Source organism: Entelurus aequoreus, linkage group LG17, assembly GCF_033978785.1.
Source record: "Entelurus aequoreus isolate RoL-2023_Sb linkage group LG17, RoL_Eaeq_v1.1, whole genome shotgun sequence".
Lineage (NCBI taxonomy): Eukaryota > Metazoa > Chordata > Actinopteri > Syngnathiformes > Syngnathidae > Entelurus > Entelurus aequoreus.
The window spans coordinates 9,485,529-9,546,476 of record NC_084747.1 but is presented as its reverse complement, the minus strand read 5'-3'; the positions used below and the strand labels follow the sequence as shown (position 1 = coordinate 9,546,476).

At 41.6% G+C, this 60,948-nt stretch overlaps 3 protein-coding genes across 4 annotated transcripts; 2 read left to right on the top strand and 1 right to left on the bottom strand.

Annotated features, from left to right (window-relative positions):
- Positions 1–258: 258 nt before the first annotated feature.
- LOC133631869 (gastrula zinc finger protein XlCGF57.1-like) lies at positions 259–17,669 on the bottom strand. Of its 2 annotated transcripts, XM_062024039.1 has the most exons (4): positions 17,621–17,669; positions 17,319–17,509; positions 7,704–7,949; positions 259–2,167 (listed from the first exon to the last, which is right to left on the bottom strand). In XM_062024039.1, the coding sequence occupies exons 2-4, from the start codon at positions 17,401–17,403 to the stop codon at positions 1,002–1,004; spliced, it is 1,497 nt and encodes a 498-aa protein (XP_061880023.1). In that variant the 5' UTR covers positions 17,404–17,509; positions 17,621–17,669; the 3' UTR covers positions 259–1,001. The 2 variants fall into 2 exon arrangements, with proteins under 2 accessions (XP_061880023.1, XP_061880022.1); XM_062024038.1 differs by having other exon boundaries at positions 17,319–17,655.
- A 957-nt stretch (positions 17,670–18,626) lies between these two features.
- LOC133632062 (transcriptional activator protein Pur-alpha-like) lies at positions 18,627–19,137 on the top strand (the record flags this gene model as incomplete). The annotated part of the gene is given in 2 exon segments (XM_062024302.1): positions 18,627–18,958; positions 18,960–19,137. Coding segments are annotated over 2 exon segments (510 nt in total), but the record flags the coding sequence as incomplete, so codon positions are not given.
- Positions 19,138–38,568: 19,431 nt separating this feature from the next.
- Positions 38,569–57,325, top strand: LOC133632300 (zinc finger protein 260-like). The gene is made up of 2 exons (XM_062024659.1): positions 38,569–39,156; positions 53,368–57,325. The coding sequence occupies exons 1-2, from the start codon at positions 38,748–38,750 to the stop codon at positions 55,050–55,052; spliced, it is 2,094 nt and encodes a 697-aa protein (XP_061880643.1). The 5' UTR covers positions 38,569–38,747; the 3' UTR covers positions 55,053–57,325.
- The last annotated feature ends 3,623 nt before the right edge of the window (positions 57,326–60,948 follow it).

Genomic DNA, 60,948 nt, shown 5'->3' with positions numbered 1-60,948 from the left:
TAAACAAGTTTAACACTGTTACAAATATGCGCTCACACTGTGAACCCACACCAAACAAGAATGACAAACACATTTCGGGAGAACATCCGCACCGTAACACAACATAAACACAACACAACAAATACCCAGAACCCCTTGCAGCACTAACTCTTCCGGGAAGCTACAATACACACCCCCTGGTACCCCAATCCCCCCCCCGCCCACCTCAACCTCCTCATGCTCTCTCAGGGAGAGCATGTCCCAAATTCCAAGCTGCTGTTTTGAGGCATGTTAAGAATAATAATGCACTTTGTGACTTCAATAATAAATATGGCAGTGCCATGTTGGCACTTTTTTCCATAACTTGAGTTGATTTATTTTGGAAAACCTTGTTACATTGTTTAATGCATCCAGTGGGGCATCACAACAAAATTAGGCATAATAATGTGTTAATTCCACCACTGTATATATCGGTATCAGTTTATATCGGAATCGGTCATTAAGAGTTGGACAATATCCGAATATCGGCAAAAAAGCCATTATCGGACATCTCTAATGGCAACATTGTGTTCATGTGATGACAAGATAAGGTGATGAAATGGTGACACGGCACAGTACTTACTAGACCGTTATATTGCACATCATATACTGCCACGTGGTAATAGTGAAGAAATACATATTGCTGTTTACATAAACATAAGTGCAAAGTCTCATTGGAGCATATATATAGTTTTTCTTTAGTCAATTTGCTGAGCTTACCCAACAGGCACAAGACATTGGAACAACGTTAATTCAACAACAACTTGTTGAATTAGGTCCTGACGTTGAGCAAGTCAAAAGTAACATTGGAACGACACACTTTTTGACGACGTGTCGGGTTCTGACGTTGATTTGGCCATTGAATTTTGCCAGAAAGTGGCCTGGCCGGGTCCGCACTGACGCGCTTCGCTGGACAGACCCAGACTTTAGAGAAGCTCTGCAGTAGACCGGCAGGGACTCTGCCGCACTCCCAAAAGGAAAAGTTATTCTCCGGTGTGCGTTCCCAAGTGTGTTTGCAAATGACGTTTGTCGGTGTATCTTTTAGCACACACTGAACAACTGAAAGGTTTTTCTCCTGTGTGCGCTCTCATGTGTCGAACCAAGAAAGATTTTTTAACATAGCTTTTAGCACAGAGCGAACAACTATAGAGGTGCTCGCCTGTGTGTTTCCTCATGTGGGATTTCATGTCGCTTCTTAATAAGAATCTCTTTTCGCACACTGAACAACTAAAAGGTCTTTCTCCGGTGTGTCTTCTCATGTGTATCTGCATGGTATTTTTGACGGAGAATCCTTTACCGCAAACTGAGCAACAGAAAGGTTTCTCTTCAGTGTGCGTCTGCATGTGGCGCGTCAAACTATATTTCCTAATAAAGCTTTTTGCACAAACAGAACACATAAAGGGAGCTTCTCCTGTGTGTCTCCTCGTGTGTATCTGCATGTTATATTTGTCATAAAATCTTTCATCGCACACTGAACAACTGAAAGGTTTTTCTCCCGTGTGCGTTTTCATGCGGTGTATGTCCATATTACATTTGTTGGAGAATCTTTTGTTGCAAACTGAACAACTGAAAGGTTTTTCTCCTGTGTGCGTTCTCATGTGGTTTTGCCTGTTACTTTTGTTAGAGAATCTTTTATGACAAACGGAACAGCTGAATGGCCTTTCTCCTGTGTGCGTGTGCATGTGTTGCTTCAGATGAGAGCTTTTCAAAAAGCCTTTTGCGCAAACTGAACAACAGAAAGGTTTTTCTCCTGCCTGTGTTTTTATGTGTGGTTCCATATTTGCATTAACGTCTGACGCGTCGTCACTATCTGACATTGGAGCTAAGAGGCTTTCACAGTGGTCTCCCTCAGCCTCTGTTGTCATGTGTTGTGGTGAGCTGCTGCTTGGACGTTCCACGGCTCTGTTCTCCTCACTTGGACTGCCATGAAGCTGTGAGGACTCAGGTAGTTTGTCTTCAGGGTCTTCAGTCTTCACACAGACAACAGTCAGTGGAAAATGGGTGAGGTCCGCCTCCTCCTGTCCTAAAAGACACTCTTCTTCCTGAGTGATCCAGAGTGTGTCCTCTTCCTCTTTAATGTGGGGGGGCTGTGGATGCTCCAGTAACTGAGGTGAAGGTTCTTCTTGATAACCAATCAGCTGCTGCATGTCTGCAGGACAAATAACAACAACATATAGGTGAAGTTGTCACGTTGTGTAAATGGTAAATAAAAAGAAAATACAATGATTTGCAAATCCTTTTTTATGCATTCAAATCGTAAATAAACAGCTAACAATTAAGTCAACAGATCGCGGGTCCTCTGTTGCGCTCATTATATTATTTCTAAAAATATCCAGAAACCGCCCAACGATATTCCATTTACATGATTTGACCTAAAAATAAATCCGATATAAATGATAACAGCTTCAATATAGAGGCAACGTGCTTTTCCACTCTACTGGTACTTTAAAAAAGTTTTCAGCATTATCCATCATCCATTTTACATTGTATCAATTTATGTTGCCCAATGCAAACAACCTTTCATGCTGGTGGTGAAAATAATCTATCATCAACACAGAAAGTTAGCACACATAACACACAAGCTGCTCACTGAACCTACTCAGTGGCCTAGTGGTTAGAGTGTCCGCCCTGAGATGGGTAGGTTGTGAGTTCAAACCCCGGCCGAGTCATACCAAAGACTATAAAAGTGGAACCCATTACCTCCCTGCTTGGCACTCAGCATCAAGGGTTGGAATTGGGGCTTAAATCACCAAAAATGATTCCCGGGCGCGGCACCGCTGCTGCCCACTGCTCCCCTCACCTCCCAGGGGGTGAACAAGGGGATGGGTCAAATGCAGAGGACAAATTTCGCCACACCTAGTGTGTGTGTGACAATCATTGGTACTTTAACTTGAACTTTTGTGGACATTATAAAAAATGTCTAATCCCCATACACAATTTAAAATGACACCCATGTAAATCCTCCACAAAGCATGATGGGTAATATGCAAAACACTCTCTCCACACTTTGCCATGTTTGGTGCATTTTGAAGGAGGTTGTCACGGAAGTAAACAAAACAATGTAGGAGTCGAACTTTCACATACGCTAATTTTCAATGATTTTTCATTTGTACTTCATATTGTAGCGTCGTCGGGGTCTGATGCTACTTAAATTACTGTATTTGTTGCTGTTTAGTCTGCTAGCTATAGCTGCTTTATTCAAAACTGCATAAACATGTTGTATATACTAGGGGTGTAACGGTACGTGTATTTGTATTGAACCGTTTCGGTACGGGGGTTCCGGTTCGGTTCGGGGGTGTACCGAACGAGTTTCCACACGAACATATTAAGTAGCCGCCTAAGCTAAAGTCCTAACAAGCTGCTCCGCTTCGTTCTGCCTGTTTCTGACAGTCCTCTACACAGCACCCAGCATTGTCCCACCCACACAACCATCTGATTGGTACACACAGAGCGGTAACAGCCAATCAGCAGTGCGTATTCAGAGCGCATGTAGTCAGTGCTTAGCGTTTAGCAGGTAAGCATCAGGCAGCGGACTCTCCCCAAATGATAATAAACACCTCCCAGTCAACTATTAGTAACATCACTATGAGCCCGTTGACCTTCTAGAAATATAAACTGCAGCTCAGCTTGCTCGCAGTCCTGGCTTGAGGTGAAGGCTAATTTGCTTTTAGCGTAACGTTAGCTCATTTTGCGCTGTGTGTGTGTGTTACGGACAACAAAGCCCTGTCTGTCTGTTATTTCACTTTACCTTTTTCTGTGTTGATTGAGCTGTGTTGAAGCAGCAAAAAAGGACATGATGTTAAATGAAGAGTTTCTGTCTCTGATAGTTGATATAATAATGTAAGTGCATCATTAAGCCTACATGAACTCCAAGGGGTTTAGAGATGAATAGTCTCTCCTATTGCTATTGTACTATTTTTTCAGCTATAGTTACATTAATCATTAGTAATGGAGCAGCCTAGTTTTGAATGGCAGGGTCCCTGCTATCACATGTTGATACAAATATAACATTTACATAATAAAAATCAACTCCAGGCTTCCCAAATGCTGTAATAAATTAAGCATGATGAGTTGACTTGAAACTGTTTAATGTTGCACTTTTTATATGTAGAAGAAAAGTTGTGTCATTTTATTTAATCTGAGCAACAACTTGAGGCAGTTTAATGTTGATTAACGTGGGAAGAATTATTATAGTGTTCCCAATGTTAAAAGGATAAAGCCATTGTTTACAAATTTGGTAAATAAATAACCAAAAAATGTATATTTTGTTGTTTTCTTACTGTACCGAAAATGAACCGAACCGTGACCTCTAAACCGAGGTACGTACCGATTAGAAATTTTTGTGTACCGTTACACACCTAGTATATACACATTGTGTGTGTACATATATACTTGTATATAATTATAGTGCATGTATATATATATATGTATTTATATATATTAATTATATATGGATTTATTATTATATTACTTTGATATGTTTATATTTACTTTATGTACATGTACATACTTTCTCACTGGCACTGATCGAGGGCGGACGCTCCCCTTTCCTCTCCCTTATCTCTCCTGCTTGCTTCTTTGTCTTGTCTTAACTTTTTTGTTGCCTCTTTTTGCACTGCTCTCATCGGCTGTACAACATCAAGGCCGCGGAACAGAGACACACTGCAGGCTTACACACACACACATGCATCCACAAAAAACTATACACCACACACACATACCCCACCCCCAATCCAACGGCCTTGACGCAAATCCCATACGGGTGATGGACGGATGGGCAGCGCCTGAGAGCTGCGGCCTGCCACCATGGCCCCCCACTCCCTCCCCTCTGTTGCTAGATATCTTTGCTATGGAGCTTTTTTTCCCCACTCCAGACTGGACCCCCTTAGGAGCCCAGTCTAGATTGTATTTTTTTACTCATCCTTCCCCAGCGTTTACCTTTTTCCCAACTTTTACGGGGCGCCTTGTGGCGACCCATCAGCGTTCCTGTTCTGTAACCCTGCACACTGTTTGTTTGTCTCATCTTGAACGGGTTTGTGCTGAGAACAAAGTTTCGTTGTACTTGCGCAATGACAATAAAGACCTATCCTATCCTATCCTATAGAGCACATATGTCAGAGTCAAGGCCCGCGGGCCATATCCGGCCCGCGAGAAGGTTTTTTACGGCCCTTGGGATGATCTTGATTTATTATTAGAACCGGCCCGCAGACCGCAGATCTTTTACACGCACCAAGCGGATGCCGGTCCAAGGTTCCGAAAGGGGGCGAGCGGCCCGCCGGGACGCGCCTGCCGGCCGAAGGGCTGCAGCCCGGCCGTCAGTCGCGGAGCCCGCCGTGCCACGCGCGCCAAGGGGGCGGGCCGAAACCCGGCCCCGAGGCCCTGAGACTTCTGCTTTGTTTCCCCAAACCGCGCGTCACCGCCGGGCCCGCACCACCGTCGGGCTGCAGCCCGAGCGTCGGTGGCGGAACCCGTCATGTGCCGCGCGCGCCAAGCGGAGCGGGGGGGTCAAGCGGGCCGAAACCCGCAGGCCACCCCCTCACCACGAGGCCCTGAGACTTCTGCGTTTGACCCCTACGCGCGGCCCGTCGGGACGCGCCCGCCGTCAAGCCACGAGGGCCAGCCGTCGGGTCGCGGAGCCCGCCGTGCCACGCGCGCCAAGGGGCGGGCCGAAACCAGCGGGGGGTTTCGGGCACCCAACTCGCCTCCCTCCCACGGAGGGAGGAGGGGGGTTTAATGTGAACATTACTGTGCAATCACATATTTAGAGTTTTTACTCAATTCAAGTTTAAAAGTTAAAGTTTAATATTTGTTTTCACTGCATGTTACTTCTCCTTAAACAAAGTGTTGTTTTTGATTTATAGATTTTTGCACTTTATTTTATTGTATTTCAATTTAATTATATTTTAAAAATATTTCAGTTGAGTGGATGATAGAAAATTGCTATTATTGTTTTTTTCTTTGAAGTAAATTTAGCCCACTTTTGCTAAAATAGAAAATATAGGCTACTGATGGTGCCTTGAATACCGGTTTCTTTCATTTAATGTTCATGTTATGGGGATTTTTATATAAAGGAAATTTGTCTTTTGTGTCTGTTGAAAATTAAAGATTACTGACAGAGCCATAAGAAAATATTGCTTTATTTATCTGATCATATTGGAATATATTTGTTAGGTTTTCAGTAGGTTCAATTAGGTTCACTAGACTATATGCGTCATTTAAAAATTTTTCAATGAACATTCGAACAGTCCGGCCCTCGGCTTGTAGCTAAATTTTTTATTTGGCCCTCCGTCCATTTGACTTTGACACCCCTGCTATAGAGGCTTTGCAGTCACGTGATTTTATCACGTGACTTTGTGTTATGCCGCCATCTTGCCGGTCAACCGGTCAGCTCGTTCCTACGTGTTCGTACAGATTCAGTTGGATTTCTGCGCTACATTTTCACCGATTCCATCCGAATTATGGCTGATTTGCTATCCAATGAAGTTGTGCATTTGGATGAAGAGTCCAAGAAATGTTACAGAGAGAAGTTGAACCTTGTTGGCACAACGCATCCGTAACTTTTACAGAGAAGCATGCTAAAATCACCTGAGCATTTTGCAACAGCCGACCTGCCTGATCTCTCACATCCAGACATTTATAATGACCTCGTCGATTCACCATCTCCGTACACTGGAAAGGACCTTAAGGCATACAAGAGTCTGGATGCCTACAAGTATTTTACAGCAGGTTTTGTGCATGATGGGCTGATATGGCAGATTCCAAACAAGAATCGATTTCTTCTCATGACCAAGGTAAGGAAAAAGCACGCACAGAAGAGCCTACTGTTATAGTTTGTTTACATACCTGATATGAAGTGTTCATTGCATATCCTTGTGTAAATCGTAGGTTTCCATCGTTCACGACAAATCGCCGCGATCCATTTATCGCGTTTTTTTGATGTTTGCCGGGAATCTATAGAAGCTAAGATTTGGTTTATCGCCTCGTCTATTGCTACAGCCAACAGCACAGCAGGTTTCCGGCATTTCCAAGCTCAAATAGCAGCAGATCTAACAAGAAAGCGTGTGTGAGTCGTTGACCGGCACTGAACTGGTGACCGGCAAGATGGCCGCCATGCTAATGGGCGTGGCTGATGACGTCAGCTGCAAAGCCTCTATATGTACACATAGAGGGGGGGGGTTACCCACATATGCGGTCCTCTCCAAGGTTTCTCATAGTCATTCACCGACGTCCCACTGGGGTGAGTTTTTCCTTGCCCGTATGTGGGCTCTGTACCGAGGATGTCGTTGTGGCTTGTACAGCCCTTTGAGACACTTGTGATTTAGGGCTATATAAATAAACATTGATTGATTGATTGAAATATGTATAGGCTATAAATGTGTGTATATATTGTTACATTACATGCAACTCGAAAAGTTTGGACATCCCTGATTTAGGACTTGTGACAGCACTGTGTTTATACGTGTGTGTGCAAGTGTGTTAATACAATTGTGGTATTTATGACATTTCATATTGCCCCTGAATTATTTCCATGCTCCAAAAAAATGTTCTGTGCTATTTTTTTTCCATTTAGGCGCAGAAAAAGCTAAGCGTACAGCCCTGATCTTCACCTTTAGTCATAACTTCGGGCCCTGGATGAACATCAGTTACAAACATTGTATTAGATGATATGTGGATGTTGTGCTTACTTGGACTGTGATGAAGCTGTGAGGACTCAGGTGGTTTCTCTTCATACTCTTCCATCTTCACAGAGACAACAGTCAGTGGAAACTTGGTGAGATCATCCTCCTCCTGTCCTAGAAGACACTCTCCCTCCTGAGTGATCCAGAGCTCCTCCTCTTCCTCTTTAAAGTGGGGGCTCTGTGAATCCTCCTCTTCCCCTTCTGCATGAGGGGGATGTGGATCTTCTTCAACATGGGGGGTCTGCTGGACGTCTGTTGGGTAAATCAGTAAATATTAAGTGAGAATAGAAGTCGTTTTTGACAGACGGTGTCAGGTTCAAACACCGAACTATCTATTAAACAAGACAAGAAGCAAGGAATCAAACAGAGACAGGATTCAATTTAGCTCAAGAGGAGAGCGCGTGTGGACCTGCACCCTCGTACAGTGTCACCCCATTGCTCTGAGGAACAAGCTCCACACACCTTCTCATTTATTTGGGCATTTCTTGATTAGAATAGAATGGACTTTATCGTCATTATATTTGCATATAACGAGATTAAGGACTGCAATTTAAGGTCCGGTAGTGGGAACAAATATGGGGTAAAAATAAATAAATAATAAAATAAAATAAATTACACAACAGGCAATAAAGAAAAAAAACTAACAATTGAAATAAACAGACTACTATCCAATAAGAATAATAAGCAATCCTGTACAATATACAAAACACTATAGAAATACTGTACAATATACAGAACAAGACAAGAGTACCGGAGTAATAATACATTACATAGCTGCAGCTGCTTCTAAGGGAAGGGGTCATAAACAGCTGCTGCACTGGGTCATAAACAGTTCAAACAAAAAGGTGCTTGGAGCGGTGTCAGGTTTGCCTCCTCTCTGCTCGTAGATTTCGGGTCCTTCCTGTGGCAGTCCAATAGATCTAAGAAACCGACACCTCCACGGCGCATTCCATCGCACACAGTGGAGGTTTACAAGCCGTCCGCCTTTTGCTTGATGTTAGAATAATCATGTCCGTTGCTGTAGTTATTAGCTATTGTGCTCAAGCTGTGCTTTTTCTATCTGTGCAAGGACAAAACTTCTTGCCTGAGGGGTGGCCTCAGCCGCAGATGTTATCTTTGTTTTAGCCCGCTAACAGCCAAGGACTTCAAGGACCTCAACGAAGATAAGACGACAGCATGCAGACGAAGCAGAGACAAGGCGAAATCACAAGACCTCAGCACATTCCGTGACGTATTGTGCATACTGGAGCTGCTTTGCATGATATGTGTGACCACTCCTTTTAGAGGCGGCCTCAGTGATGTTGACTGGGGAACTCCTGAATAAATAGAGGGACGCGGGAGCTGTTCACTCCGTGAACAGGGCAATTGGGAGCAGGTGGGTGCCATGATTGGGTATAAAAGCAGCTTCCATGAAATGCTCAGTCATTCACAAACACTTTGTAGGGCGAGACTGTGACTAAGTGTGCAGCTCCATGCGTTCTCCTCATGAGCTAAATTGAACTCCGTCTCTGCATGGTTCCTTGCTTCTTGTCTGTTTAATAGATGTCATCAGTGTTTGAACCTGACAAAAAATCAAAGACAGTTTTTGTCTTCACGCAGGGCAACCTGAACTCATAGCAAACAAGTTGTGTGATAACTTATATACAATTATTCTGACAGACGGTGTTGATGCAACGAGGTTATTTGTGTTCTTGTGTGTTGCGTTAAACGTGTGTCGCCCAACAATGAACCAATACATGGGAAAGCGTTTTTTTTTTGTCCCAGTCCAGTGAGTAAAAAATAGGGCATGGAAGTTTAGGGGGAAATTAGCAAATCCTCTGAAAAGACGAACCAGCATTGATCAAAACATTCCTAAAGGACAAATCAGATCTTGATAAGCCTCCCGTGTGAAGTGAGAAACCATTTTTGTTGTATACATGTTGGCCTATTGCACCTGAGCTTGATCTCTTACTTTAACATTGTAATGGTACAGTCCTAAACATAGTTTAAATATCACAGACCAATTCAGTATTCAATTGAACAGACTGCAAAAACAAGATACTTAATCTTCAAACTGGTAAACATTATTTTTTGCAAATATTAGCTCATTTGGAATTTGATGCCTGCAACGTGTTTCAAAAAAGCTGGCACAAGTGGCAAAAAAGACTGAGAAAGTTGAGAAATGCTCATCAAACACTTATTTGGAACATCCCACAGGTGAACAGGACAATTGGGAACAGGTGGGTGCCATGATTGGGTATAAAAGCAGCTTCCATGAAATGCTCAGTCATTCACAAACAAGGATGAGGCGAAGGTCACCACTTTGTCAACAAATGCCTGAGCAAATTGTCCAACAGTTTAAGAACAACATTTCTCAATGAGCTATTGCAAGGAATTTGGGGATTTTACCATCTACGGTCCGTAATATCATCAAAAGGTTCAGAGAATCTGGAGAAATCACTGCACGTAAGCGGCAATGCCCTTGACCTTCGATCCCTCAGGCGGTACTGCATCAAAAAACCGACATCCGTGTGTAAAGGATATCACCACATGGGCTCAGGAACACTTCAGAAACCCACTGTCAGTAACTACAGTTGGTCGCTACATCTGCAAGTGCAAGTTAAAACTCTACTATGCAAAGCCAAAGCCATTTATCAACAACACCCAGAAATGTAGCCGGCTTCGCTGGGCCTTGATCATCTAAGATGGACTGATGCAAAGTGTTCTGTGTAGAGATGTCCGATAAATGCTTTAAAATGTAATATCGGAATTTATCGGTATAGTTTTTTTTTTATTATCGGTATCGTTTTTTTTTTTTTAATTTTTTTAATTAAATGAAAATAAAAAACACAAGATACACTTACAATTAGTGCACCAACCCAAAAAAACTCACACAAAAGGGTTGTTTCTTTCTGTTATTAATATTCTGGTTCCTACATTATATATCAATATATATCAATACAGTCTGCAAGGGATACAGTCCGTAAGCACACATGATTGTGTGAGCTGCTGGTCCACTAATAGTACTAACCTTTAACAGTTAATTTTACTCATTTTCATTAATTACTAGTTTCTATGTAACTGTTTTTATATTGTTTTACTTTCTTTTTTATTCAAGAAAATGTTTTTAATTTATTTATCTTATTTTATTATTTTTTTTAAAAAGGACCTTATCCAAATTAGGCATAACAATGTGTTAATTCCACGACTGTATATATCGGTATCGGTTGATATCGGTATCGGTAATTAAGAGTTGGACAATTTCGGATATCGGCAAAAAAGCCATTATTGGACATCCCTAGTTCTGTGGTCTGACGAGTCCACATTTCAAATTGTTTTTGGAAACTGTGGACTTTGTGTCCTCTGGACCAAAGAGGAAAAGAACCATCCGGATTGTTCTAGGCGCAAAGTTGAAAAGCCAGCATGTGTGATGGTATGGGGATGTATTTGTGGTCAAGCCATGGGTAACTTACACATCTGTGAAGGCACCATTAATGCTGAAAGGTACATACAGCTTTTGGAGCAACATATGTTGCCATCCTAGCAACATCTTTTTCATGGACGCCCCTGCTTATTTCAGCAAGACAATGCCAAACCACATTGTGCACGTGTTACAACATAGTGGCTTCATAGTAAAAGAGTGCGGGTACTAGACTGGCCTGCCTGTAGTCCAGACCTGTCTCCCATTGAAAATGTGTGACGCATTATGAAGCCTAAAATACCACAAGGCAGACCCCCGGACTGTTGAACAACTTAAGCTGTACATCAAGCAAGAATGGGAAAGAATTCCACCTGAAAAGCTTGAAAAATGTGTCTCCTCAGTTCCCAAACGTTTACTGAGTGTTGTTAAAAGGAAAGGCCATGTAACACAGTGGTAAAAATGCCCCTGTGACAACTTTTTTGCAATGTGTTGCTGCCATTAAATTCTAAGTTAATGATTATATGCTAAATTAAATTAAGTTTCTCAATTTGAACATGAAATATCTTGTCTTTGCAGTCTATTCAATTGAATATAAGTTGAAAAGGATTTGCAAATCATTGTATTCTCTTTTTATTTACCATTTACACAACGTGACAACTTCACTGCTTTTGGATTTTGTGTTTTACTATCTGTGTTTTATTAAGTATCTTCATCAACAATTTCTATTTCGAGCACAGCTTCCACATTAACTTGGAGACAATCTAAAACAGTGTTTTTCAACCACTGTGCCGCGGCACGCTAGTGTGCCGTGAGATACAGTCTGGTGTGCCGTGGGAGATGATCTAATTTCACCTATTTGGGTTAAAAATATTTTTTGCAAAGCAGTAATTATAGTCTGCAAATGATGTGTTGTTGTTGAGTGTCGGTGCTGTCTAGAGCTCGGCAGAGTAACCGTGTAAAACTCTTCCATATCAGTAGGTGGCAGCAGGTAGCTAATTGCTTTGTAGATGTCGGAAACAGCGGGAGGCAGTGTGAAGGTAAAAAGGTGTCTAATGCTTAAACCAAAAATAAACAAAATGTCAGTGCCCCTAAGAAAAGGCATTGAAGCTTAGGGAAGGCTATGCAGAACGAAACTAAAACTGAACTGGCTACAAAGTAAACAAAAACAGAATGCTGGACGACAGCAAAGACTTACTGTGGAGCAAAGACGGCGTCCACAATGTACATCCGAACATGACATGACAATCAACAATGTCCCCACAAAGAAGGATAAAAACTGAAATATTCTTGATTGCTAAAACAAAGTAGATTTAATTTTTTAGTGTCTTACTGTATATGGAAAAAAAAACAGTACCAAAGTTGATTTTTTACGGTAAAAACTCAGTCGGCGGAATTTAACTGTAAAATCTATTGTCAATTTTACAGTCTACAATTTGATTGATAAGCAAGCAGATATTTAAGTACAGTATTTATCTTTATTCTAACAAAAAATATTTTTGGAATACATGATAATATAATCTTTTGATAATATTGAATTTTAAAACATATGCAATTGCATGCAGTATGTGATTTTTAATGTCAAATGGGAAAGAACAAATATATTAGTAAGAAAAGATTAAGCATGTCTTTGGAGGCGGGAGGAAGCCGGAGTACCGGGAGGGAACCCACGCAGTCTTAAATGGGCCCTAGTGTGTGAATGTTGTCTGTCTGATGAGGTGGCGACTTGTCCAGGGTGTACCCCGCCTTCCGCCCGAATGCAGCTGAGGTAGGCTCCAGCACCCCCCGCAACCCCGAAAAGGGACAAGCAGTAGAAAATGGATGGATGGAAGATTAAGCATTTTATTAACGCAAATTATTTCCAGGCTTTCGCGGGCCACAAAATAACATGGCGGGCCAGATTTGGCCCCCGGGCCTTGAGTTTGACACCTGTGAGATAGACCATTTAAAAATAGTGGTATTTATTTCAATCCAACAAATAAGAGGGCAATTTCACATATACTTCATGATTAGAATGCACTTCCATGCTAAGAATTAATGGGAACAAGACCTCCAAACATCAATAGATGACGGAACCTGGGCAGAAATTGTGAAAAGGGTTCACTCGTATTCAATGTGCGCACGACACTCACTGGTCCAATTTAAAGTGATATACCAGGTGCACTTCTCAAAAGCAAAATTAGCTCAAATATTTCCCCAAATTAACCCATTATGTGATAGATGTAAACTAGATAACGCAACATTAATACACATGTTTTGGCTTTGTCCGAAGCTAAAGGGGTACTGGAAGTCCATCTTCCAAGCACTCTCCACGGTCTTAACAGTCCAAATTGATCCAAACCCTTCAGTGTCTATATTTGGAATCATTCCTGAAGGGATGGAGCTACCCGTAGGGGGCAGAGCAGAGCAGAGCAGCTTTATTTGTCCATTCTTAACATGTACAAGACACATAAGAACTGAAATTACATTTTCGGCACAATCCCGCTAAGAGCAGACATACGTTACAGGGAGACAAGACGGGACCGCCAACGGATCAGCCACTTAAGGCGCTCCTTAAAAAGGTGGGAAAAAGGTGACATTGGGAAAGGGGGAAGAGTAAAAAAAATATCAGTCTGAGGCTGGACCCTCATCAGTCTGAGGCTGGACCCTCAGGGGTCACAAAATAGTTGCCTTTACCACCCTCCTCGCACGCCGCCTGATACGGTTTAGTTTAGTTGAGTTTATTAAGGATCCCCATTAGTCTACACCGCAGTGGAGACTATTCTTCCTGGGGTCCAGGCAAAAAACATCACACAATCACAAAACAAAAGATTAAAATGCAGTACAACATGATCAAATAATAAAATGTTGTAATACAAAAATAGCAACAACAAAGAACCAAAAAAAGAATAATAACTTTGAGTTTACATAATATTGTTCATACCAAAGATAAAAAGAGCAATATAAAAATATATTTTTGCAAAAATAAAACAAAGAACTAATGGCCTAAAATATACACATTAGTGTACCAAAGACAAACAATAAGTGACGAAAAAAGTACCATCCACCATTTTCTACTGCTTGTCCCATAATCAATAAAATAGTCAATAGTCAGTAAAAACAGTCATGACATTAGGTACAATCTAGAATAATCTCTTTCCGCAATACTTCTCCTCTTAGTCTATTCTTAAAACCCACTCTGCTGGTGATTGATACCAGATATTGTGGAAGTCGATTCCAGTAAGTTATTGCCCTATACATTACAGCAGTACTGTTGAAGTGGAAGGACGCTGTCCCACCCTCAGTCTCCCACTGGATAAGGGATGTGCTATCAAACCTGAAGCTGGAGAAAATAAGGTATACATTACGGGGCTCTGAAAACATGTTTTTAAAGTGTGGAGACCTTTTTTTTTATTTTATTTTTTTACCAATCCTCTACACCAGTGTTTTTCAACCTTTTTTGAGCCAAGGCGCATTTTCTTCATTGAAAAAATCCGGAGGCACAAAACCAGCAGAAATCATTAAAAAATGAAACTCAGTAGACAATAAAAAGTCGTTGTCGCAATTGTTGGATATGACTTTAAAGCATAACCAAGCATGCATCACTATAGCTCTTGTCTCAAAGTAGGTGTACTGTCACCACCTGTCACATCACACCCTGACTTATTTAAGTTTTTTGGAGTTTTCCCGTGTAGTGTTTTACTTCTTGTCTTGCGCTCCTATTTTGGTGCAGTTTCATGTCTTCCTTTGAGCGCTATTCCCCGCACCTGCTTTGTTTTAGCGATCATGAATATTTAAGTTGTTGCTATCTTTCTTTGTGTGGACATTGTTGATTGTCATGTCATGTACGGATGTACAATTGTGGACGCCGTCTCTGCTCCACACGCTGTAAGTTTTTGCTGTCGTCCAGCATTCTGTTTATGTTTACTTTTGTAGTAGAATTTCTGACCTTTGACCTATATTGCATGTCTAATGGGAATGTACGCTCATTTGATTTCTCTCCTATTCTGTGCCAGTGGGACAAAAGTGAATGTTAAGTCGTGCCAACCTGTCTACAGAATGTGTTGACTGTCTAAAGGATTCGAGTTGTTATGGAACAGATAGGGATAACAGCAAGACATTGACGCACTCGATAAGGAACAATGACGCACAAAAGACATATAAAAAATGGCAGAAGACCGGAACTCGAGAGTGATTTTGGCTTGTGTGTGTCTTGTTTACTCCGGAGTAACATGTGGTCTGTCTGCACGGCCAACTTAATTCAACCTGCACTTCTGATAATGGGTAAATAAATTTGTTGTACTAAACTACTTTTGTTGCCTGTTTAAGCTTCGGACAATCCACTACACTTTGTAGCCAGTTCTGTTTTAGTTTGGTTCTACATAGCCATCCCTAAGCTTTAATGCCTTTTCTTAGGGGCACTCACCTTTTGTTTATTTTTGGTTTAAGCATTAGACACCTTTTTACCTGCACGCTGCCTCCCTCTGTCGTCTGCATATTGTGATCACAACAAACTATCGTCGTCGTTCCCGACATCATTATTTGCAGATTATAATTACTGGTTTGCAAAAAATATTTTTAACCCAAATAGGTGAAACTGCATAATCTCCCACGACACACCAGACTGTATCTCACATCACTACCGCAGCACAGTGGTTGAAAAACACTGCTCTACACAAGTGCAGGAACAGCCCTAGACACGACGCTTCACGTTTCAGGCCTTGTCATGCTGCTTCTACAGTGTGCTTCAGCTTTCAATTACTTTGTCTCAAGTGCCTTGTATTGAACTTTTTAATTTTTTTTTACTCTGGGTACTTTTGTACTCTTACTTTTGTTTCTTTGTTTTGAGTGACAGCAGGGGTAGGGGTTGAAGAGGGTTTGGAATGTGTTGTTAATGTGAATGTGAAAATCAATAAAAAGAACTATGAAAGAAAGAAAGAAAAATAGTGGTATTGATCAAATATGAGGTTGGTAAACATCCATCCATCTTCTTCCGCTTATCCGAGATCAGGGCAGCAGCCTAAGTAGGGAAGCCCAAACTTCCCTCTCCCCAGCCACTTCGTCCAGCTCCTGCCGGGGGATCCCGAAGCGTTCCCAGGCCAGCCGGGAGACATAGTCTTCCCAACGTTGGGAAGACTATGACTAGAAGACACTGATCATACAGGGAGCGGACCAAGGTCTGACACTGATCATACAGGGAGCGGACCAAGATCTGACACTGATCATACAGGGAGCGGACCAAGGTCTGACACTGATCATACAGGGAGCGGACCAAGGTCTGACACTGATCATACAGGGAGCGGACCAAGATCTGACACTGATCATACAGGGAGCGGACCAAGATCTGACACTGATCATACAGGGAGCGGACCAAGGTCTGACACTGATCATACAGGGAGCGGACCAAGGTCTGACACTGATCATACAGGGAGCGGACCAAGATCGGACACTGATCATACAGGGAGCGGACCAAGATCTGACACTGATCATACAGGGAGCGGACCAAATCATACAGGGAGCGGACCAAGGTCTGACACTGATCATACAGGGAGCGGACCAAGATCTGACACTGATCATACAGGGAGCGGACCAAATCATACAGGGAGCGGACCAAGATCTGACACTGATCATACAGGGAGCGGACCAAGATCTGACACTGATCATACAGGGAGCGGACCAAGGTCTGACACTGATCATACAGGGAGCGGACCAAGGTCTGACACTGATCATACAGGGAGCGGACCAAGGTCTGACACTGATCATACAGGGAGCGGACCAAGATCGGACACTGATCATACAGGGAGCGGACCAAGATCTGACACTGATCATACAGGGAGCGGACCAAATCATACAGGGAGCGGACCAAGGTCTGACACTGATCATACAGGGAGCGGACCAAGATCTGACACTGATCATACAGGGAGCGGACCAAATCATACAGGGAGCGGACCAAGGTCTGACACTGATCATACACGGAGCGGACCAAGATCTGACACTGATCATACAGGGAGCAGACCAAGATCTGACACTGATCATACAGGGAGCAGACCAAGATCTGACACTGATCATACAGGGAGCGGACCAAGGTCTGACACTTATCATACAGGGAGCGGACCAAGGTCTGACACTGATCATACAGGGAGCGGACCAAGATCTGACACTGATCATACAGGGAGCGGACCGCCACAATCAGACAGTCCGACAGACATGTACAGTAAACATGTGAGAGCATAAATGACACCAACCTGTTCCGTGTAACGCAATGTGACGTTTCTTGTAAACGGCGTCCAGTGGTTCCTCGTCGCACTCTGCTATCGATCTCTCACACATTTCCACGCTCACACTCGATCTCTGCTCGGCGACGTGTTGATCACCTTTGAGTCTCTTTGTTAGCTGCTAGCAAGCTAAGCTAACTAGCAAGAGAAGTGCGCTCAGACTAATGTATCCGGGCACCGGAAAAAAAGGAAGGATATTTACTTTATTAAACAACATGCGCGTGTACATGAACGCACTGGCTGAGAACACTTAACAATTATAAACACGGTACCGTCTTCTCCATCGAACGCCATCTTGCTTTTTCCTCGTCCTTTCCCGCCCCCTCCCTACTCCTCGCTTTTTCCGCGCATGCGCTAACGGATCGAGCTCATCCTGGCTTGTTCCGCGCATGCGCTAACGGATCGAGGATCGCAGAGCAGCTCAATGGCTTTGCAGGCGTAACAGAACGGCTCGGCTTCCTAAATAAGTTTCCAATTTAGTCTTATAGATTCGCAAAGATTCGTCTTTTCCTAAGCCGGTGAGACGGAAGTGAAGTTTGGAGCGACAGAGTGTTATCCTATGTGAAGATTGACGGCTTTTGGAGAGCACATGGACGACTACTGCTATGCTAAGATGGCGACGTCCGCTAAAAGAGAACATGAAAGAGAATCAGCGCCACCAACTTCTAGCAAATCACCAACGGAGATAAAGACGAAAGATGAAGGTGAGTGACTTGAAGTTTTGTCATTTGAAAGCAATTTTAAGCCCTTAAAGTCGAAATTAGCCGAACTTGTTGAAGAATGTAAAGAAAGAGCCGCCATGATTGTTAGCTTGAAGAAGGCAGTGGAGTTCACATCAGAGGAGATGAAAGAATGCAAAAGTCAAATGAAGAAAGTGGAAGAGCAAAACAAGCGCTTGTGTAAAGAAAATAATGATGTGAAAGAAGAGATGTTGGGGAAGAGTAAGAGATGTGAAGACAAGACTGGACCACATGTCTACATCAACGTGCAGAGGATTGGAGGTAATGGGTGAGGGCCGACATCCGGGCAACTGAGCTACATACGGGTTCTTCGAGCCATAGCAACCAGACTGGCGTTGAAAACAAACCGTTGCCATTACTCTTTAACCTGTCGACCTACGCTGGTTAAACCCGTCATTCTGCCTCCAAAATGCCGAAAAACGGTGTTGTTTTTGGTTGTGCTAACCACAACTGGAAACAGGGAAAACAAAGGTTGTATTTTGTTCTGCCAAAGCGTGATAAAAGCCCACAGAAACGAGACAAATGGCTCGCAGCTTTACACCGGGAAAACGAACGCTTCTACTTGGACGTCAAGCAGAACGCCAAAGGCCGCTTCTTGAAGATAGCCGAAGTCGGGGCCGGTGGCAACAAGAGCCGCCTCACGCTGTCTATGTCGGTGGCGGTCGAGTTCCACGACTACTTGGTGGACTTCATCGAACACTACGCCCAGTTGGGTCCCAGCAACCCGGGCACGGTGCAGGATGAGCCGCGGCGGGCCCTGAAAAGCGAGTTCTTAGTGCGGGAGAATCGGAAGTACTACATGGACCTGAAAGAGAACCAGCGGGGACGGTTCTTGAGGATCCGGCAGACCGTGAACAGGGGGCCCGGCTTGGGGTCAGACCATCGCGCTCCCGGCGCAGGGACTTATAGAGTTCCGCGACGCTTTGGCCAAACTTATTGACGATTACGGCGTGGACGAGGAGCCCGCGGAGCTGCCGGAGGGCTCGTCGATGACTGTGGACAACAAGCGCTTCTTCTTCGACGTGGGCTCCGACAAGTACGGCGTGTTCACACAAAGTTGTTGATAACTTCCGCGTCTCTTTCTTGGTAGCGCGCAGGCTAAACTAACCAGCAAGCTAAGCTAAGCCTGAGAAGCTTTAAAGTTCACTGAGACGAGTCTGACACAAATAATACATTTTCGTTTTTTCACCGTGTGGTTACAAGTCCAGTGTTTGGTTCGGTGTCTCCTGATAGTAGTATTGTTGATCTTCTGTCTATCCTTCCAGTCAGGGGTTTATGTATTTTGTTTCTATCTGCATTTGAGCATGATGCTATGACGTTATCTCCGAAGCTAAAGTGCTTCACCGATGTATTGTCGTGGAGATAAAAGTCACTGTGAATGTCCATTTCGCGTTCTCGACTCTCATTTTCAAGAGGATATAGTATCCGAGGTGGTTTAAAATACAAATCCGTGATCCACAATAGAAAAAGGAGAAAGTGTGGAATCCAATTAACCCTTGTACCTAAGTTACGGTCAGAGCGAAAAAAGATACATCCTGCACTGCATTCTAGTCCGTCACTCTAACGTTCCTCATCCACAAATCTTTCATCCTTGCTCAAATTAAAGGGGTAATCGTCGCTTTCTCGGTCCGAATTTCTCTCGCTGCTGGTGTAAACAATGGGGAAATGTGAGAAGCCTTTCAACCTGTGACGTCACGCTACTTCCGGTACAGGCAAGGCTTTTTTTATCAGCGAGCAAAAGTTGCAAACTTTATCGTCGATGTTCTCTACTAAATCCTTTCAGCAAAAATATGGCAATATTGCGAAATGATCAAGTATGACACATAGAATGGATCTGCTATCCCCGTTTAAATTAAAACATTTCATTTCAGTAGGCCTTTAAAATAGCTCTGTGTGTGTAATGGATGTGAGCCACCACTAGGCTGATCAGATGTATATACATATTAGGGATGTCCGATAATGGCTTTTTGCGGATATTCCGATATTGTCCAACTCTTTAATTACCGATACCGATATCAACCGATATATGCAGTCGTGGAATTAACACATTATTATGCCTAATTTGGACAACCAGGTATGGTGAAGATAAGGTACTTTTTTTAAAAAATAATAAAATAAGATAACTAAATTAAAAACATTTTCTTGAATAAAAAAGAAAGTAAAACAATATAAAAACAGTTACATAGAAACTAGTAATTAATGAAAATGAGTAAAATTAACTGTTAAAGATTAGTACTATTAGTGGACCAGCAGCACGCACAATCATGTGTGCTTACGGACTGTATCCCTTGCAGACTGTATTGATATATATTGATATATAATGTAGGAACCAGAATATTGATAACAGAAAGAAATGGGGGGAGGGAGGTTTTTTGGGTTGGTGCACTAATTGTAAGTGTATCTTGTGTTTTTTATGTTGATTTAATAAAAAATAAAAAAAAATAAAAAAACGATATAGATAAAAAAAAAACGATACCGATAATTTCCGATATTACATTTGAACGCATTTATCGGCCGATAATATCGGCCTGCCTAATACATATATATATATATATATATATATATATATATATATATATATATATATATATATATATATATATATATATATATATATATATATATATATATATATATACATCACATCTTTATAATCTATATGATTGTGAGACCAAACTCTTTGCAGGCTTCAGCAAAACAGCTCATGAGCTCCTGTAAGCCAGCCTCAGTGTGTGTTGTCAGGGCGACATTGTCAGCAAACAGCATCTCATGAATGAGGACTTTTCTCAATTTAGTGTTTGCGCGGAGGCGTGCATGATTACACAGGCTGCCATTGCTTCGGGTGTCAATGTACACGTCTTCTTCAGTCTGAAAGTATACCGCAGCAGCAGCAGAGAAAACAGGATGCCGAAGAGTGTCGGCACAAGGACGCAGCCCTGCTTACATATACATACATCTATTATATATACATGTATACATACATATATATATATATATATATATATATATATTAATTAATAAGTACAGACCTAACTGCTTGGCATCTCTGCCTGTCGCACCTCCTCCAGTGCACTTCGAGGTCAGCTGCAGGGTCGTCAGCTGGTGCCACCGTTCACTGATGTTTTGCCCCCAAGCCAGGACACCTCGCGGTGGGGGGACAGTGGCTAAGCGGGGACGTCTCCCCGCGCCACTCCCTGCAACTGACCTCAATGGGGTGTTGAGCCCCAAGTGTTGTCCCTCCTTCTTAGCCACATCCAGAAACTTGCCTTCTCTGCCTCCTCTGCCAACTCCTTAATGGCCCTCCTCAGGCTGTAACCGGTCATTCCCGCCGCGCGCAGGAGCCGGGTCGCAGAACCTCCTACGAAGCCCCTGCATCCGATCTCCACGGGGTGAATGGACGCAGACCAGCCTCCCCCCTTGCAGTCCTCTGCCAGGTCGCTGTACTTTGACCGTTTGAACTCGTGTGCTACTGGTATTCCCTCCTCCCATGGCACGGTTAGTTCAATGATGAGGACTTTTTTAGCAGCTGAGGACCACATCACAACGTCTGGTCTTAGCGTTGTCTGTATTACCTCAGTTGGGAAGACTAGCAGCTTGTCCAGGTCAACGCGCATCTCCCAGCCCTTACCAGGGGTAAGCAGAAGTGATGATCTTCCCGTCTCTGTCTTCTGTCCTACCTCTCCTGGTTTGATGAAATTGATGTTTGGCCGATGGCGATCTGTGGCGTTGTTTGCCCCGACTCTGCATCTCTCCAACAGCTCTGCTAACTTCCTCAGCACCTGATTGTGTCGCCACCGGAAGCGTCCCTGCGTCAGCGCGACGTTGCAACCTGAAAGGATATGTTTGAGTCCTGCATTGTCTTTGCTGCACAGGGAGCACTTGCCCTCGCTTCCGAACCATTGGGCGAGGTTTCGAGGGCATGGCAGGGTGTCATACGCTGCCCTCACGAGGAAGCTAAGCCGAGATTGAGGAGTTCGCCAGATGTCGGCCCAGGTTATGACTCTTTTGATGGTATCCTCCCAGCGAGTCCATGCCCCCTGTTTTCCCTGGGATACGGCCTTGATCCAATACTGGTCTTGCGCCACTTGTGTGACCTCTTCCACCACCATGGCCTTCCTCTGCTGTCTCGTGGCTTTGGACCAGAACTGGACTGGTTGCCCCCATCCCAGTCCTGCCCGGCTGTCTTGGACTCTTCCCAGAATCTCCTTGTACTTCAGCCTTGAGACAGCTTGGTCCACTTCCACCTGAGCCTTCCACTTTCGTCCAGTGCGGACAGTCACCGCTGCACTCTTCACAGCTTCGTCTCTTGATTCCCTCAACTCCAGTACAAGGCAAGTCTTCTCCTGCCTGTAACCCAGATTGATTGACTTCAGAGGAAGTTGCAGAATGTTCTTGCCGAAAAGACCTGTGTCCGAGAAACAGCGGGGGAGGCCCAGCCACTTCCTGATATAACCGTTGGCGATGCTGTCCATCTTGCTGGCCTGAGAAGATGGAATTTCGGCTACTTTCAGCGGCCACATTACGCGGTGGAAAAGTGTGAAGTGGTAACACCAAACCTTCAGCTTCCCAGGAAGTTGGCTGCCGTCGATCCTTACGAGCCCCTCTTTTAGTTGTTTCTGGACCACCCTCCCCATCTGCCTGTCCGAAAGCTCTGCTGTGTACTCCCTCCCGAGGCTTCGGATGGGCTGCTCTGCCAGGAGTGGAATCTTCTCACCTCCTGCTGTGAAGACTGTCCTGTCATCTCTCACACCCTTCCTGATGGACAGGCTCCTGGACTTAGCAGGCTTTATCTTCATCCTCGCCCAGACGGTCAGTTCGTCGAAACGCTTGAGGAGTCGTGCTGTGCATGGGGCGGTCTGTAGGATGCTTGTCACATCATCCATGAAACCTCTCAGAGCGGGGAGTCTTCCTCCTGACGGTGTTTTCAGGCCTCTGACCATTTGCCTTGCTCCAATGAGTAACACTTCAAATGCAGCCACAAAGAGGATTGGTGATATGGAGCAGCCCATGGCAATTCCCACTTCCAACCGCTGCCATCCTGTCATGTAGTCATCTACTGAGAAGCACATGTGTAGGTTGTTGAAATACTTGGCTATGATGTTACTGACACACACAGGAACGTGGAAGAAATTCAGGGCAAACTCAACCAGCTTGTGTGGTACTGAGCCATAGGCATTTGCCAGGTCGAGCCATACCACGTGGAGGTTGCTCCTCTCTCTTTTGGCACGCTGTATCTGATCCCAAATCACGGATGCATGCTCTATGCACCCCGGAAAGCCTGGCAGTCCGGCTTTTTGACAGCTTGTATCGATGTAGCAGTTGTTGCTGAGGAAGCTGGATATCCTTTTTGCCAGGACAGAGAAAAATACTTTTCCCTCCACGTTCAGTAAAGCGATTGACCTGAACTGGTTGATGTTGGTTGAATTTTGCTCCTTGGGGATGAATATTCCAACTGCCTCTTGCCACTCCGCTGGAATGGATTGCTTCTTCCACACAACACTCATGAGCTTCCACAAGATTGTGGTCACTTGCGGACAGTTTTTATACACCTTGTAAGGAAGCCCGTTTGGTCCTGGTGCAGGGGCTGATCTGGCTTTCTTAAGGACTTCTTTAATCTCGCTCAGCCTAGGTGGGGAAGTGTCGAATGGGGTCTCTGGGGGCTCTGGACGTGGCACATGGCCTGGTGAACCAAGTGGTGTATCTTTGGCTGCATCCGTATACTGGTCCTTGATGTGTTGTTCCAGATCCTCTTTCGCGATGGACAGCTTGCCACTTCGCTTTTCGTCCAGGAGCTGACGGGCAAACCGGAAAGGATCCTTGAAGAAGTCTTTTCTTTCCTTCTCCTTTCGTTTCCGGCGCCTTCTGAGTCTCTCTGCCCGACGCAGCTTGGCAAGACGCTGCTTGAGATCATCCCATAGCACTTTGAGCCCTTCTTTTTCCTCCGCGGCTGCTTTCCTCCACCTCTTACGCAACTGGCGCCTGTTGGTTATAAGCCCCTTGATGTCCCTCTCCCTCCGTCCTTTGTGCCTCTGGGCTGTGGCTCGCTTGGTCGCGCTCTCTCCGAACTTCTCTCTGCACTCCTCATAAATGATGTTACTCAGCGAGGTTAGTTTACGCTCAACCGTCCCTCGCAGGGAATGCTCCAGTACCCCTCTCAGGTGATCGTCAAGCTTGCGCCATTCTGCTTGGTTGCTTGCCTTCGGCCCGGAAAGCCTGGCAGTCCGGCTTTTTGACAGCTTGTATCGATGTAGCAGTTGTTGCTGAGGAAGCTGGATATCCTTTTTGCCAGGACAGAGAAAAATACTTTTCCCTCCACGTTCAGTAAAGCGATTGACCTGAACTGGTTGATGTTGGTTGAATTTTGCTCCTTGGGGATGAATATTCCAACTGCCTCTTGCCACTCCGCTGGAATGGATTGCTTCTTCCACACAACACTCATGAGCTTCCACAAGATTGTGGTCACTTGCGGACAGTTTTTATACACTTTGTAAGGAAGCCCGTTTGGTCCTGGTGCAGGGGCTGATCTGGCTTTCTTAAGGACTTCTTTAATCTCGCTCAGCCTAGGTGGGGAAGTGTCGAATGGGGTCTCTGGGGGCTCTGGACGTGGCACATGGCCTGGTGAACCAAGTGGTGTATCTTTGGCTGCATCCGTATACTGGTCCTTGATGTGTTGTTCCAGATCCTCTTTCGCGATGGACAGCTTGCCACTTCGCTTTTCGTCCAGGAGCTGACGGGCAAACCGGAAAGGATCCTTGAAGAAGTCTTTTCTTTCCTTCTCCTTTCGTTTCCGGCGCCTTCTGAGTCTCTCTGCCCGACGCAGCTTGGCAAGACGCTGCTTGAGATCATCCCATAGCACTTTGAGCCCTTCTTTTTCCTCCGCGGCTGCTTTCCTCCACCTCTTACGCAACTGGCGCCTGTTGGTTATAAGCCCCTTGATGTCCCTCTCCCTCCGTCCTTTGTGCCTCTGGGCTGTGGCTCGCTTGGTCGCGCTCTCTCCGAACTTCTCTCTGCACTCCTCATAAATGATGTTACTCAGCGAGGTTAGTTTACGCTCAACCGTCCCTCGCAGGGAATGCTCCAGTACCCCTCTCAGGTGATCGTCAAGCTTGCGCCATTCTGCTTGGTTGCTTGCCTTCGGCCACTTGATCTTCTTGCGCCTTTCTGGATGTTTGCGTTGGCTCTCTGACTGTGCAACTCTCTGGGGGACTGCATGAGCTTCGCTCTCGGGTGCTGCTTTCATCTCCCCTCCTGCTTCCACTGCCGTTTCCCCCTCAGCATTGCTGGGACCCTCTGCACTGTGGTTTGTCACCTGGCATTGGGTCTCTTCCGTCTGACCTGCCGAAGCAGCGCGGTTATGCTGGTCGGGAGTACTCCCACACTTCATTCTCCCTTGATGAATCCGCAGTCCTTTAAAAGAAGTCACCTTCTGCCACCCGCATTTACACTTCCGGAGAACCTTCTCATTGTCGTTTTCCGTTCCGTTTGTCACCGTTTTATCCGTCAGAATAGGCCCATCTTCCATCCCGCCTCTCGGAGGGCCTTCGGGTTGTTTTTTCTTATGCCTTTTCGTAGTCAGTTTGTAGGTGCTTCCTCATGAGGAAGCAAGTGGGTAAGGTGACTAACCGCCCACTCCTGGTACGGTCTCTCCCGTCGTCCACCGGTCTTTCCCGGTTGCCCACCAGACTTTCCTGGCTGCCAACTGCTCTTTCACAGTAGTCGCTGGTTCCCCAGAAGTGTCAATTAATAAGTACAGACCTAACTGCTTGGCATCTCTGCCTGTCGCACCTCCTCCAGTGCACTTCGAGGTCAGCTGCAGGGTCGTCAGCTGGTGCCACCGTTCACTGATGTTTCGCCCCCAAGCCAGGACACCTCGCGGTGGGGGGACAGTGGCTAAGCGGGGACGTCTCCCCGCGCCACTCCCTGCAACTGACCTCAATGGGGTGTTGAGCCCCAAGTGTTGTCCCTCCTTCTTAGCCACATCCAGAAACTTGCCTTCTCTGCCTCCTCTGCCAACTCCTTAATGGCCCTCCTCAGGCTGTAACCGGTCATTCCCGCCGCGCGCAGGAGCCGGGTCGCAGAACCTCCTACGAAGCCCCTGCATCCGATCTCCACGGGGTGAATGGACGCAGACCAGCCTCCCCCCTTGCAGTCCTCTGCCAGGTCGCTGTACTTTGACCGTTTGAACTCGTGTGCTACTGGTATTCCCTCCTCCCATGGCACGGTTAGTTCAATGATGAGGACTTTTTTAGCAGCTGAGGACCACATCACAACGTCTGGTCTTAGCGTTGTCTGTATTGCCTCAGTTGGGAAGACTAGCAGCTTGTCCAGGTCAACGCGCATCTCCCAGCCCTTACCAGGGGTAAGCAGAAGTGATGATCTTCCCGCCTCTGTCTTCTGTCCTACCTCTCCTGGTTTGATGAAATTGATGTTTGGCCGATGGCGATCTGTGGCGTTGTTTGCCCCGACTCTGCATCTCTCCAACAGCTCTGCTAACTTCCTCAGCACCTGATTGTGTCGCCACCGGAAGCGTCCCTGCGTCAGCGCGACGTTGCAACCTGAAAGGATATGTTTGAGTCCTGCATTGTCTTTGCTGCACAGGGAGCACTTGCCCTCGCTTCCGAACCATTGGGCGAGGTTTCGAGGGCATGGCAGGGTGTCATACGCTGCCCTCACGAGGAAGCTAAGCCGAGATTGAGGAGTTCGCCAGATGTCGGCCCAGGTTATGACTCTTTTGATGGTATCCTCCCAGCGAGTCCATGCCCCCTGTTTTCCCTGGGATACGGCCTTGATCCAATACTGGTCTTGCGCCACTTGTATATATATATATATATATATATATATATATATATATATATATATATATATATATATATATATATATATATATATATATATATATATGTATATATATAAATATATGTATAGTGTATATATGTATATATATTCATACACATATATATATGTATATATATATATATATATATATATATATATATATATATATATATATATATATATATATATACATACATACAAACATATATATATATATATATATATATATATATATATATATATTATACATACATACAAACATATATATATATATATATATATATATATATATATATATATATATATATATATATATATATATATATACATACATACAAACATATATATATATATATGTATATAAATACATACACACACATATATATGTATATATATATTATATATATATATATATACAGACAGACATAATATATATATATATGTATATATATTCATATATATATATATATATATACAGTATATATATATACAGTATAAATATATATATATACAGTATATATATATATATATATATATATATATATATATATATATATATATATACATACATACATACAAACATATATTTATATGTATATATATACATACACACACATATATATGTATATATATTCATACACATACATACATATGTATATTTATATATATATACATATATATACATACATACTATATATGTATATATAGTATATGTATATATATATATTTATATATATATACATACATACATACAAACATATATATGTGTATATGTATATATACATACACACACATATATATGTATATATATACATACATATATATATATATATATATACACATAAATATATGTATATATATACATACATATACATATATATACATACATATATGTATATATTAGGGCTGCAACAACTAATTGATTAAATCGATTATAAAAATAGTTGGCGATTAATTTAGTCATCGATTCCTTGGATCTATGCTATGCGCAGAGGCTACTATTTTTTCATTTTTTATTTTTAAATAAACCTTTATTTATAAACTGCAACATTTACAAACAGCTGAGAAACAATAATCAAAATAAGTATGGTGCCAGTATGCTGTTTTTTTTTTCTCAATAAAATACTGGAAAGGATAGAAATGTAGTTTGTCTTTTTTATCCGATTATTAATCGATTAATCAAAGTAATAATCGACAGATTAATCGATTACCAAATTAGTTGTTAGTTGCAGCCCTAAAAATAAGCAGATATTAACAGTAAATGAACAAGGAGATTAATAATTAATTTTCTACCACTTGTCCTTAATAATGTTGACAAAATAATAGAATGATAAATGACACAATATGTTACTGTATACAGTACGTCAGCAGCTAAATTAAGAGCCTTTGTTTGTTTACTTACTACTAAAAGACTAGTTGTCTAGTATGTTCACTATTTTATTTAAGGACAATAAGAAACATATGTTTATTGTACCCTCATATTTTTCGTTAAAATAAAGCCAGTAATGCAATTTTTTGTGGTCCCCTTTATTTACAAATATTTTATGGTACCAAAATATTGGTATCGGGACAACACTAGAGCCTTATGAATGAATTTTGAGACACGGACCAAGATCATTTCTTGATGCTGTCTGCTATTTTACATCTGCATAGCCATTAGAGACGCAATATTTGTCGTCTGTGCCAATATTACAGCAGACATTACTCAAAACAAGTTCAGAGGGCTAGGGTGACGTCTCGGGGCAACCGAAAAAGGAATTAATTTAACCACGCAAAATAAAATAAGCCCCCCCAGTGTACGGGAGGCACATGGCGTATGACCAATTGTCGCATTAGAGGGAGTACATGGACACTTGGACTTCACACGTAGGTGTGAAAACACAAAAAACATTTGAGAAATCAGACTAAATTAGTTCAAGGCACTAAAAGAATGTCCATGAGACACTACACACACATGCAGTACATAGCAGAAAGTGTGGAGCGAGTTCAAGGAGAAACATCTCATGGATCATGTCTGAACTCAAGTGTTTGTGTCCCGCAGACGTCCAGCAGCTGACTGGTCATCCAGAAGAACTTCCTCCTCAGCCGCAGGGGGAGACTCCACTTTGAAGCAAGAGCGTCCATGGCCCCCCCACATTAAAGAGGAAGAGAAGGAACTCTGCATAACGCAGGAAGCTGATCCCACCAAGTTGCCACCGACTGTTGTCTCTGTGAAGACTGAAGATGATGAAGACAAACCACTACCGGACCACCTCTTAGCTCCACTGTCAGGTACTGAGGTTGAAGACGACGTTGAAGAACCTTTGAGCAGCGATAAAGACTGTGAAGATGATATGAGGACTTGCACTGACAACAAACACTCTGGATGCTCAAAAAAGAAAAAGAGGGATATACATTGTTTGATTTTCTCAGCTTGTGGCTCCACTCATGAGAGCAACTTGACTGGACAGATGAGAACACACACACAGAGGAGAAATCATATAATTGTTCAGTTTGCGGTCAAATATTGTCATGTGAGAATTTGGCAAGACACATGAGAACACACAAAGGAGAGAAATCATATAATTGTTCAGTTTGCGGTAAAATATTGTCATGTAAGAATTTGACAAGACACATGAGAACACACACAAGAGAGAAATCATATAATTGTTCAGTTTGCGGTAAAAGATGGTCATGTAAGACAAGTTTGACAAGACACATGAGAACACACACAGGAGAGAAACCTTTTAATTGCTCAGTTTGCAATAAAAGATTTGCATGTCAGAATAATTTGCCAAGACACATGATAACACACACAGGAGGGAAACCACTTAATTGTTCAGAATGTGGTCAAATGTTTTATTGTAAGTACACTTTGACAAATCACATGGTAACACACACATCAGAAAAACTGTTTAATTGCTCAGTTTGCTGCAAAACATTTACTTGTAATTCCTATTTGGTAGCACACATGAGAAGACACACAGGAGTTAAACAATGTGTTTGTTCAGTTTGCGAAAAAAGACTTTATCGGAATGGCGATTTGGCAGTACACATGAAAACACACACAGGAGAGAAGTCATTTAAATGTTCAGTTTGTGGCAGAGGCTTTGCCCGTAAGTACACTTTGCAAACACACATGAGATCACACACGGGAGAGAAACCTTTTAGTTGTTCAGTCTGTTATAGAAGCTTTTCTTCTATGAACACTTTAAAACAACACACAATGAAACACACTGGAGATTAAAACATGTGTTCAATATGTGGTATAAGATGCCCAAGAACTACACTTATGTTAAAGGCCTACTGAAATGATATTTTTTTATTCAAACGGGAATAGCAGATCCATTCTATGTGTCATACTTGATCATTTCGCGATATTGTCATATTTTTGCTGAAAGGATTTAGTAGAGAAAATCGATGATAAAGTTCACAACTTTTGCTCGCTGATAAAAAAAAGCCTTGCCTGTAGCGGAAGTAGCGTGACGTCACAGGAGCTAGTATTCCTCACAATTCCCCGTTGTTTACAATGGAGCGAGAGAGATTCGGACCAAGAAAGTGATGATTACCCCATTAATTTGAGCGAGGATGAAAGATTCGTAGATGAGGAACGTTACAGTGAATGACTTGAGAGGCAGCGATGGACGTATCTTTTTTCGCTCTGACCGTAACTTAGGTACAAGCTGGCTCATTGGATTCCACACTCTCCTTTTTCTATTGTAGATCACAGATTTGTATTTTAAACCACCTGGGATACTATATCCTCTTGAAAATGAGAGTCGAGAACGCGAAATGGACATTCAGTGCCTTTTATCTCCACGACAATACATCGGCGAAATGCTTTAGCTACGAGCTAACGTGATAGCATCTTGCTTTAACTGCATATAGAAACAAAATAAATAAACCCCTGACTGGAAGTATAGATAGAAAATCAGCAATACTATTAAACCGTGGACATGTAAGTACACGGTTAATGCTTTCCAGGCTGGCGAAGGTTAACAATGCTGTGCTAACGACGCCATTGAAGCTAACTTAGCAACCGGACTGCACAGAGCTATGCTAAAAAACATTAGCTCTTCACCTACGCCAGCCAGCCCTCATTTGCTCATCAACACCCGTGCTCACCTGTGTTCCAGCGATCGGCAGAAGGACGAAGGACTTCACCCGATGCGTTTGGCGGCCCGGAGACGTAGGAAGTCAAGGTGAAGTCGCCGGCTAGCGCTCCAACAAAGTCCTCCTGGTTGTGTTGCTGTAGTCCGCTGCTAATACACTGATCCCACCTACAACTGTCTTCTTTGCAGCCTTCATTGTTCATTAAAAAAATTGCAAAAGATGTCCAGAATACTGTGGAATTATGAAATGAAAACAGAGCTTTTTGTATAGGATTCTACGGGGTACCATAACTTCCGTTACTCGGACTTCGTCACGCGCATACGTCATCATACCGCGATGTTTCAGCCGGATATTTCCCGGGAATTTTAAAATGTCACTTTATAAGTTAACCCGGCCGTATTGGCATGTGTTGCAATGTTAAGATTTCATCATTGATATATAAACTATCAGACTGCGTGGTCGGTAGTAGTGGCTTTCAGTAGGCCTTTAAAGTACCAGTGGAATGGATAATCAAGTGTCCTCTATGTTGGAGCTGTTGTCTTTTAGCTCCGATTTACAACTTTTTAAGACATACAAAGTTTGTGAGTAAATAGTTATGAACAAAATAGTATCAATCTCACTGAGATTCCCGAGCCATTTTGAGAGATGATGTGCTAGCCAGTCACGTGATCCATGATGTAGCGGTGGGAACCATAGATCCTCTCCCCATCAACAACAATGCAGACTTTGTGAGAGCCAACAATTACTTTGGGACAAATGGTGATCCAGAACCTTATATTTTCGAATATGAGACTTCGGAAGCTTTGTGCTTAACAGATCCAGCTTTCGTGAAACGCTAAGCATGGTGTAGCAATATTGCTAAGTGCTAAAGAAGAAATACAAACTAACATAAGAAAATGATAGCATACTGTACATTGTTTGCTCTCACTGTGATGACGACTGATAGGATGTCCACATCTGCAGCCTTGACGCTGTGAACAACAGGAACAGGCTGTTCTGAAAACACCCCCGAGGACGCCTCAATGATGGACGCTTTTGACCCCCCCCCCCCCCCCTCCTCAACGACACCTGGAGTCGAACTTTTGCTTGCATGCAGATCGGCCTCAGTCTATGAACATTACATCATCACGCCCAAGACAATTGGGCACATACACACACACACCTCCCCTCCCCCACCCCACGCCTTCACGACTGCTTGTTTCCCCTCGGGGTGATGGACGGCTGGCCAAACAAGAATATTTCAGTTGTTTTTATCCTTCTTTGTGGGGACATTGTTGATTGTCATGTCATGTTCGGATGTACTTTGTGGACGCCGTCTTTGCTCCACAGTAAGTCTTTGCTGTCGTCCAGCATTCTGTAGCCTTCCCTGAGCTTCAATGCCTTTTTTTACGGGCACTCACTTTTTGTTTCTTTTTCAGTTTAAACATTAAACACCTTTTTACCTGCACACTGCCTCCCGCTGTCGTCTGCATATTGTGATCATGACAAAGCAATTAGCTACCTGCTGCCACCTACTGATATGGAAGAGTATTACACGGTTACTCTGCCTAGTTCTAGACAGCACAGACACTCAACGACAACACATCATTTGCCGATTATAATTGCTGGTTTGCAAAAAATGTTTTTAACCCAAATAGGTGAAACAACAACATCTTCCACGGCACACCAGACTGTATCTCACGGCACACTAGTCGCGGCACAGTGGTTGAAAAACACTGTGTGGAAGTGGCTTCCTACTCGTTCCACGTTTACACACGTCGCAGGAGCCAGGCGTGCCGTTTCAACAAAGTTTTAATGTCCATATATTCAATCAACAATCTTTTCAGATGTTTTCTCTCCAGTCTCTCCCGCCTCCTCTCCTCCACTGGCCGCTCACTGTTAAAGACAACAGATGATTAGATTGCCACGTACCACCTGTGAAATCTAATCACCTGCCAGCTGTGTCTCGCCTCCAGCACATGCCCCGCCCCTATCCGATGGTGCTCCGCCCTCAACACCATCGACAGAGGCGGTGACTTTTGCTCCTGCAGGCGCGCTGATCACACTCTCCCTCCAAACACTGGTTTAATTGATACAATGAAAACACAATTAAGCATATACAGACAACTTGTGTTTCCACTCTACTGGTACTTTAAGACACACATTCAATGTAGCTACATTTAAAGGCCTACTGAAATGATTTTTTTTTTTTTAAACGGCGATAGCAGATCCATTCTATGTGTCATACTTGATCATTTCACAATATTGCCATATTTTTGCTGAAAGGATTTAGTAGAGAACATCAACGATAAAGTTCGCAACTTTTGCTCGCTGATAAAAAAAGCCTTGCCTGTACCGGAAGTAGCGTGACGTCACCTGTTGAAAGGCTCCTCACATTTCCCCATTGTTTACACCAGCAGCGAGACCGATTCGGACCGAGAAAGCGACGATTACCCCATTAATTTGAGCGAGGATGAAAGATTCGTGGATGAGGAAAGTGAGAGTGAAGGACTACAGTGCAGTGCAGGACGTATCTTTTTTTCGCTCTGACCGTAACTTAGGTACAAGGGTTAATTGGATTCCACACTTTCTCCTTTTTCTATTGTGGATCACGGATTTGTATTTTAAACCACCTCGGATACTATATCTTCTTGAAAATGAGAGTCGAGAACGCGAAATGGACATTCACAGTGACTTTTATCTCCACGACAATACATCGGCAAAGCTCTTTAGCTACTGAGCTAACGTGATAGCATCGGGCTCAAATGCAGATAGAAACAAAATAAATAAATCCCTGACTGGAAGGATAGACAGAAGATCAACAATACTATTACCCATGGACATGTAACTACACTGTTAATAATTCCCAGCTTGGCAAAGCTTAACAATGCTGTTGCTAACAACGCCATTGAAGCTAACTTAGCAACGGGACCTCACAGCGCTATGATAAAAACATTAGCGCTCCACCTACGCCAGCCAGCCCTCATCTGCTCATCAACACCCGTGCTCACCTGCGTTCCAGCGATCGACGGAAGGACGAAGGACTTCACCCGATCATCCGTGCGGTCGTCGGCTAGCGAGTCTGCTATCCAAGTCAAAGTCCTCCTGGACACCGATCCCACCTACAACTTTCTTCTTTGCAGTCTCCATTGTTCATTAAACAAATTGCAAAAGATTCACCAACACAGATGTCCAGAATACTGTGGAATTTTGAGATGAAAACAGAGCTTTTTTGTATTGTATTCAATGGGGTACCAATACTTCCGTTTAACTGGTGACGTCACGCGCATACGTCATCATACATAGACGTTTTCAACCGGAAGTTTAGCGGGGAATTTAAAATTGCACTTTATAAGTTAACCCGGCCGTATTGGCATGTGTTGCAATGTTAACATTTCATTATTGATATATAAACTATCAGACTAGTGGGTTTCAGTAGGCCTTTAAAGGAGCATCTTGTGTGAGCACATGAGGGATCTGGTGTCATAACCACAACAGATCATCACATTTAAGTAGTCTTCTCACAAGTGGCATTACATTTTACGATTTGACAAAGTTTTACTGCGAACTGGACAATTTAAGGATTTTTTCCCTGTGTTTCAGCATTTGTTCATGCTGGAATATTTTTACCCCACGCAAAGACTTCTAAAGTGTATTTTCTTCAGTGTGTTTTCATGTGCTACCATAGTTGCCTTCCGAGTTAGTTAGTTACTTTTTCCTTTTACCTGTAAGTTGGTGATGCTAAAAAAAACAACCTTTGATTGGTTGAGAACAACATGGATGGGGTTTTCCTCACCTTCCTTGTGGATTACAAAATGATCATGAGATTGTGTTTATATTGTGACAATGTTGTATAACACTGTTGTACGTGTTATTATTTCTTTGTAAATATTTGTGCTACAACTCCTGCTGTAACCTTTTTTATAAAATATACTTTACACACTTGTGACTCCAGCTGATACAACAATTGGGTAACAATCTAATGCAACGAGGAGCTAAATGACATATATATATGTGTGATATAATGATGATTGAGTCAATACTAGTGTTAGTGCAGCAGAGGGCTCCTCTCAGAATAGCCCTCCATTAACCAGCTCTCTGTGGTAACTTGTCGATATAAACATGTGATCATTAATCATGAATAATGATTTATCACGTGTCAAAATGGACTCCTGCAGTATTGCACACACACTGATGGGGAACCGACTCTCTGCTTCAGCAGAAATTGTGTCACTGTGCAAAGTCTAGAGTCCCATTAGTGCAGAGGGGTCAAAGTCGATTTCACTGAGGGGCCACATCGCAGTTATGTTTTGCCCCAGAGGGCCGTTTCTAACATCGAATACTATTATTGCACAATTGTTTTTAATGCATTTTATTAGTAGATTTTTTTTTTTAAACTAAGATTTAAAAAAAAAAATGGTAAGTTGCATTCATTTCACCTCAAAATGTAGTGTAATATTACTGTAAATGGAAAAACAGTACTGCTGTTTTTATGGTTAAAAAAAAAAAAAGGCAGCTCAGTTGCCAGAATTTTACTGTAAAATTTACATTTGTTTTTAAATAAATAAATAAAATTTAAAAAAAACTGCAATTTTACAGTAAAATTGTGGCACCTGAGCTGCCAATTTTTTTAAGTGTAGATTTTTCGGTGTGTTACTGTAAATGTCAAAACGGCACCACAGTTTATGTTAGAATAATTATGTATATATTATCGCACAACTCTTATTCTTAAGGGCCGCTGCTATAGTTATTATCTATTGTGCTGAAGTGGTACTTTTCTTTGTCTGTGCAAAGCTGGCAATCCAAAAGATTGCAAGCCAGTCTGGTATCAGTGTCTGTGTCCAGGAACGGCCTGCTGACTGCCAAGGCCGAACACCGCCATGACGCAGACAGAGCAGGGACAAGGCGATATCACCAGTGTCAACACATTTGCATTTCTTGTATAATCATATATTGTGTGTAACTGGAGCTGTCGAGATTACCCCCTTCCCTCAGCGACAGCTTCAGTGATGTAACCAGGGACCTCCCAAATAAATAGAGGAAGCACGTGGGCTGGACTTTTAGAACGTAGTTTGGATCTGTAACTAGAGTACAGAACAAAAACCGTGTCTCCTCAATTGAGACAAATTTATGGACTACAACCAAGATGGTGGATTTAGTAAAAACTACAAAATTAGGCTGGATATGATGTATACTTCCGGTTTAGGCTACGCCCTATGAGTGTGATGTCATCCCCCCAAATAGGTGGTAGGTATAAGCCAAGCCTAATGAGTTGAAATGGTTGGTGTTGGAATTTTTCAAATCGGTCGAGAAATGTTGAAGTAGTAACTTGTTGAATTGAGAAATGGTATTACCGAGTTCCTGAAATTTCGGGAATTTTTTTAGTTCAAAAAACAACTTTTTTTGAAAATGATTAGGAGCATGAATGTCCTGAATGAGCTGAATTGGTTGGTGTTGGAATTGTTTAAATCGGGTAAGAAATGTTGAAGTAATAAATAGTATGAGGGAATTTCGGGAAAATATGGAATTTTTTTGAAAATGGTAAAAAGCTTGAATGGTTCTAATGAGTTGAAATGGTTGGTGTTGGAATTTTTCAAATCAGTCGAGAAATGTTGAAGTAGTAACATGTTGAATTGAGATGGTATTAAGGAATTCCTGGAATTTCGGGAATTTTTCGAGTTCAAAAAACAACTTCGTTTTTGTCCTAATTAAGAGGATTTTTTTGACGGTCCAACGGTTGAAGTGAGTTGAAAAATGTGAGCGGAGTAGTCGCCAGAAAAAAAGGGTGGAAATGGGGCTTTGGAAAACCAGGAATTCTGGAAAATCCTGGATTTTTTTTTTACTTGGTAAAATTTCCAGGATGGTGGAATGTGTCGAAGGTAGAAAGGCTTGAATCGGTTGAAAAATGTGGAAATGGTGGAAGTTTGAAAAATGGCCAATTAATTTTGAATGGGAAAAATGTCGCGGAAATCCTGGAATTCCGGGAATTTTTGGAATTTGTTGAAATCCCGCGATTCCCGAATAAGCTGAACAGTTTGAAGTTCGAACGGTTTGAATCGGGCGAAAAATGTGGAAGGTAGAGACAATCTAGGGAAGAAGAAGAAGTTGAAAAACCATAAGTGTGAATGCTTTGGAGCATTCACACAATTAAGTCAACTTCTTGCCGTCTAAAAAAGTAAATTAAAGATGTAGAGGGACAAGCGGTTTTTTCAAAACCTTGAAAAATAGCTCCGGGCACCAAGCTGTCTGCAATGGCCGGATATAATGCTCTTTTTAATGAATAAACAAAGCTATACTTATATTTTTAAATGAATAAACAAAGCTATACTTATATTTTTAAATGAATAAACAAAGCTATACTTATATTTTTAAATGAATAAACAAAGCTATACTTATATTTTTAAATGAATAAACAAAGCTATACTTATATTTTTAAATGAATAAACAAAGCTATACTTATATTTTTAAATGAATAAACAAAGCTATACTTATATTTTTAAATGAATAAACAAAGCTATACTTATATTTTTAAATGAATAAACAAAGATATACTTATATTTTTAAATGAATAAACAAAGCTATACTTATATTTTTAAATGAATAAACAAAGCTATACTTATATTTTTAAATGAATAAACAAAGCTATACTTATATTTTTAAATGAATAAACAAAGCTATACTTATATTTTTAAATGAATAAACAAAGCTATACTTATATTTTTAAATGAATAAACAAAGATATACTTATATTTTTAAATGAATAAACAAAGCTATACTTATATTTTTAAATGAATAAACAAAGCTATACTTATATTTTTAAATGAATAAACAAAGCTATACTTATATTTTTAAATGAATAAACAAAGCTATACTTATATTTTTAAATGAATAAACAAAGCTATACTTATATTTTTAAATGAATAAACAAAGCTATACTTATATTTTTAAATGAATAAACAAAGCTATACTTATATTTTTAAATGAATAAACAAAGCTATACTTATATTTTTAAATGAATAAACAAAGTTATACTTATATTTTTAAATGAATAAACAAAGATATACTTATATTTTTAAATGAATAAACAAAGATATACTTATATTTTTAAATGAATAAACAAAGCTATACTTATATTTTAAAGTGGCTCTTTCCGTTCCGCATTGTGTCGCTGTCAAGCCAAATTTCTTCCCTCTACAAAAACCTTCCCTCCCCCATTTACTTCCGGGGCTGCGTCCAATAAAATCACAAAGTTGCTGGGGGTCCTTAACATGCACGCGACTGTCCTGTTTTGCGCCTGTACAAAAAGAAAACAATAATCGATTTCTTCAGATTCCAGCGACAGGCAGTCAAAGCCGAAGTGCTATCGATCGCTGTCAATGACGTAAGAGGAAACATGACCACGGAAGTAAATGGGGGAGGGAAGGTTTTTGTTAGAGGAAAGAAATTTGGCGTGACATCGTCATACTGGACACCATTTTCAGTGTTGAGCGCGCAAAGGATCTTGGGAAGTGAAGTGCACTCAGACCTGATGACGTCAGCAACTTCCCACACATGCGCACTGCGAAGGATGCGGCGGCTGAATTGAGACGCAGATTGTGAGTCCAAGATGGCGGACTGAAGACGTTTTCAAATTTACGACCTAATACTTTTATATATTCACGAAGATTCGTCGTTTCTTTAAGCCCATGAAACAGAAGATGAGTTTGGAGCGACAGAGTGTTAGCTGACGTGAAGACTGAAGACGTGATAGAAGATGGACGACTACTGCTATGATAAGATGGCGACGTCCGGTAAAAGAGAAAGTGAAAGAGAATCGGCGGAGAACAAGACGATAGCTGAAGACAAAAATGAGCGAGTTGAAGTTTCCAATAACGTCATTTTGGAGGCAATCGTAAGCCCTGAACAGAGCGTCGATGAGAAATTAGCCGACGTTGTTGAAGAATGTAAAGAAAGAGCCGCCATGATTGTTAGCTTGAAGAAGGCAGTGGAGTTCACATCAGAGGAGATGAAAGAATGCAAAAGTCAAATGAAGAAAGTGGAAGAGCAAAACAAGCGCTTGTGTAAAGAAAATAATGATGTGAAAGAAGAGATGTTGGGGAAGAGTAAGAGATGTGAAGAGAAGACTGGACCACATGTCTACATCAACGCGCAGAGGATTGGAGGTAATAAAGAACAAGAATAATTTCATTACTGTCAATTTTGGATTATTGGGAAGTTCTCCACAAGTGTCGAAGCTCATAAAGTCAAAAAACGAATTTAGTTGAATTACCGTTTTTTGGTTTTATCTATAGAAGGGTCCGGATTGGGGCGTGCTGTGACTATATTGTTGGTTCAACCTTTTAATTTAACCCTTGTGTGGTGTTCGGTTCTGTGGGACACGTTTTCGATTTTTATTAAAAGAAAAATGATACAATCAATTAATTTTCCAAACTCAGACTCAGTGACTTTGGCTCATTTTCCGTGAAGAACATATATCAGAATACATATTTAATAACCCCCCCTACACATTTATATTACATATAAGATGTCCGGGTCCACTGGACCCAGGGCTAATAGAAGTGTGGAAATTGATGTTATGTGTACCACACACACACACACACACAGCAGGCATAGACAGGAGGAGGACAGAGTGTAGGTACACAGAACATCAGAGGGTCAAATGTGCGAGAAAATGAGAGCAGACAGTGTTGACAAACAATGTTGCAACCTTGTGTGGGAACCGGTTAGGGCGATAAGCAAACTGGTATGGGTCGAATGTGGGGGGGAAGTCTGGAGACAATGTATTCCTTTACCAGCCTCTCGAAGCACTTCATTACAGATGTTTATTGGGATAAGGTAAACATCTGTTCAGTATTTTAACATAAAACTGTTTGATTGTGAGGCATTTAAAGCCACAAATAGCAACGGGTCCATCAGACCCACAAACACTGGCTGAGTAACAACAATATGAACATTACACAAGGGTTAAAGGCCTACTGAAAGCCACTACTAGCGACCACGCAGTCTGAGAGTTTATATATCAATGATGAAATCTTAACATTGCAACACATGCCAATACTTACTTATATAATAATAATAATAATACTTATAAAGTGACATTTTAAATTTCCCGCTAAACTTCCGGTTGAAAATGTCTTTGTGTGATGACGTATGCGCGTGACGTCACTAGTTAAACGGAAGTATTGGTACACCTTTGAATCCAATACAAAAAAGCTCTGTTTTCATCTCAAAATTCCACAGCATTCTGGACATCTGTGTTGGTGAATCTTTTGCAATTTGTTTAATGAACAATGAAGACTGCAAAGAAGAAAGTTGTAGGTGGGATCGGTGTATTAGCGGCTGGCTGTAGCAACACAACCAGGGGGACTTTGACCTGGATAGCAGACGCGCTAGCCGACGCTAGCCGCCGACCGCACGTATGATCGGGTGAAGTCCTTTGTCCTTCCGTCGATCGCTGAAACGCAGGTGAGCACGGGTGTTGATGAGCAGATGAGGGCTGGCTGGCGTAGGTGGAGCGCTAATGTTTTTAGCATAGCTCTGTGAGGTCCCGTTGCTAAGTTAGCTTCATTGGCGTCGTTAGCAACAGCATTGTTAATCTTCGCTAGGCTGGAAAGCATTAACCGTGTATTTACATGTCCATGGTTTAATAGTATTGTTGATTTTAGACTTAGACTTAGACTTAGACAAACTTTAATGATCCACAAGGGAAATTGTTCAACACAGTAGCTCAGTTACAATGATGGAAAGGACAATGCAGGTATAAATAGACTAATATAGCTATAAAAAAATCTAACATATATACGAATATATACATAGTATGTGTACAGAGTAATTTATATACAGATATATTATATTATGTCTATAACATATATGACCATGTACAATATTACAGTATATACCGTCTATATCAGTGGTCCCCAACCTTTTTGTAGCTGGGGACCGGTCAACGCTTGAAAATGTGTGTCCCCCCCCCCCGGGGGGGGGGGGGGGGGGGATTTTTTATTTTTTTTTTTTCATAAAGAAATACAATCATGTGTGCTTACGGACTGTATCCCTGCAGACTGTATTGATCTATATTGATATATAATGTATATATTGTGTTTTTTATGTTGATTTAATTTAAAAAAAAAAAAAAAAAAAAAATTTAATTACATTTCTTGCGCGGCCCGGTACCAATCGGCCGCGGCCCGGTGGTTGGGAACCACTGGTCTATATGACAGCAGCAGCATAAAATAGAGAGTAGGTCCAGCAGGAAATAGAAAATAGACATTATAAACAAAGAGAAGTAGCTAACATGTCAGGTGTCAGGTAATAGGCAGATGTCATCTATTGCTGTATGGCGAGTGATTATACAGCTGGGTGGAGTGTGGAATGAAGGAGTTCTTGAATTTTCTGTCTATCCTTCCAGTCAGGAGTTTATTTCTTTTGTTTATATCTGCATTTGAGCCCGATGCTATCACGTTAGCTCCGTAGCTAAAGTGTTTCGCCGATGTATTGTGGTGGAGATAAAAGTCACTGTGAATGTCCATTTCGCGTTCTCGACTCTCATTTTCAAGAGGATATAGTATCCGAGGTGGTTTAAAATACAAATCCGTGATCCACAATAGAAAAAGGAGAAAGTGTGGAATCCAATGAACACTTTTACCTAAGTTACGGTCAGAACGAAAAAAGATACGTCCTGCACTGCGCTATAGTCCTTCACTCTCACTTTCCTCATCCACAAATCTTTCATCCTGGCTCAAATTAAAGGGGTAATCGTCGCTTTCTCGGTCCGAATCTCTCTCGCTGCTGGTGTAAACAATGGGGAAATGTGAGGAGCCTTTCAACCTGTGACGTCACGCTACTTCCGGTACAGGCAAGGCTTTTTTTTATCAGCGACACAAAAGTTGCAAACTTTATCGTCGTTGTTCTCTACTAAATCCTTTCAGCAAAAATATGGCAATATCGCGAAATGATCAAGTATGACACATAGAATGGATCTGCTATCCCCGTTTAAATAAAAACAATTCATTTCAATAGGCCTTTAAGGTAAATAAGATTTTTTTTAAGTAAAATTAATGTAAATTAAATGAAAGCCCCACTTTGCATTAACTTGACAAGCTTGGTTGAAGAATTATGATAGTAGTTGTATTGATTGATGACAACAGTACTCACTTCTCTTATCCGGACTGTATCCTCCACATACAACAAAAGTGAAGCGACATGAGAACAACATTCTCCCAATTAGGGCTGGGCGATATGGCCTTTTATTAATATCTGGATATGTTTAGTCCATGTCACGATACACCATATATATGTGGATATGTTTAGTCCATGTCACGATACACCATATATATGTGGATATGTTTAGTCCATGTCACGATACACCATATATATGTGGATATGTTTAGTCCATGTCACGATACACCATATATATGTGGATATGTTTAGTCCATGTCACGATACACCATATATATGTGGATATGTTTAGTCCATGTCACGATACACCATATATATGTGGATATGTTTAGTCCATGTCACGATACACCATATATATGTGGATATGTTTAGTCCATGTCACGATACACCATATATATGTGGATATGTTTAGTCCATGTCACGATACACCATATATATGTGGATATGTTTAGGCCATGTCACCATACACCATATATATGTGGATATGTTTAGGCCATGTCACCATACACCATATATATGTGGATATGTTTAGGCCATGTCACGATACACCATATATATGTGGATATGTTTAGGCCATGTCACGATACACCATATATATGTGGATATGTTTAGGCCATGTCACGATACACCATATATATGTGGATATGTTTAGTCCATGTCACCATACACCATATATATGTGGATATGTTTAGTCCATGTCACGATACACCATATGTTTAGGCCATGTCACGATACACCATATATATGTGGATATGTTTAGTCCATGTCACGATACACCATATATATGTGGATATGTTTAGTCCATGTCACGATACACCATATATATGTGGATATGTTTAGGCCATGTCACGATACACTATATATATGTGGATATGTTTAGTCCATGTCACGATACACCATATATATGTGGATATGTTTAGTCCATGTCACGATACACCATATATATGTGGATATGTTTAGGCCATGTCACGATACACCATATATATGTGGATATGTTTAGTCCATGTCACGATACACCATATGTTTAGGCCATGTCACGATACACCATATATATGGGGATATGTTTAGGCCATGTCACGATACACCATATATATGTGGATATGTTTAGTCCATGTCACGATACACCATATATATGTGGATATGTTTAGTCCATGTCACCATGCACCATATATATGTGGATATGTTTAGTCCATGTCACGATACACCATATATATGTGGATATGTTTAGTCCATGTCACCATGCACCATATATATGTGGATATGTTTAGTCCATGTCACGATACACCATATATATGTGGATATGTTTAGTCCATGTCACCATGCACCATATATATGTGGATATGTTTAGTCCATGTCACGATACACCATATATATGTGGATATGTTTAGTCCATGTCACGATACACCATATATATGTGGATATGTTTAGTCCATGTCACGATACACCATATATATGTGGATATGTTTAGTCCATATCACGATACACCATATATATGTGGATATGTTTAGTCCATGTCACGATACACCATATATATGTGGATATGTTTAGTCCATGTCACGATACACCATATATATGTGGATATGTTTAGGCCATGTCACGATACACCATATATATGTGGATATGTTTAGTCCATGTCACCATACACCATATATATGTGGATATGTTTAGGCCATGTCACGATACACCATATATATGTGGATATGTTTAGTCCATGTCACGATACACCATATATATGTGGATATGTTTAGTCCATGTCACGATACACCATATATATGTGGATATGTTTAGTCCATGTCACGATACACCATATATATGTGGATATGTTTAGTCCATGTCACGATACACCATATATATGTGGATATGTTTAGTCCATGTCACGATACACCATATATATGTGGATATGTTTAGTCCATGTCACGATACACCATATATATGTGGATATGTTTAGTCCATGTCACGATACACCATATATATGTGGATATGTTTAGTCCATATCACGATACACCATATATATGTGGATATGTTTAGTCCATGTCACGATACACCATATATATGTGGATATGTTTAGTCCATGTCACGATACACCATATATATGTGGATATGTTTAGGCCATGTCACGATACACCATATATATGTGGATATGTTTAGTCCATGTCACCATACACCATATATATGTGGATATGTTTAGGCCATGTCACGATACACCATATATATGTGGATATGTTTAGTCCATGTCACGATACACCATATATATGTGGATATGTTTAGTCCATGTCAGGATACACCATATATATGTGGATATGTTTAGTCCATGTCACGATACACCATATATATGTGGATATGTTTAGTCCATGTCACGATACACCATATGTATGTGGATATGTTTAGTCCATGTCACGATACACCATATATATGTGGATATGTTTAGTCCATGTCACGATACACCATATATATGTGGATATGTTTAGTCCATGTCACGATACACCATATATATGTGGATATGTTTAGGCCATGTCACGATACACTATATATATGTGGATATGTTTAGTCCATGTCACGATACACCATATATATGTGGATATGTTTAGTCCATGTCACGATACACCATATATATGTGGATATGTTCAGGCCATGTCACGATACACCATATATATGTGGATATGTTTAGTCCATGTCACGATACACCATATGTTTAGGCCATGTCACGATACACCATATATATGTGGATATGTTTAGGCCATGTCACGATACACCATATATATGTGGATATGTTTAGTCCATGTCACGATACACCATATATATGTGGATATGTTTAGTCCATGTCACCATACACCATATATATGTGGATATGTTTAGGCCATGTCACGATACACCATATATATGTGGATATGTTTAGTCCATGTCACGATACACCATATATATGTGGATATGTTTAGTCCATGTCACGATACACCATATATATGTGGATATGTTTAGTCCATGTCACGATACACCATATATATGTGGATATGTTTAGTCCATGTCACGATACACCATATATATGTGGATATGTTTAGTCCATATCACGATACACCATATATATGTGGATATGTTTAGTCCATGTCACGATACACCATATATATGTGGATATGTTTAGTCCATGTCACGATACACCATATATATGTGGATATGTTTAGGCCATGTCACGATACACCATATATATGTGGATATGTTTAGTCCATGTCACCATACACCATATATATGTGGATATGTTTAGGCCATGTCACGATACACCATATATATGTGGATATGTTTAGTCCATGTCACGATACACCATATATATGTGGATATGTTTAGTCCATGTCAGGATACACCATATATATGTGGATATGTTTAGTCCATGTCAGGATACACCATATATATGTGGATATGTTTAGTCCATGTCACGATACACCATATATATGTGGATATGTTTAGTCCATGTCACGATACACCATATGTATGTGGATATGTTTAGTCCATGTCACGATACACCATATATATGTGGATATGTTTAGTCCATGTCACGATACACCATATATATGTGGATATGTTTAGTCCATGTCACGATACACCATATATATGTGGATATGTTTAGGCCATGTCACGATACACTATATATATGTGGATATGTTTAGTCCATGTCACGATACACCATATATATGTGGATATGTTTAGTCCATGTCACGATACACCATATATATGTGGATATGTTCAGGCCATGTCACGATACACCATATATATGTGGATATGTTTAGTCCATGTCACGATACACCATATGTTTAGGCCATGTCACGATACACCATATATATGTGGATATGTTTAGGCCATGTCACGATACACCATATATATGTGGATATGTTTAGTCCATGTCACGATACACCATATATATGTGGATATGTTTAGTCCATGTCACCATACACCATATATATGTGGATATGTTTAGGCCATGTCACGATACACCATATATATGTGGATATGTTTAGTCCATGTCACGATACACCATATATATGTGGATATGTTTAGTCCATGTCAGGATACACCATATATATGTGGATATGTTTAGTCCATGTCACGATACACCATATATATGTGGATATGTTTAGTCCATGTCACGATACACCATATGTATGTGGATATGTTTAGTCCATGTCACGATACACCATATATATGTGGATATGTTTAGTCCATGTCACGATACACCATATATATGTGGATATGTTTAGTCCATGTCACGATACACCATATATATGTGGATATGTTTAGGCCATGTCACGATACACTATATATATGTGGATATGTTTAGTCCATGTCACGATACACCATATATATGTGGATATGTTTAGTCCATGTCACGATACACCATATATATGTGGATATGTTCAGGCCATGTCACGATACACCATATATATGTGGATATGTTTAGTCCATGTCACGATACACCATATGTTTAGGCCATGTCACGATACACCATATATATGTGGATATGTTTAGGCCATGTCACGATACACCATATATATGTGGATATGTTTAGTCCATGTCACGATACACCATATATATGTGGATATGTTTAGGCCATGTCACGATACACCATATATATGTGGATATGTTTAGTCCATGTCACGATACACCATATATATGTGGATATGTTTAGTCCATGTCACGATACACCATATATATGTGGATATGTTTAGTCCATATCACGATACACCATATATATGTGGATATGTTTAGTCCATGTCACGATACACCATATATATGTGGATATGTTTAGTCCATGTCACGATACACCATATATATGTGGATATGTTTAGGCCATGTCACGATACACCATATATATGTGGATATGTTTAGTCCATGTCACGATACACCATATATATGTGGATATGTTTAGTCCATGTCACGATACACCATATATATGTGGATATGTTTAGGCCATGTCACGATACACCATATATATGTGGATATGTTTAGTCCATGTCACCATACACCATATATATGTGGATATGTTTAGGCCATGTCACGATACACCATATATATGTGGATATGTTTAGTCCATGTCACGATACACCATATATATGTGGATATGTTTAGTCCATGTCAGGATACACCATATATATGTGGATATGTTTAGTCCATGTCACGATACACCATATATATGTGGATATGTTTAGTCCATGTCACGATACACCATATATATGTGGATATTTTGCCTTAGTCTTGAATGAACACTTGATGCATATAATCACAGCAGTATGATGATTCTATGTGTCTACATTAATACATTCTTTTTCATACTGCATTAATATATGCTACTTTTAAACTTTCATGCAGAGAGGGAAACCACAACTAAGTCAATTTAGCAAAAGTGTATTTATTAAACAGTTATTAAGCAGTGGCACAAACATTCATGTCATTTCCAAACAGAAAGTGCAAGATTGTCAGAGACATTTTAAAACAAGCTATTAGTGCACTTTTGTGCATGATGTCACTAAGATGACATATCAAAACAACACTAAATTAAAGTGCACTTTTTGTACAGAACGCCACTACAATAGTTTAAAACAAATAAAGTGCACTTTTGTGCATGATGTCACACAAGATATTTCAATAAGTGTCACATAAAAATGAGCTGCATAATAGGAAATCAAATAGTGTATGTCCTTCACTATGTGGTAGGTTCCTGCGGACGTTATCTCCTTTTGTTGTTGACTATTTGTTTCATACAGTGTTGATGTGGAAATGGAAGACGCCAGGCTCAATTGGGTCAGTGCATTTTGTGGGTGTAGCACCGGCCGAGATGTTGACATGCGGAGTTTCAAGCACTCTTCATTCTCTAGCGGGTGACAAACTACTTTTTGTAGCAACGCTTTTGCCGCATACTTGACATATTACGGTTGTCTGTTCAACATCTTTCCGTCTGAAGCCAAACCACCGCCAGACGATGGACCCCGTGCTGTTTTTCTTGATTCTTCCTCCTCCATTTGTTACCAGATTTGCACCTTCTCTCTCTCGTATCACCACTCGCACCACTCCGCTAGCACCACAGCTAACGTTACCCATGCCGCTACCTGTCTGCTCCGCGAGAGCGTGTGATGTTGCACGTGTGACAGTATGTGACGTACCGTATTTCCTTGAGTTGCCGCTGGCTATATAGTATGCGCATGCCTAGAATTACAGCCGGGTCAAACTCGTTTGGCAAAATAATTAGCGCATGCTTAGCATTACCGCCGGCTCAGGATTAACGCCGGGTCAAACTCGTTTCGCAAAATATTATTTTTATTAGCGCATGTCTACAATTTCCGCCGGGTCAAACTCGTTTTGCAAAATAATTAGCATATGCCTAGAATTTCCGCCGGGTCAAACTCATCACGTCACGAGTGACACTTCACCTGTCATCATTTTCAAAATGGAGGAGGCTGATTTCAATCATTTGAAATCGCATAAAGGGAAGAAGATTAAGAGCTACTCAGTAGGATTTAAGGTCCAAGCTATTGAATATGCTAAAAAGAACAGTAAGCAGCTATGTTTTATTAATATACCGTAGCTGCGTGTGTCAAATATGAGTCATTAAGTGACTCCAGCCTCCTGGTGGTAGAGGGCGCTAGTGATTCTTCTTGCGACTACTCGGCTGCAGAAGAAGTGACAACAAGCAGCAACAGTTAGCAGCGATCGTTTATTTTTTCCTCTCGCTTGCACTTTTAACATGGAGGATTACATATCTGCGTTCAAAGAACTCCGGCTTATTAGTGATTCCCAGAGCCCAAAAAAAAGTCTGCGGGCTATAGAGCGTTTTCTATTCGGGCTCCAGTACTATGGAATGCCCTCCCGGTAAAAGTTAGAGATGCTACCTCAGTAGAAGCATTTAAGTCTCATCTTAAAACTCATTTGTATACTCTAGCCTTTAAATAGACTCCCTTTTTAGACCAGTTGATCTGCCGTTTCTTTTCTTTTCTACTCTGCTCCCAACCCGGGGTGGACCGCTAGCCTGTCCATCGGATGGGGACATCTCTACGCTGCTGACCCGTCTCCGCTCGGGATGGTTCCTGCTGGCCTCACTATGGACTGGACTTTCGCTGATGTGTTGGACTTTCACAATATTATGTCAGACCCACTCGCGACATCCATTGCTTTCGGTCTCCCCTAGAGGGGGGTTACCCACATATGCGGTCCTCTCCAAGGTTTCTCATAGTCATTCACATTGACGTCCCACTGGGGTGAGTTTTCCTTGCCCTTATGTGGGCTCTGTACCGAGGATGTCGTTGTGGCTTGTACAGCCCTTTGAGACACTTGTGATTTAGGGCTATATAAATAAACATTGATTGATTGATTGATTGATTGATCTAAAATAAAACAGTTTTCTAAACTGGACTTTCATTAGAAGCAGGAGGTAATAATTAAAGGAAGATCTCCATCGAGACAGAGAGACTTTTAAAACTGAAGAAAGATAAGGAAGACTTCTATAAACAAGTTATCGATGCTTTTGTTCAGAAGGAGCTGCGCATGGACTTCAATTATAAGTAAAGCGGCAAATTCCCTGACATAATGAAAATTGCAAAAGTCGTACCAATTTATAAGAATGGAGACGTACACCAGTTTACTAACTACAGACCAGTTTCATTACTTCCACAATTCTCCAAAATCATGGAAAAATTATTCAATAGTCGATTAGATTTATTTATTAACAAAAGTGGGACGCTCGTGGAGAACCAATATGGATTCCGGGCAAATATCTCAACATCAATAGCATTAATCAAAATAACAGAGGAAATGAGCAATGCAATAGATGGTAAAGAATGTGCGGCCGCAGTATTCATGGACTTAACAAAAGCATTTGACACAATTAATCATGATATTTTGATACAAAAACTAGAACGATATGGCATCAGAGGTTTGGTATTGAATTGGCTAAGAAGCTATTTAGCCAACAGGAAGCAATATGTGAAGATAGGTGAAAATATGTCAACACGGCTAGATATATTCTGTGGTGTACCGCAGGGATCAATACTGGGACCAAGATTGTTTAATCTTTGTATAAACGACATTTGTAAAGTTACAAAGGACTTAAAGTTAGTTTTATTTGCAGACGACACAACTGCTTTCTGTTCAGGAGAGATCACACAGAAGATAATACAAATAATAACAGAAGAAATGAACAAATTAAAAAGATGGTTTGACAAAAACAGACTATCTTTGAATCTCAGTAAAACAAAAATAATGCTATTTGGTAACAGTAAAAAAGAGAATCATACACGAATACAAATAGACGGAGTAGACATCAAAAGGGTAAAAGAAACCAGATTTTTGGGAGTATTAATAGATGATCAAATGAACTGGAAATCTCATATACAAAACATACAACATAAGGTGGCAAAAAACATTTCAATAATGAATAAAACAAAACACGTCCTGGGCCAAAAAGAACTTCATATTCTCTCCTGCTCGCTAGTGTTACCATATCTGAGTTATTGTGCAGAAATATGGAGAAATAACTATGAATGTGCGCTACATTCACTAACCGTGTTACAAAAAAGATCAATTAGACTGATGCATAATGTTGGATATAGAGAACATACAAACACTTTATTTATTGAGTCAAAAATATTAAAGTTTGGTGATTTGGTAAAATTGCAAACAGCTAAAATGATGTACAAAGCAAACTATAACCTGCTACCAAACAATGTACAACAATTCTTCTCAACTATCAATCAATCAATCAATGTTTATTTATATAGCCCTAAATCCCAAGTGTCTCAAAGGGCTGTACAAGCCACAACGACATCCTCGGTACAGAGCCCACATACGGGCAAGGAAAACTCACCCTAGTGGGACGTCAATGTGAATGACTATGAGAACTAAAGAGGAGAAATATAACCTTAGAGGAAAAAATAATTTAAAACATTTAGAACTTTAAACATATGTCAAACATATGTCATACCCTGATGTCCAGGGTGTCAAACTTGGGTCAAATCATTTCTTACAGTGCATTACTCTAGCATGGCTTGACGACAAAATGTCTCCTGGGTATATACAAATAAACATAAACGTCACGGACACATCCACAAACAAAGTGGTCATATCTTTCTAAGCCCCCTATAATTTTGAAAGTCCTTCAATATGTAAAAAAAGTATTGGTTAAAAAAAAACAAGAGTAGTCCACAAAGACATCAGGGAAGTCTGCTCCACTCAGACTTGTCCAGTTATTGCAGATCTTTGCATCCAATGACGGCTGTTTGATTACAATGCGTAAAAAGACACAAAGAGTGTGTTAACGCCAACAGTGGTGCTACATGCGATACTTTTCGGATGTGGATGGGTTTGTGATGTTTATGTTTATCTCTTTAAACCCAGTAGACATCATGTTTTGTTCAAGCCAGGTCAGAGTAATGGACTCTCAGAAATGATCCAAGTTTGACACCCTGGAGAGTCATGGATAACCAATATGTCATTTCAGCACACCGAGACTGAAAAGCCTGGTGTATACTCTGGCGTCACGTAGCTTGCCCGTTTCCATATGACTTGGGAAATTGTGTTAGATGTAAATATAAACGGAATACAATGATTTGCAAATCCTTTTCAACCCATATTCAGTTGAATGCACTACAAAGACAAGATATTTGATGTTCAAACTCATAAACGTTATTTATTTTTTTGTAAATAATAATTAACTTAGAATTTCATGGCTGCAACACGTGCCAAAGTAGTTGGGAAAGGGCATGTTCACCACTGTGTTACATGGCCTTTCCTTTTAACAACACTCAATAAACGATTGGGAACTGAGGAAACTAATTGTTGAAGCTTTGAAAGTGGAATTCTTTCCCATTCTTGTTTTATGTAGAGCTTCAGTCGTTCAGTCTTATTTTACGCTTCATAATGCACCACACATTTTCGATGGGAGACAGGTCTGGACTGCAGGCGGGCCAGGAAAGTACCTGCACTCTTTTTTTTACGAAGCCACGCTGTTGTAACACGTGCTGAATGTGGCTTGGCATTGTCTTGCTGAAATAAGCAGGGGCGTCCATGAAAAAGACGGCGCTTAGATGGCAGCATATGTTGTTCCAAAAGCTGTATGTACCTTTCAGCATTAATGGTGCCTTCACAGATGTGTAAGTTACCCATGTCTTGGGCACTAATACACCCCCATACCATCACAGATGCTGGCTTTTCAACTTTGCGTCGATAACAATCTGGATGGTTCGCTTCCCCTTTGGTCCAGATGACACGATGTCGAATATTTCCAAAAACAATTTGAAATGTGGACTCGTCAGACCACAGAACACTTTTCCACTTTGCATGAGTCCATCTTAGATGAGCTCGGGCCCAGAGAAGCCGGCGGCGTTTCTGGGTGTTGTTGATAAATGGCTTTCGCTTTGCATAGTAGAGCTTTAACTTGCACTTACAGATGTAGCGACCAACTGTATTTAGTGACAGTGGTTTTCTGAAGTGTTCCTGAGCCCATGTGGTGATATCCTTTAGAGATTGATGTCGGTTTTTGATACAGTGCCGTCTGAGGGATGGAAGGTCACGGTCATTCAATGTTGGTTTCCGGCCATGCCGCTTTAGTGGAGTGATTTCTCCAGATTCTCTGAACCTTTTGATGGTATTATGGACCGTAGATGTTGAAATCCCTAAATTTCTTGCAATTGCACTTTGAGAAACGTTGTTCTTAAACTGTTTGGCTATTTGCTCACGCAGTTGTGGACAAAGGGGTGTACCTCGCCCCATCCTTTCTTGTGAAAGACTGAGCATTTTTTGGGAAGCTGTTTTTATACCCAATCATGGCACCCACCTGTTCCCAATTAGCCTGCACACCTGTGGGATGTTCCAAATAAGTGTTTGATGAGCATTCCTCAACTTTATCAGTATTTATTGCCACCTTTCCCAACTTCTTTGTCACGTGTTGCTGGCATCAAATTCTAAAGTTAAGGATTATTTGCAACAAAAAAAAAGTTTATCAGTTTGAACATCAAATATGTTGTCTTTGTAGCATATTCAACTGAATATGGGTTGAAAATGATTTGCAAATCATTGTATTCCGTTTATATTTACATCTAACACCATTTCCCAACTCATATGGAAACGGGGTTTGTAGAAGAGAGTGTGTAGAAAGTTCAAGGAGAAACATCTCATGGATTATGTCTGAACTAAAGTGTGTTTTTGTTGTTTGTGTCCTGCAGACGTCCAGCAGATGATTGGTCATCCAGAAGAAGTTCCACCTCAGCTGCCGGGTGATGGCTCCACTTTGAAGCAAGAGCATCCATGGTCCCCCCACATTAAAGAGGAAGAAAAGGAAATATTGATAACGCAAGAGACTAACCTCAACCAGCTGCCACTGGCTGTTGTCTCTGTGAAGACTGAAGATGATGAAGAGAAACCACAACCAGACCACCTCTTAGCTCCACTATCAGATAGTGAGGTTGAAGACGACTTTGAAGAACCTTTGAGCAGCGATAAAGACTGTGAAGATGATATGAGGACTCACACTGACAACAAACACTCTGGATGCTCAAAAACAAAAAAGGGAGATATGACATGTTTGATTTTCTCAGCTTGTGGCTCCACTCATGAGAGCAATTTGGCAAGACACATGAGAACACACACAGAGGAGAAATCATATAATTGTTCGGTTTGCGGTAAAAGATTGTCATGTCAGAATTTGGCAAGACACATGAGAACACACACAGAGGAGAAATCATATAATTGTTCGGTTTGCGGTAAAATATTGTCATGTAAGAATTTGGCAAGACACATGAGAACACACACAGAGGAGAAATCAACTAATTGTTCAGTTTGCGGTAAAAGATTGTCATGTCAGAATTTGGCAAGACACATGAGAACACACACAGAGGAGAAATCTACTAATTGTTCAGTTTGCGGTAAAAGATTGTCATGTCAGAATAGTTTGACAAGACACATGAGAACACACACAGGAGAGAAACCTTTTAATTGCACGGTGTGCAGTAAAAGATTTTCTTTGAAGACCAGATTGACTGAACACATGAGAACGCACACAGGAGAGAAACCATTTATTTGTGCGGTTTGTGACAAAACATTTACTCGTAAGTACTATTTGAACGGACACATGAGAACGCACACTGAAGAGAACCCAGTTATTTGTCCAGTGTGTGGTAAAAGATTTTCTTTGAACACCAATATGTCAGAACACATGAGAACACACTCAGGAGAGAAACAGTTTAGCTGTTCAGTTTGTGGTAAAGCATTTCACCGGCGGGCAGATCTGCCAAGACACATGCGAACGCACACAGGAGAGAAACCATTTAGTTGTTCGGTGTGCGGCAAAAGATTTTCCTGTCGGATAAATTTGTCACGACATACACGAACACACACAGGAGAGAAGCCTTATAAATGTTCAGTTTGTAGTAAGAGATTTTTTGATAATACCAACCTGAAAGAACACATGCGATCACACACTGGTGAGAAACCACTCAGTTGTTCAGTTTGTGGTAAAACATTTTCCCGCAAGTCAGCTCTGATTGGGCATATGATAACACACACTGGAGAGAAAAAATTTAATTGTTCAGTTTGCTGTAAAAGATTTTCTCGCAAATCGGATTTGCGGGCACACATGAGTGTACACACCGGAGAGAAACGATTTGGTTGTTCAGTTTGTGGTAAAAGATTTTCTCAAAGCTCATCTCTGACTGGGCATACGATAACACACACTGGAGAGAAACCATTTCTTTGTTCAGTTTGTGGTAATAGATTTTCCCATAAGTCCAATTTGATAAAACACGTGAGAGTGCACAGAAGAGAGAAACCATTCAGTTGTTCAGTTTGCTGTTTAAGCTTTTCTGACAGGAGAGTTTTAAATCGACACATAATGAAACATACTGGAAAATAAAACATTTAGTTGTTCAAAATGTGGTCCAAGATGCTGGAGAAATACACTTACATTAGGACCCTAGACCACGCACAGGAGAACAAACATTCAGCTGTTCAGTGTCGAGGGGTTGGGATTTTTCAACATTTCCCACAATGCATTGCCGTTGGCCATATTAGAAGGATTCGTTGGCATCACGCCCATTGTTGCTGGTCATTCCAGCTTTGATAATAATAATGCCGACGACACGTGCGATTGTCATCTGCCACAATGGAGGTAGGAGAGATATTACCAGCTTCTATCGCATTCTAAGCATATTTCTGTCAAACAGAAGAGAAATCTGCTATCATAAGATTATCACTTTTTAGGTTACTTCTCACTTGTGACAATACACTTCTTTGGTTTGACAACTGAAGGGATTTTTTTCTTTGTGTTTAAGCAGGTGTCAAGTCAAACTTTGTTGGTGCCAAAATCTTTTAACTCACACAAATACTTCTAAAATGTATTTTATTCAGTGTGTGTTTCAATGATTTGTTTTGATCATAGTTTCCTTCTGAGTTAATCTGTTATAGTTAACTCAGCATGAAATGTTTTTATCCTGTGAGTGTGAGTGATGCTAAGAACAGCAGCTACACAACTTTGATTAGTTGAGAACAACATACATGGGGTTTTCCTCACCTTCCTTTGGATTACAGAAGTGTACATCAATGATCATGAAATTGTGTTTGTGTTGTGACGATGTTGTATAGTAGTGTTGCACACAAACACACAAAACTATGTATTATTATTTGTATATATGTGTGCTACAATACAACTCTTACTGTAACCTTTTTAGAAAATATACTTTAAGAATTGTGACTCCAGCCGATACAACAATTGGATAACAATTTTCTGCATTGAGGAGCTGATTTAATGATATATTTATTAAGGCCCCATATAATATGTTTGATATAATAATGACTCAGTCAGTACTAGTGACTTGGAACAGATTTGTAACAATGTGACACCAGTGCAATTAGTTTAAAGGCCTACTGAAATGATTTTTTTTATTTAAACGGGGATAGCAGATCCATTCTACGTGTCATACTTGATCATTTCACGATATTGCCATATTTTTGCTGAAAGGATTTAGTAGAGAACATCGACGATAAAGTTCGCAACTTTTGGTCGCTGATTAAAAAAAAGCCTTGCCTGTACCGGAAGTAGCGTGACGTCACAGGTTGAAAGGCTCCTCACATTTCCCCATTGTTTACACCAGCAGCGAGAGCGATTCGGACCGAGAAAGCGACGATTACCCCATTAATTTGAGCGAGGATGAAAGATTCGTGGATGAGGAACGTGAGAGTAAAGGACTAGAGTGCAGTGCAGAACGTATCTTTTTTCGCTCTGACTGTAACTTAGGATTTGTATTTTAAACCACCTGGGATACTATATCCTCTTGAAAATGAGAGTCGAGAACGCGAAATGGACATTCACAGTGACTTTTATCTCCACGACAATACATCGGTGAAGCACTTTAGCTACGGAGCTAACGTGATAGCATTGTGCTTTAATGCAGATAGAAACAAGAGAAATAAGCCCCTGACTGGAAGGATAGACAGCAGATCAACAATACTACTATCAGGAGACACCGAACCAAACACTGGACCTGTAACCACACGGTTAAGGCCTGTCGAAGCCTAGCAATGCTGTTGCTAACGACGCCATTGAAGCTAACTTAGCTACGGGACCTCGTCAGAGCTATGCTAAAAACACTAGCGCTCCACCTACGCCAGCCCTCATCTGCTCATCAACACCCGTGCTCACCTGCGTTCCAGCGATGGACGGCGCGACGAAGGACTTCCCCCGATCATCGATGCGGTCGGCGGCTAGCGTCGGATAGCGCGTCTGCTATCCAATTCAAAGTCCTCCTGGTTGTGTTGCTGCAGCCGGCCGCTAATACACCGATCCCACCTATAGCTTTCTTCTTTGCAGTCTCCATTGTTCATTGAACAAATTGCAAAAGATTCACCAACACAGATGTCCAGAATACTGTGGAATTTTGCCATGAAAACAGAGCTGTTTGTATTGGGATACAATGTGTCCCAATACTTCCGTTTCAACCAATGACGTCACGCGCATACGTCATCATACATAGACGTTTTCAAGCGGAAGTTTCCCGGGAAATTTAAAATGTCACTTTATAAGTTAACCCGGCCGTATTGGCATGTGTTGCAATGTTAAGATTTCATCATTGATATATAAACTATCAGACTGCGTGGTCGCTAGTAGTGGCTTTCAGTAGGCCTTTAATCACAATAAGTAAAATAGGAAGGTCACACCTTAGTGTGGGTGGCTCCTAGTCCACTTTGAATTGTATACAAATTAATGTTCAACATGAGAAAATGAGTTCTTGTGTGGAATAAAAACTGTTTGATTCTACCTGAGCTGCCTACAGTTCCTCTCACCAGCAGTTTCCTACTGGCCGTAGATATCCAGATCGAGTTTTAACAGCAACAAAGGTGCACGTCTTTGGGGGTGGGAGGAAGCCGGAGTATCCGGAGGGAACCCACGCAGTCATGGGGAGAACATGCAAACTCCACACAGAAAGATCCCGCGCCCGGGATTGAACTCAGGACCTTCGTATTGTGAGGCACATGCACTAACCCCAAATCTACCGTGCTGCCCAGATGAAGGAACAGTTGAACACAATGCAGTCTTTGCCATTGTGATGAACCATGTGACGCGGGATATACCAGGATGTATTGCTTTGCTCCTGAGGTGAGGTGAGTCTTCTGATAAAGCCTGCATCAAGTAGTTTATCGATTTCCTTGTTGTGGGAAGCTGCTTGGCTGGGGTTCTTGGCAAGGCGACTCTCTAGTCCACACAGATGGCTCATGGCGGCTTCCTTTGGGGCATTGAGTGGGGGAAGTCCTTCCTTCCACAGCAGAGGGGGTTCTCCTCCAGCAGTTTAACGGCCCCATTAGCCTGCTTTGACCTTATGATGAATGTCAGATGGCTAAGGAGAACAGCAGAAGGAGAAGAAGTGTTGATAAGGAGACACACTGAGGGGTGGACGGCTGATGTAGCAGGGTTTTGGCAGGACCTTGAAGGGTCCAGCCTAGGCGAGTCTTGATAGCTGCTGGGCCTCCTGGCAGTCCTATAGAGGCTTTGCAGTCACGTGATGACTTTGTGTTATGCCGCCATCTTGCCGGTCAACCGGTCAGCTCGTTCCTACGTGTTCGTACAGATTCAGTTTGATTTCTGCGCTACATTTTCACCGATTTCATCCGAATTATGGCTGATTTGCTATCCAATGAAGTTGTGCATTTGGATGAACAGTCCAAGAAACGTTACAGAGAGAAGTTGTTCCTTGTTGGCACAACGGATCCGTACCTTTTACCGAGAAGTATGCTAAAATCACCTGAGCATTTTGCAACAGCCGACCTGCCTGATCGCTCACATCCAGACATTTATAATTACCTCGTCGATTCACCATCTCCGTACACTGGAAAGGACCTTAAGGCATACAAGAGTGTGGATGCCTACAAGTATTTTACAGCAGGTTTTGTGCATGATGGGCTGATATGGCCGATTCCAAACAAGAATCGATTTTTTCTCATGACCAAGGTAAGGAAAAAGCACACACAGAAGAGCCTACGGTCTGTTTACAAATCCGCGTGGCAGTAACAGTGTGATTGTGGTGAATAGTTTGTTTACATACCTGATATGAAGTGTTCATTGCATATCCTTGTGTAAATCGTAGGTTTCCATCGTTCACGACAAATCGCCGAGATCCATTTATCGCGTTTTTTTATGTTTGCCGGGAATCTATAGAAGCTAAGATTTGGTTTATCGCCTCGCCTATTGCTACATCCAACAGCACAGCAGGTTTCCGGCATTTCCAAGCTCAAATTGCAGCAGATCTAACAAGAAAGCGTGTGTGAGTCGTTGACCGGCACTGAACTGGTGACCGGCAAGATGGCCGCCAAGCTAGTGGCTGATGACGTCAGCTGCAAAGCCTCTATATGCACAGGCTCGACAGTAGTGAGCAGGTGAGTATCGTCTGAACCAATGGCGAGCAGAGGCTGGGCTTGGCTGAAGGAGTGAAGTGGGAGACCCCTGAGGTAACGATAAGTCTTTTGTAGGGCCTCAACTGGATGTGAATGCTTAGAGAGACCAGGCTCTGCTGCAGTGAAGGCTTTGTTAATATGAAACCTTTTCCGAGGATGAATTGTGGAGGATACACTAAATGACACATCATTTCCTGACAATATCTTCACATCCTGATGAATAGTTTTTTTTTAGACCAGTTGATCTGCCGTTTCTTTTCTTCTCTCCTCTTCTCCCCTGTCCCTTGCGAGGGGGAGTTGCATAGGTCCGGTGGCCATGGATGAAGTGCTGGCTGTCCAGAGTCGGGACCCCGGGTGGACCACTAGCCTGTGCATCGGTTGGGGACATCTCTGCGCTGCTGACCCGTCTCCGCTCGGGATGGTTTCCTGTTGGCCCCGCTGTGGACTGGACTCCCGCTGATGTGTTGGATCCACTGTGGACTGGACTTTCACAATGTTATGTCAGACCCACTCGACATCCATTGCTTTCGGTCTCCCCTAGAGGGGGGGGGTTACCCACATATGCGGTCCTCTCCAAGGTTTCTCATAGTCATTCACCGACGTCCCACTGGGGTGAGTTTTTCCTTGCCCGTATGTGGGCTCTGTACCGAGGATGTCGTTGTGGCTTGTACAGCCCTTTGAGACACTTGTGATTTAGGGCTATATAAATAAACATTGATTGATTGATTGATTGATTGAGTTCAGAGTGCCAGGTACTCGTTTTGTCCAGTAAGTTGGAGCTCTTGAGCAGCACTGTAGATAAAGATTGTGCGCTCAAAGCCATCATCAAGAATGGCATATGTCTTGAGTCTCTGCATGCCGTTATAGATGACGACTTTGACCATTTTTAGCAAAACACAGCTTCTTCTCAATGCAGGATCGAGATAAGTAACTGGTTGTGCAGTTTCTGGAGGTAGTTGCTCGGATCTGATAATATTTTGTTGAGTTGACCTCATGTAATATTTCAAGGTGGGTCTGATTGCATTACTGGCACTTAGCTTTAAGGTAGGACTGAGCAGCTTGATGATTTCTTCCACATTTGCAGCAAATATTTTCAGTTCTGATCCAAGCTTCCCTTTGGTCTGTGGTGAATTTTCTCAACTCCGGACATTGGTTAAAATAATATTTCACTATATTGCAATAAGGGCAGTGTTTCTTGGGTTTCTCCAGTGTGGTCTGAGGTTGGACTGAAGTTAATACCCGAGGTGGCTTGAGAGTAGGCTCTGTGCAAACCAATACTGTAGTAGGACGTGCACCTGACTTCAGCCGCTGGGACTTGACTCTGTGACGTTCATCTCGAGATGGTTGTGAGTCATCTTCCTGAACCTTCAGTTCAAATTAAAGCCACTTTGGGAAATGCACCAAAGTTAGTGCATTTTTTAATTGAGCTCTGAGCTCATGTGGCAGCTCTGACAAAAGGCGTGACGTGTGCGAGCCACATTTCAACGCAGTCTTTCCATCTTTACCCAGCTGCTCCAGCATTCCAACAAGGGCTCTGACTTTAAGTGCCCTAAAACCCACGACTATGACTACTCCTGACTAGTGGTTCAGCTAGGACCTCAATGTTATTCCCGGTTCAAACAAGTCATTCAAACTGCAACATAAACACTGCATTTTAGGTGACACAAGATATTTACAGACAGACATTTAAAGTCATGTGCTGATGAGTCAACAACAACATAATGCAAGCCAGCTAACTAAAGCCCAGTGTTAGGCTAATTGCAATTGAATACCAACAACAACTTAGTGTTGAACAAACAAACTTTTTACCAATTGCAGGAAGATTATAACTTGGCTACTTGTGTCTGTTTGTGTCTCTTTTTTTA

Excerpts from the sequence above, each read along its gene's own strand:
- LOC133631869 (XM_062024039.1), bottom strand. The coding sequence starts at position 17,403 with ATGTGTGAGAGATCGATAGCAGAGTGCGACGAGGAACCACTGGACGCC. Across the intron at positions 7,950-17,318 it reads CATTGCGTTACACGGAACAG|ACGTCCAGCAGACCCCCCAT; the intron begins GTTGGTGTCATT and ends TTTACCCAACAG. Across the intron at positions 2,168-7,703 it reads ACAGCTTCATCACAGTCCAA|ACATGCAGCAGCTGATTGGT; the intron begins GTAAGCACAACA and ends TTTGTCCTGCAG.
- LOC133632300 (XM_062024659.1), top strand. The coding sequence starts at position 38,748 with ATGGACGACTACTGCTATGATAAGATGGCGACGTCCGGTAAAAGAGAA. Across the intron at positions 39,157-53,367 it reads CAACGCGCAGAGGATTGGAG|ACGTCCAGCAGATGATTGGT; the intron begins GTAATAAAGAAC and ends TGTGTCCTGCAG.